This window comes from Pholis gunnellus (assembly GCF_910591455.1).
Source record: "Pholis gunnellus genome assembly, chromosome: 4".
NCBI classification, from domain to species: domain Eukaryota; kingdom Metazoa; phylum Chordata; class Actinopteri; order Perciformes; family Pholidae; genus Pholis; species Pholis gunnellus.
In genome coordinates this window covers 6,896,220-6,952,835 of record NC_136530.1, presented here as the reverse complement: position 1 = coordinate 6,952,835, position 56,616 = coordinate 6,896,220, and the positions used below count along the sequence as shown (strand labels likewise).

The following is a 56,616-nucleotide window of genomic DNA, read 5'->3' as shown; positions in this document are numbered from 1 at the left end:
TGCCCACACTACTGCTTTTCCTATTTGTTGCTTTCTTACATACAGTCTATGATTTCACTACGACCACCTTGGCTAAAATATTTCCATTAGTAGGCTCACAAGTGGTAGGCTACACAACTACTATAGCCGGAACTTAAAACGTTTTCTACCGTTGACTCTTCGACCTCCCACGTTCCCCGGCTGACCGAGCCTCCAGACTGCTTTATGACCTCTATGTCAGGGTTCAAAGCAGGGCCATATCCCGGAGCCGCCTGCTGGGCCTGGCTGCTGCTGCTGCTGCTGCTGCTGCTGCTGCTGCTCTTTAGCGGCGATTTGGGATTCGTGGAATGGGAAGTGCAGAGTTTTTTGGACAGGATGTGGAGTCACTGCCACAACGTACAGCCCCCCATACTGACAGAGAGCTGCCTTGCGTCTGCACGATTCAGCATCTGGAGAAGATAAAAAAAGATCATTTTGACATCTGGATTACTCGCTGTCTTGCCGTCTATCTCAGACCCGTTCATACGTGCGAATAGATCTCACCCCGGTAAGTTTGTTACACTTTTACTCAGCTTGTGTTTCGCATAATTACCCTATAATTTAGTCCCACGGACGCATTTATGGGTTTCCAGAGACTAGTGTTGCAAAAGTTTTATATAAACACTGCTGCTTTTCATATTTTCAAATTAATGTAAAACATGCTGCTGTATTCTAGCTGCTGTAGGTTTCTTTTGTTCTGTGTAGACAGCCCGGGGGGTTGATGTTAACCTAATAACAGGGTGCTCTTACCCCTATGTTGTTTTGCCTGCCTGGACATGCACTGCATGGCTGCTGTGTGTGTGACTGCTGCACACAACTCATATAAGTAGGCCTAACATTTCACAAACTTATTCACCTTTATAGTAGTTGTCACATGCTCTTTACTGTTATTTTCTGCATTATTGTTTTTTTCTGTGGCCGGCGTGTGGCTCAGTAAACACACCTCCTCATCTCCACACAGATTCGGGTGATGATGACTCACCTCGGGATTCTCCTCTCAGCCCTGCTGCTGGTTTTGGTTCTGGTTCTGTCTGTGTCGGAGCCTCTGAGCAGCCCTGAGCAAAATGAAGTCCTGAAACACACAGAGACGGAGCTCACTAAGAGCCAGGCCAGTGACCTAGGAACCCCTCCACGCTGTTAAAGAGATGAATAAGAATAGAGAGATAATGTCCTTGTTGGATCATGTGATGTGCACACATTAAACTCAATTTGTTGGTCTCTCCTCTTTTTACAATCAGGTGACTGAAAATGTCATCGGAAATCTCAGTGAGACTACCCCGAGCCCCACACCTACCACAGGTGATTTTTTTTAATTCATTTTTTCTCCGTCTCTTTTTACTGTTTCTCCTTTAAGTTGCTATATTTTTCTTTTACATGAGCAGCTCCTCCGACTACCACGGTTTTCCCGAGCCCCGTTCTTGCTCCTCAGTGTCTGGGGAACCAGGTGATGCTGGAGAACAGCGCAGGCTGCGGTTGTCCATCTGGAATGGTGAAGGACGGCGACAACTGTGCCTGCCCTGTGGGCTTCACTCCGGAGGGGGCAGCAGGGTGCGAAGGTGAGAAGGGGCAGAGTCAGCGACAGAACAAGTGTTTAAGTGAAGGTGCTGTGTATAACGTTAGAACATCAATAAATCAGTACTGTATTCTATTTCAAGCGTTATTACTGACAAAACAAAAACACAATAGTCAAATCAGTGAAACAGAAGATTTCCCTAATGTAGCAGGACCAGCGTTCAGAAGAAGGCTACCCCCTTGTCTCAACTATAATCCGCTTTCTTTACAACAATTTTTGCATTTGATATTTCAAAGCTATACTAAATGTTTTCCATCGGCGCAGTAGGAAAATGATGCTCCTGTGTTATGTGCTTAGTGGTTGCACACAATGGTATCAGCTTGATGCAACATGTTATCTTCTCCCTGCACTCGACAGATGTTGATGAGTGTGAAGTAGAGGGGCCAGGACCATGTGGTCCCCATGCCAGCTGCACTAATAGCCCCGGCTCTTACTCGTGTAGCTGTCTCCGTGGTTACCTGATGGGTGCTGGAGGGTGCCAGGGTTCGTCAGCCTCTGTGTGTGTGTGTGTGTGAGAGAGAGAGAGAGAGAGAGAGAGAGAGAGAGAGAAGATGTACCGTATGTGTGGGAGAACGTGTCACAAGAAGAGTTGATCTGCACCATTCTAGCCCTGTGTAGTATGATCATAATGCATAGTGTACCGTGTTACAGATATAGACGAGTGTGCTCTGGCTGCAGTGACGGGCCTGCAGGCCTGTCAGGGTGACGCTGAATGCAGAAACACCCCTGGGTCCTTCACCTGCTCGTGCCCGTCAGGATATGTAATGGCTCTTAATGGAAAAAGCTGTGCAGGTGAGACTGATGTCAACACCTGGTGTGTAAGACTGGGGAATGTGGGTCTACACATCAGAACAATGTATGTTCAGAAGCATTGTAGCATTTAGAGGTCATGTCTTCCCCAAGCACTCTTGGACAGGATGCCTGGGCGTTGTTATACCTCCGTAACTTCGCCGTATCCATACAAGGCTTTGAAAGCTCCCTATTTATAGTTCTTGGTTTCTCTTCTCTGTAGATGTGGATGAGTGCAGCTACGAGGAGCTGTGTCGCCGTGAGCTGGGAAACGTGTGCGTGAACACTCCCGGTAGCTTTGTGTGCCAGTGTCGGCCAGGCTTCAGAGCAGAGGCTCCAGCCTGTGTTGGTAAGTCTTGACATTAAGCTCCACCACAGCTGGATGAGACCAATGTCCAGATTTGATCTGGTGTTGTGTGTTTCTCATCATTCACTCGAGTTCCTCCAGACTTATTAATGACTCCCGCTGACAGGAAGGAAGGCTTTGCAGGGATAGAGCGCTTTAATCTGCTGCTTTGCTGCTTGCCTGCGTTGTTCCGCTTTGTTTTTGTTTCCGCTCTTTCACCTTTTCTTTAATGACTAATTTCCTCTCTTGTCCTCTGTAATCTCCCCAATACTCTATTAGCTTTCTTTTTTTTTTGTGTTTTTTTGTGTGACTCTTCTGCACTTCTGGTCTCAGGTCCTGTGTGTCCAGACTACACCGTGTGTCAAGGTATGATGTGCTTCTTTCCATGCTTAACACATGCTGCTTGCTTTTTAAGGGGTTCAATTGTCAAGGTAACAAACAAATCACAAGCAAAGTCTGGAGTGTTTGGAAAAGATCATCATTAAGATGTAATATCTCCTCTTTTTTGACCCGTGTTTTAGCACTATTTCAACAATTACAATGTCTTTAAATTGATTTGGGAAAGTAATACATGTGATGTTGGACGAGGGGAAAATTAATACAACAGCTCCCCGTAGTGTTGCAGGGACAACATTTTGAAATGGCTTCTGACTAATAAAGACTTGATGGGGGTTTGGAGACATAAAAATGAATTAGTACCCCAAGGGTCCATTGCACAGACAACGGTTGCTTTTTACTCAGCAATAAAACGTTTGATTGCAAATCATGTCGCAGCAAGTGAATGAAAACGTGGTGTACTTCATGCAGCGTTCTCTGTCTCCGTCCCTCGTCTCTGTCCCAGATGTGGATGAATGTACGGAGAGTCTTGCGGTGTGTGACGGTCAGGGTGTGTGTGAGAACACGCTTGGGAGCTACAAGTGTGTTTGTCGACCAGGTTACCAGGGAAACGGCACACACTGCGAAGGTAAGCAATTAGTGCCGACGTCCCTCCATGGAAAACTCCTGTTTCCTGTAGACGGGGTCAGCTTACTTGTGTGCGCGTGTTTTAATGCTCGCTGTTATGCCTTCCATTAAAATGATCCCGAATGGCAGAAGGATAATTATTGAATGGAAATGAACTGAGTATTGGATCTGTGTTTTTTTTTTCTTTCTTTAATTAACCTGTGTGTGCGCTCTCTGTCCAGATGAGAACGAGTGTACATTAGGTGGTCACGGGTGTGACACCAACGCTCGCTGTGGTAACGTCATTGGCTCTTATTTCTGCCAATGCTACCAGGGCTTCAATGGAGACGGACACTCTTGTTTTGGTGAGTAAGCAGTGTGTGGTGTGTTTTCCACATTAGTGGTGCTCCGTAGTCCACCAGTGATACTTATGTCATGCAAACAATTACTTATTTGTGCCAGCAGCCCTTGGGCATACAGCACTCACCAGATACCTTCGGGATTGTCCTTGTTTACAGACATTGATGAGTGTGCTCTTGACAACGGCCACTGTCAACACAACTGCTCCAACGAGCCAGGAGGGTACAGCTGCCAGTGTGACTCGGGCTACCAGCTGGACAAGGATGGACTCAACTGCACAGGTAAAACCATAGGCTGTATATGCAATATCTAATAATTATAAACTAATATCGGATATATCTTTACAGTCCATGGGTAAAAACACAGGTGTTGATCTACATCAACTTTTATGTGATGAAGGGAATAGTTAAACATTAGCTTTCTTTCCGGGAGTTATGCAATACAACTCACCAATAATATTATTTAGCTGGTTAAAGTGAGCAATCTCTGAAAGGTATCCTCCCTGTAAACAAGTTATTCGGGTAAACACTGAAAGCTGCACTGCTGAGAGTACAATGGTGTGAACACTTGCCAAAGAAGCATCAGTTTGTCACGGTTTTGTTAACGCTTTGCTTCATGCACCTTGAATGCGTCAAGGTCGGAAGTTTGACATTTCAACTGGGAAAATTCCAGCCTCTGGTTTGTCTGGAACGCAGCATTAGAGGAGGAGAACTATATCACTTCTGCTTAATAAGTCACTAGAACCAGGAGAGCTTAGTTTAGCAGAAAGACTGGAATCAGCTTGTCTGGCTCAATCCAAAGATAAACAAATAAACATAATTACACAAGACGAACAATTTACAATTACCTCTGATTCTCCCATTCACACTAACTGACACACCCATGACATTCATTTTTAAGCCTGTGAAAGAATTTAATTTGTGCATACAAAATGAGCTGTAAGCCCTAATTTGCAGTAAAGTGGAAGGGAGTTCCATCATCAAAAGGATCATCTCCCTCCAGATTATCATCTACGAAAGCCAATGCCTTGATCCAAACACCCTGCCTCTTATTAACTGGTCCTCTTTTGCAAACCCCCCCCACTCACCGGGTCCTCCAAGCTTGTTGAAACAAGTGCTAAAGTGAATTGCAAATATGGTGTTTGACTTCAGTCTGAATGAGCCCTGTTACAATACGTGGAGCCCTGTTGTGCCATTGCAGAAAAGTGAACTAAATGTCTCTGATCTCCCAGATGTTGATGAGTGTCTGACACTGAATGGGACCTGCGAGCATATTTGCATCAACACTCGGGGATCTTTCCAGTGCTCCTGCAGGCCCGGCTACCAGCTGCACATCGATGGCCACACCTGTGTGGGTCAGTCACTCACCGACACTCTTTCACTGTTTACCTACTCATTTGAGTCGTTTAGGATAATTTACACAAACTGCCATGAATAAGTCATCTCACGTTCTCATTTTGTGTGTGTGTTTGTGTCGTGCATAATTATTGTCTGTGTGTGTGTGTGTGTGTGTGTGTGTGCTCAGATATTGATGAATGTAAACTCCAGAGTGGCGGCTGCTCTCACATCTGCACCAACTCTCCGGGAGGATACATTTGCGACTGCCCGCCTCCTCTTTTGCTAGACACGGACAACCTCACCTGCAGCAGTATGTTTCTCATTACAGCGTGGACACATCACATTATTTTGAGTTTAAAAAAAACAAATGATGATGATTTGCAACTATGGAAAATTGGAACACTTCACAAATGGCGAATCAAACTGTTATTCGTATTACTTAGATTTGTTTTATTTGTGATCTCATTGTAGCTAAAGACATCACAAGATATATATTCTAACTCTTAAACAACAGCTTTGACTAATTACTTATAGCTATTGCCTTTGTCAGAGAAGAATACTTTTTATTTGATGTCTTGATATCGTCTGTCACTTTTAAAACCAATAATGTCCAATAATTTGACTGTTGCCCATAATTAAGGCTACAACTAATGATTATTATTATGAATTAATCTGCAGATTAAACTCTCAATGAATCCTCTTGTCTATGAAGTGTAAGAAAATTGAGAAAAATGCCATAAAATAAGTTAAAAAATAGCAACAATTTTCACAAGTGGACAAACTGGAATCCGGGTTTTTAGCTCTGCCAAAAATGTTTTTTTATAATTTGTAAATATTCAATGTTAAAATATTTTTTTTCCGAATTGAACAGATGTTACATCCTGCAAGCTGAGAAATGGAGGTTGTGACCACATATGCTCGGTGAGGGCTGAGGGCCAGGTCCAGTGTAGCTGTCGGGCAGGCTGGAAGTTGGACGAGAACCAAAGGAGCTGCGTGGGTGAGACTTGATTTTCTGTCCTCAGTGCCACTTTTTTTGGGGAAAATCTAATTTAGTTTAAGGTCATATCTATGCAGAAGAAGTTTAATGTTTTTTAAAATTATATTATAAGTGCATATTGTGTACAAAAATATACTCAGTTGACTCCCTTCAGACTTCGCAATCTATTGAAACAACCATACAAAGATTTCCAGAGCATCATTTTGTCAATATTTATTTCTGCAGCCCTTGATGAAAAAAAACAGTAAAGAGCTGGAAAGGTTTAAATGGCTACATTCAACTTCTCATCCATTTTGCACTTGCCAGGCGGGAAGTGTTCATTAAAAGCAATCACGGCAGCTGGGTTAAAAGGAAGGGAGGAAATCGGATGACTGGTTCAGCTGTGGTCACATTTTCTGGGATGATAAGCTCGTGTGCACACAGCCGAGCTTCCATGCTCTTTCAGCCCAAAAGCACATAAACAGACTGCAAAATACAGATTGTTTTTGCAGTTTTAAAATGTGTAACTGTGTAACTGTCCCACTGTCTTTTGTCATAAGATGTGAACGAGTGCGGGGACTTCACAAACGGAGGTTGTGAGCAGCTCTGCTTGAACCATCCGGGTGGGTTTAACTGCACCTGCAGGGCTGGGTATGAAGTGCGAACTGATGACCTCACCAAGTGCCAGCGTGAGTCAAACACCGAACATCAAGAAACGAAGATCATGATGAATCCTGCAGACAGCAGTAGTAGCAAAAGGGATCGCTTTATTCTTGTGGCTTGAATTTTAACATGAAGTTATGCTTATTAACTTCTCTGCCCTTCCAGCTGTGTGTATACCTCCTTGTCACAACTATGGAGTGTGTGTGGCCCCAAACAGCTGTGAATGTCCTCCAGGCTACCCTGGACAAGGCTGCTCAGGTACAAGCTTTAACTGTTGTATATGGACACCACATATGTCATTGTAATATCACAGTTATTTGCTGTTGATTGTGTATTTCAGCCATGTGCTCCCCGCCCTGTGCCCACGGAGGTACCTGTATGCGCTGGAACAAGTGTCTGTGTCCTCCTGGCTGGACCCGAGCAGGCTGCCACACAGGTACATCACCCCGGTTGTTAATGAAGACTGCCACACTTCTGGATAAGCAATCGCTGTAGAGACTCTGTCTGTAAACACAGGCAGGATATAAGTTCAATTGGGTAAACAAAGCAGACTGCGCTTAAAAAATAAACACTGTTGTATTAGCAGTTATGAGATGGTTACATTCTTTCTCTCACTCTCTCTCTCTCTCAGCGGTTTGTGAGCTGCCCTGTGCTAACGGTGGTCGCTGTGTGGGGCCTGATACCTGCCAGTGTCCCTCGGACTACACCGGCCCCCAGTGCCTCTTGCGTGAGTAACAAAACCACCAACACATCTGGCTTCAGTTACACCAGGCATGCAGGTACTTGGTGGGGCCTCCATGCTTGTTAGCAGCACTGGCTGGTAAAATGTGTCTTATACCATGATGGAAAAACAAAAAAAGCATCGGGTAATTTAAGAAACGTCATGTTTAGATTACACAATATCAGTTTCATTTTTCAACACAGACCTACTTCTATCTGTGTGTGTGTGTGTGTGTGTGTGTGTGTGTGTGTGTGTGTGTGTGTGTGTGTGTGTTTTGCAGCCCTGTGCACTCCTGCCTGCCAAAACGGGGGAACATGTGTGGATGTCAACCAATGCACTTGTGTTGGCGGATGGCATGGAGCTCGTTGCCAGATAGGTGACATTACACTAATTATTTGTTATCTATCCCTTGCTACACAATTGTCAATTATCAGCATGCATTTTACATACAGAAACCATGTTTAACTGCATGTTTCAAAACAGTAAAATGTAGTAGAGCAAAAGTCAGAGAGAATTGTTCCCCACTTGTTCTAATTAATGCGAACGCATTACTTCTAATGGCCTTTTCTCTGGTGAGGTTTCACTCCCAGCACCTTTTTCACATCGAGTTTAATTTGCTTCCATCAGGACGCAGGTTTTCCCTCTCCAGAGGAGTCACTAACTGATATATGAGGTTCCATTATTCCATCAGCTATTGGGCCTTTTAAACAAAATGAGATTTGGGTTGTTACCAGCTCTGGATGCAGCACAGTTTCCCTGTTCTGCCTTCTTCTACATTAACCTGTGTACTTTTTTGTATTTTTGTTGCCTTTTTGCTGTACTTTTCTATATTTATTATCATTGACTGCGTGTCTGTTTGCCAAATTCCCCCTTAAGGAGATAAAAGTTTTTCTATACTCTACTTGTGGGTGGAGATTTCAAAATAACAAATTGTGAGCTAAAAATGGCTTTATGGACCCACAGTGGAAAATGTAATGGAAAATACAAAATGTATAATTGAGTATATACTGTATATGTATATAATATGTGTATATAATCATATCATAACTTAGTTAATTCCAACCTAGGCCCTGGGACCCAAACAAGAGGTCCTAACAAAAATCTAAGAATCTGATTTTTCTCTTTTTTTCCCGCCACTTGTTTGTGTGAAATATGTCTCCAGTCCTCTAAAATCCTTCAATTGAAACAATCTGAGGGGGAAAAATCACTCTTTATTTGAACTTCCCTCAACTACTTTCACGAGGAGTCACAAGTGCGGCTGAAACGATTGGTGAATGAACAGAAAATTAATTGAGTAAACTATTTTGATCATCGATAAATTATTTAAATATTTTTTTAAGGTATGGTTTAGAACTGCTGTCCAGACAAAACAAGCACATTGATGAAGTCAGCTTTGACTATCTTTTGACAAGCAATAATCAACATATTTGGCCGATTAATTGGTTATGAACATAGTTATTTGCAGCCTAAGGTCCAGGAAAACATGGCTCTATTTTAAATTGTCAAAAGCCAGTAATGTTGGGTGTGCAGTTCTCCAGGCAGCCAGTCGATGGAGCTGTGCACGGATCCTTGAGCAGCTCCAATCTCTAAAGGCTAAAGTCACCGTTTGATCTTTCTGTTGGCTGCTGGATACACAATCTCTACCTCTAATACGTTTTTAACACCCCAGTTTAGAATTAAAAATTAAAACTGGAATAGTCAATAGCCAGAGAGAATTGCTTCCAGCTTGTCTTGGCCACTGTTCCAGGTCACTGTTTGCTCTAAGTACTAGGTTTTAGCTCCATCTTTCACAATAGATTTTAGGTTCTTTTATTTGTTTTTAAAGCTCCTAATGGTGTGCAACCGGTCAACATTGCAGGCTATCTGTCTTATATTCCTTAATGAGCTCTTAGATCCTCTACTGCTAGGTTCTTAAATGCACACACTATATGTACCAGAAAATAAGCTGAGCAACTTTAAAAAAACAAAACTATGCCACACAATTATGGAGAACCTAACCACATTTTTGGCTGAAAACCTGTTTATTTACTTTGGCTTATATTATCTGTCATTCTTTATTGTTTTAATGTGTTGCATTTGTATTTTTTAATTGTAAAGCACTTTGAGCTACAAATATTGTATGAAAAGTGCTCAATAGATATAAATATAATATTATGCTGATGTTGCAATGAAAATAATATAACCAATTTTACCCTACTACGATAACAGTAATAGATGTTCTGTGAATTTCTGCCTTAAACTTGACTCTATGTTGTGTTTTCTGTCTCCCTCAGAGCCTGTTCAGTGTCAGAAACCTTGTAAGAATGGAGGAGTGTGTGTGGGCCTCAACAGGTGCCGCTGCGCCAAAGGATTTACTGGAAGTCTCTGTGAAACGGGTTCGTCTGTGTGTGTGTGTGTGTGTGTGTGTGTGTGTGTGTGTTTAAAAGACCTTTCTATGCCGTCACTTTGCATTAACACTCTTGCTGTGTGGTGCGTCTACAGCAGTGACCACCCCCTGTGTGCCGCCCTGCCAACACGGGGCCACATGCAGTCCTCACAACACCTGCACCTGTCCAGAGGGCACTGCTGGCCTGCGCTGTGAGAGACTGTAAGTATGAACGACACCAACAACAATAACAGAGTCACAAATAACACCAGCGGTCCTTTAATCTGCGGTCTGTCTACTGCTCACAGAAGTTACAGTTAAAGGCAGCGTACAATTTAGCTGGCGTTGGTCTTTTATTTTGCTGTTAAAATTGGCAAAGTGAAGTTTTCACAATATTGGAACATTGTTGATGAACTGCGTGTTGGTTTGGGAAAGCCATGTGATTCAAATTATTATTATTACTTATGTTCATGGATGTGTGTTTGTGTTTGTGTGCTTCGTAGGACGTGTCCTGTGGTCACCACGGTGGTCAGTATGGCTCGAGCCGTACGAAAGGCATTTAGGGAGAGTTACGTTGACCGCTGTGGACCTCTGGGAGTTCAACTTTGCACTAAATACAGGTTACCTGTTTTCTTATCACATTTGATTGATATGTATTAAGTAGTTTGGGAGTTTAGCTGTTTCAAGTAGCAGAAGTGTGGAGTTGTATTACAGGGCTGTTCAGTTATGTTACAATAACTTTCCTGTCATCTACTCTTCTATATGTACCTACTTGAATAGATTAGATTTCTAAAAAGTTATTCAAGTTCAAGACAAAACCTTATTGCATAAGCAAATGTGAGAGGTGTGTTACAGTAGCATTTGTTTTTTTAGCATATGTAACGATCAAGTTGGATCAGAGCACAATTAAAATGATGATAAATGTTTTGTTCCAGGACAAACCAGGCACGTGTGTACCTGCAGGCCTACAGGGTGGGCTACAAAATCCAGTGTCCTGAGAGGAAGGGCAGATGAGTCACGTTGTTTAAATGCTCCACGTCATGAGGAAACATCACCCAACAGGCAACAGACAAGAACTGAAACGAGACGAGCTGTGAACTGTAAAATGTAACTGAATTAGTGAAGAGGGTTTTTTGTGGCTTCTCTGAGGGCAAGCCTCTCTTTATGTTGACAATTCTCTTTAAATCAGTTCGTACGCAATCATGTTTACATTATATGAGAAATATTCCTCAGTATATAAATGTGCAATGGTTTCATTATTTGTCATGTTTGTATATGTCTAATGAAAGTTATTAAACATGACTTTTTATTGTCTTTTTATAAAATGTCAAACTTGTAAAGTACATTTGTATTACAGTCTGTTAACTCTTGTCAATGATTGTCTGATAATAATGTCTGCCAGCATAAGGTCCTACAGTACTCAAGAGTTCACTTTAGGGAATATTACCAATAAAGATAAAGTATCACACAAACACGTTTATGAGGTTAATATCTCTGATTTTAAACTAGAATGACTGCATGAATGACAGGAAGAAGCTCTTGCTCATCTCACTAAACAACTCACGAAAGCAGTTCTGCGTCTACTTTTACTACTTACGTCACTGAACTGCAGTAGTACAGACATCTGCCCTCCAGCACACAGGTTGATGACCTTGTTTGCACTGCATTCCTGTTAAACTTGAATGTGTTCGCAGGTAAAAGGCTTTGCTGTGACACTTTGATTTAGGAGCTCCAGATGTTGGCAAAGACGACCTCCTTCAGGATTTCACAGATGTTTTTCTTCACAGATAAATGGTGAAAAATGCTGTTGATAAAAATGGATAGACCATATCTAAATACAGGTCTTTCAGCCCAACCCTTCAAATGATATTTCTTGTTACCTTCAAGCTCCACTTAAGCTCCTTGTTTAATCAGAGTGCAGACCGACATAAATAACTTAAAAACGAGATTGTAAAGAAAAAAGTCAAACATTTATCACACTAAAGATCCAGATGGTTTATTGAGAGTTGTTGGAGACCAAAGCAGACCTAAAGGGAGACTATATTAGACTTACAGTTGGCAGAGGCACTACTTCAAATAAATGCTAAAATTGCTCCATGTACATTAGACTGTAAATAGGCAACAGTTTGCTCAAAACATTAACCACAACATTTTAAGGGGACACTGTGTTAGGTTGGTGTTGACTTTTTCTGCCACCAAGTGGTCAAAAATATTTCAAAATGAACAATGTGAAATGTGCTTGGAAAATGTGCAAATGCTTGAGGAGGTGCATCACTCTTTGCGTGAAGTGGCACAGATTTCATAAGGTTCGGGTGAAAGGGTGATGCCAAAACGGGGCTTCATCACAGGCTCCACACCCGGAGGCATGGAGAAGCTGAAGCGCTGCATAAAGGAGGTGAAGAAGAGGAAGAGCTCCATCCTGGCCAGGTTCTCCCCGAGACACATTCGCTTGCCTGCATCAAAATTACACAGCAACAATTCATCAGGCAATCGGGGACGCCCTGGTAGCTCACCTGGTAGACAACATAGTCTTTACTGCTGCAGCCCTTTTGCTGCATGTCGACCCCTCGCTCTGCCTCTTTCCTGTCTATCTTCAGCTGTGTCTAATAAAGGCAATACAAAACCCCCAAAATACCATTTATGAAATGGTACTTACCAGCAGAGAAAGGGATGAAAGCAGCTCGCTTCACAAACTTGCCCTCCTCGTTCAGAAAGTGTCCTGGGTTAAAGGTGTCGGGCGTCTCCCACTCATTCTTATCAAACAGCACCGAGGTCAGATTGGGGATTATCATAACTCCCTGGTGATTGGAATTGTAAAGGCAACTCATAAAGATGCAACATGGTCGTGTATGAGACATAAAAACTGTGTATGAGAACAGACCTTTGGGATTGTGTAGCCTCCCAGCTGAATCTCCTTGCTGGTAACATGAGGCAGACTGAGAGGAACTATGTTGCCCATCCTCTGGACCTCGTGTATGACAGCGTCCGTGTAGGGCATGTTGGCACGATCTTGCATGGACGGCTGTCTGGACTGTCCAATCACTCCGTCTATCTCAGCCTGGACCTTTTCTGTGTAACAGGACAGCGGATAAGGGAACAACAAATGAGTCTGGGACTTAATTAATGAGTGCAATTCAGGTTTGCACTTGTTTCTGCCAAACAAACTCCCAATGACTTCTTGTCCACATCTGTGAGCTCTTACCCTGGATCTCGGGGTACTTTGCCATGTAGAGCAAAGCCCAGCGCAGGGTGGTGGATGTGGTCTCAGTGCCAGCCCCAAACAGATCAAAGGCACACATTACCAGATTGTCCTCATTAAAACCAGCATCTGCTTCATCGTCCCTCTTGTCCTGATGCTGAACATTTCAAAAATACACAATGTCATATTTGCCCTTTTCACAGCAGTCATTACTACAAGTCATAGAAGGGTTAACACAGGTGTAATTGATCAAATGAATTATGGCCCTGTTCCATTGAGGGTTTTTGCATGCTGACTCACTGGAACAGCTGTGACACTACACACAACGGGACCATCATTTATTTGATCAATTATGTGTTTCCCCAAATACAAGATCAAGATGGCTGCTGTGAAAAGGGCCTATTGCTATTGATGTACATTTTAATGTCAACTTTACATGCAAAACATGATTACCAAACAACTGGCCTTGTTGTTTGAATATTTCAATAGAGGACAGACAGACATTATTGCAAGATCACTTATTCATTTTACTTTCTGAGTACATTCTCAAACTAGAGACAATCTTGCAATTTGTTCACACCGTCCGCAACACCAAATTGGACCAGGGGTCATAAAGGGAGCAAGGGGAAGGGTCGGTTTGTATTGTCATGTGTTTTCACATTCAAATGGTGTGATGGCAAATTTCCACTGTGACTATTGTCAGACACTTTGGCCCTTTTTGTCTTGTGAGATAAATCTTTAAGGTTTTAGGACCCCCAGTTATAAACAAGGTTAACAAGGTTGTTTTTTTTAATGTTTCTTAATTTCAGTATCATAGGACTCACTCGAGTCATAAAAGTAATGTTACTTCCATTTGAGTGATATTAAAGCCAATTTACAGTCTTTTTATACTTTGTCTTTCCTCAGGAATATGAGCAAAACCTTACAAATCAGGGCTGCAATATCAGCAGTCCAAAACCAAAAGACGTTCATTTTACAATTATGTAAGACAAAGAAAAGTAGCAAATGTTTAAATTGAGAAACTGGGACTGAGGAATGGTCGGTAGTTTTTGCTTGAAAGATGAATGGCTTAACAAAACAGTTTTTCTTATCGTTTGTCCACCCACCTTCTGAATCTCATTCAGGTAACAGTCAATGAAGTCTCTGGGCTCAGAGGGGTTCCAGTCTTCCTTGTGCTTATTGATTTCTATTTTCATCAAGTCCATTATTTCACCATAAATATTTTGAAGCGTGTGGTGTGGCCCCGGCAAACGCCTCATCAGCACAGGAAATGTGTTGTACAGCTGTCAATATCAATGAGAAGACTGTCAATAAGACACATTTATGTCAACGCGTAATACCTCGCAACAATTTCATCTGTGACATTAAAAAAATCAATGAATACTGATCAGGATAAGATAGTATTCAGATACATTAATCAGGTACAGTACAAAGCAAGAAGCTGTCATTAATAGCTTTGAAATGCAGTACCTGTGCCCAAATGGAGGCTTCAATCTGGGTCCCTTTGTCCAACAACCTCAACAGTTTCAGAAACTTCTCATTACTGTAATCAAAGCGATGACCAAAAACCAGGGAGCAGATGATGTTGGAGACAGCGTTGTTCATTATGAAATGTAGAGTGAAGGGTTTCCCTGGACAGTTGATCACATGGCAAACATATCAAAATATGAAAAATGAGTAGTCAGCATTATGTATTCAGATTACAGCAGTTACAGCCTGTTTTAGATATTTGTGCATCAGAATCTTTACCTTTATGATGAGCGATTTCTTTGGATATATAAATAAATTCATCCAGTATGGAGGATTCAAGGGATTTCTTGCCAACGCCAAAGTATTTGAGAGTGAAGAGGGCAAATCGCCGCTGCTGTTTCCACTTATGTCCATTAGCAAAAACAATACCTGATGAGAAAAATGTCATTTAGATTAATAACAACAGATTGGGATATAAAGGAGTTCACAGTGAGTACAAAACAGTCTGTATGTAAAGTGGAAAACCTATCTTAATTAACTCTTAATACTTGATAACTTGATTAACTTGTCATGAACATGCACTTATTCTTGATTATAGTGACAGGTTAAACTCTGGTTCATTAGCAACACTAGAACATCAAACTCATAAAGTCAGTGTCCATTCGGATTTACCAATGAAAAATGATGATTTATGGATTCAGATCACATCACTGAAAGCAACAAAGACTATCTCAAGGAACTAAAATGCATTTGAATCCTCAAAACGGATGAAATATCCTATTTTACAAATTTTAGCAGCTCCACTTGAGCAAAATATTGTATGACACTGTTCTTCATACTCAATGAGCAAAAACCATCCACGAAACGCTGCAGCCCGTCAGTGATGGAGTAGAACATCTTAAGTCAACGTGGTCATAAATAGGTCTTTACCCATCTCGGTCAGCACGTCAGTATGGAGTGGAAACTCTGGCCGATCAGACAGGTCTCCTTTACTAAGGCCCTCTTGAAGTGTGCTGAGGCCATTCAACACCACCGTCCATGAGCCGCTCATCTTCAGGCTGTACACTTTCCCATACTTCTCTGCTAACTGCCACAAAGACAACACAAGTGAGTGAGGTAAAAAGAAAACATGCCACCTTTACCTTGAGTTGTGAGAAAATGCTCAAAACAGCAGCAGAAAGTTGCAAAATATATTAGCTACGTATACTTTTTTCCTGAACAACCACATTGCATAATATCCAGTGTTGTTTAAGAATTGATTTGAAATTCAGGCAAATTGGATTTGACAACTGCAGATCTCAAAGCTGGAAAGGCTGCGGAAACTAAATGATCTTTGACCATGTGTGGGCTGTTGTTGTGTCCTTCACAGCGCTCTCATTTTTACAGTTTCAGGTTTATTAAGTTGTATCCAACACAATTATTTTAGTGTGACAGGTTCTCGAGATAATGCCAACATCTTCTATCCTATTCAAATGCTTAAAAGCAGCAATACTGCGATATTATGAAAGTACTTTACAAGTAAAATCCTGCTTTGTCCCGCAATGTCACTTATGTAGAAGTTTTATTAGCAAAATATACAAAACGTTCTCCCTGTGAGCGTTATATAATATAAGTATTACTGGTGCATTATCTAAATAGTTTTACTGTTTTGGTTGGTCAAGGTGGAGTTAATTTGAACAAGTTTAGATAGGCTACCGTCTGTGTAGTTTAATATAACAGGATCATCATACAGTACGTAGAGTTTCAAACTCTAGTTTTAAGAGCTTTATTATTTTAGTTTGTATACTATCTTACTTATATATATTTTGTAAGGTAATTTATTTCCCTCAATTTGACGACAAATGGATGCATGATCTCAGTCCCACCTTAGTCATGTCTCCATGGACATTGCTGGGGTCAAAGGAGAACATGTTGCCCACGAGAGGAAAAGCCCAGGGTCCTGGAGGAAAGCTGCTGGGCCGACGGACCCTTAAATACTCCGCGGTCACCAGGAGCACCAGGGTGAAGAGGAGCAGGCTGCGGCCGTCCAGCCACAGCCACGCGGAGGAAACACCAAAGAGTTGGTCCATTGCGACCGGCTGACTCAGGATACACTGGTTGCGGTTTCGTGTTTGTTTCCAAGAATATCACAGAGGCAGTGCGTAGGCCACACCTCTTATCTAAACACCGTGGTAAACAGTCAGTCCAACAACTGTGCTGGGAGTGACTGTTGGACTGCTGGATTGACTGTTTCCTGGAACAGCCATCACATTTAGCAACGTTTTTCTTAAAAACGCCGCAGGTGGCCTTGATCGAGTAGGCTACTAGTCGTGTTAGCTTATAACAGTTATTTAATACTTTATTTTAGATGACTTACAAGGTTTTCGCACGACTACAGCGCTATTCTTAATTATAAGGTATACCCTTAGAATTATATTCTATAATTGTCTCAATACCAAAAGATTTAATGTAAAGTTATTTATTAGCACACATACATACAAAATATTAGATGCATGCTGCTGATTAAGTTTCCGTCTCATCTCAAAGCTAAAAACTCTTCCTCCAACACCTTAGCTTTCACAAAATGATTGCTTTACTCTCTTAATACATCATTAAATGAGTCTCTACGTAAAATAAAAAGGTGTGTTCTGACCTCCATATCCTCTTGGGCAGATGTTGGAAATCCAAAATGTTTTTAAAGATGTATCACATTACCCTCAAATGAAAGAAAGCAATACAAATATTTGAATAATGTAGGTGCTTATTAATAAATTGCTGCTAGTTTGGAGCCAACTGGAAAAAACATGCAATTAAACAAAGAAAAGTGCAAATTAACCATCTATATCAGAGTTTTGTAGACCGAACGAGATATCTGCAGTGGACCTAATGACATCTCATCTATAATTAAAGCCAAATATTAGTTTGATATATTCAACAAACCCGGTCACAGTGACTGTAATCCTGAGTGGCGAAGACAGAAAAAAAACATATTGCTCCAACATTTTTTTACGTCAGCGGGATGTTACGCAGATTTCATATGGAAGTGGTGCCATAGTGATGCCAAAGCGAAAGTCCATCACAGGCTTCACCCCAGCAGGCATGGAGAAGTTGAAGTGCTGCATCAGAGAGGTGAAGAAGAGGAAAAGCTCCATTCTGGCCAAGTTCTCCCCGAGACACAACCGCTTACCTGAGACAGGAAAACAAACTGAAACAAACTAACCATTTCTACATAGAGCTTTGGTCACTTAATCAAACTAATCTACAGTAGTAGTAGCAGTCATTCTCATAAGGCCTTTATATAAAGTAGAACCTTTAACCGTTCTGGTAACTGTCATAAATTTGGTCCTAATTTTAGGTCGAGTGGTTCACAAAAAATTATAACAATACATGTTCCTTAAAACATTACCCACCCTAGCTTTAAGTAATGATGTTATAATCAGGGAAATGTACTTTAATTATTCAAAGTAAAAGTACTCTATGCAGAAAAATTGCAATATACTTAGTCACATTCCACTACTAGTGACTTGCATTTAACAATCTGCAATTATGATGTGAGGAACACCGTAGGGTCCCAGTGTATGCTGGGACAAGCTCCTGTATAAACAAGTGAAGACACCAATTAAACAAGTGGTTGTGTTGTTCCTCACCAGCAGAGAAAGGGATGAAAGCAGCTGGCTTCACAAACTTGCCCTCCTCGTTCAGAAAGTGTCCTGGGTTAAAGGTGTCGGGCGTCTCCCACTCATTCTTGTCAAACAGCACCGAGGTCAGATTGGGGATTATCATAACTCCCTGGTGATTGGAATTGTAAAGGCAATTCATAAAGATGCAACATGGTCGTGTATGTGACATAAACATTGTATATGAGAACAGACCTTTGGGATTGTGTAGCCTCCCAGCTGGATGTCCCTGTTGGTAACATGAGGCAGACTGAGAGGAACTATGTTGCCCATCCTCTGGACCTCGTGTATGACAGCGTCCGTGTAGGGCAGGTTGGCACGATCTTCCATGGACGGCTGTCTGGACTGTCCAATCACTCTGTCTATCTCGGCCTGGACCTTTGCTGTGGAACAGGAGGGGAAAAGAAAAAAAGTTACAGTATTTAATAGTACTAAATGTTTTATCAACAGGCTGCAAACTCATGGAAAGATGAAGCACCACCACATTAGTGAATAGAATGATTTGTGTTCCTGTTGAAGTCATGAGTGGATTTGTTTTAAAGGAAGTTTGTTGCACAGAATTAGACATGAATGTGTAGGGCACTGGTGATTTCACCATATTTGTCCCCTTGGAAATAAAAGTCGTGACATTATGCATCTAATTTCTACACTTACAAAATGACCACCAATACATGTGTTAACCATTTGCACATTATTGAGCGGGAACAAAGAGCTTCACTGATTTGGTCGGTGCTCTTACCCTGGATCTCGGGGTACTTTACCATGTAGAGGAAAGCCCAGCGCAGGGTGGTGGACGTGGTCTCAGATCCAGCCACAAACAGATCCATGACACACGCAACCAGGTTTTCCTCATCAAAACTGTCATCAGCCTTCCCCTTACTCTGAGAGTATATGCAAATAGATGTGTTAAAACATACTGTTAAATTATTTTTAATAACTATGTTGTTTTACAGCCAGGGTTACAGTATTTTATTATGGTAAACTAAAAGCTTTTAATGTGTACTGGACTTTGCATCTTGAAAAAGGCTTGGCTTTGTTTGATTAAAAGAAGTGAATGCTCTTGGAGATAAGACATGTAAGGCAGAGGCCATGGCAAAAGGGCTTATTAGGTCTTTGCACATTTCAACACATAGCAGCAAGGAGTGATGCCACAATTAAACTGTGTCAGGACAACACATTAACAGCTGAAAGTTCTGATGTAGATGCAAAACAAGCAGATATGATGTTCACAGGAACTTCATGAAAACCACAGCATAAGAAAAACAAAGCAACATCTAGTGCCAATCACCATCTGAATCTCCTTCAGGTAGCAGTCGATATAGTCTCTTTTGTCGGAGGGATCCCAGTTCTGTTTGTGCTCCTTAAGCTCTACCCTTATGAAGTCCCTTACACTGTTCCAGATGTTCTGGACTGTCTGATGAGGCCCTGGCAAACATCTCATCAGCAGAGGGAAGGCGTTGTAAAGCTGCAGAGTAGAGCAGATTGGAACAATAGCATGTTGAAAACCCATTTTTTTCATAACAATCAATAGCAAATATTGAAATCCCATCTACAAATCGGCTTTTTTTATATCTTACTATATATGTACCACATATTACAACTACTAGCATGAATGATTAACTGATTCACAAGAACGTATGATATACAGCATTAGGATTCCATCAACAGTTGTGAAATGCTGTACCTGTGACCAAATGGAGGCTTGGATTTCGACAGCTTTGTCAAACCACTTGATCAGTTTCATGAACTTCTCATCACCATATTCAAAGCGATGTCCAAAAACCAGGGAGCAGATGATGTTGGAGACAGCGTTGTTGATGACGAGGTGTGGATCGAAGGGCTTACCTCCACAATTGAACAGAAAATCTGATTTAGATTGTGTATTTGTTATTGTGTATTACTCTTAATGTGTTGCTGTGCATTTACTATTTACCTTTGTGGCTGTTGAAGTCTTTTGCACAATATGTAAATTCATCCAAGATGATGGGTTCAAGTGACTTCTTGCCAAATCCAAAATATTTGAGGGTTGAAAGTGCAAAACGCCTCTGCTGCTTCCATATATTCCCATTACTGAAAATTATACCTGATAGTGGACAAAACGGAATTAAAATGAACTAAATCGAAATCAGGAAAATACAGGAATATTCTTTTCCAAAAATATTAAATAATAATAATAAAAATAGGTAAATAATAATAATAATATTAAGGTACATTTGTAATAAAAAAAATGCTATATAAAAATACATGTGTTACGTGTGACGCACACCAACAGGAAAGCTAATAGGTTTCTAATGAATTCTGTGACAACCACACAGGAGATGTTGATCAGAAGAAGCATGCAAGAATGATGCTGAAGGGTCAACAAAGCTGAGGTTCCCAGTAGCAAAAACACCTCTATCTTTTGTTAATTCGTTATGTATTAACAAATGCGTTTATCAATAACTTTAATTCCAAATAACTTTTATCCACTGTCACAAAACAAGGTTACACAGTCATGTACTAGTCATGAAAAGGGTACAACAAACTTTGAACCTATGGGCAAAGACAACTATAACACTGATTGGGGGGAAATCAATGTATCACGCAGTGTATTCACTCAACCATGCTTTCCTCTATGAGTATGACAAGAGTCAAATAGCAGTCAGATACAAAGGCTTTTCATCTATGTGTGTGTGTGTGTTAGGTCTGCTCACCTAGTCCATGACTTACGTCCATCACCAGCGGGAGCTCTGGGCGGTCTGCCAGGCTGTCTCCCTGATTAACCAGAGCTTCTTTCAGAACCTCGAACCCGTTTAACACCACCATCCATACCTGGCCCATTCGAAGGCTGTACACATCTCCATATCTCCCAGCTAACTGTGAGAGGAGGAAGAGCATGATGCTTAACATGACAGACAACACAAACAGTCCCATTAGGAAACCTGTAACATTTTTAACGGTCTATGTTTTTGACATCTGTTACCTGTGTCAGACTCTCATGGGTCCTTTTGTAATCCACAGTGAATATGTTGCCCACAATAGGAAATGCCCGGGGCCCTGGAGGGAAGCTTCCCAGCTGACGATTCTTAATATAATCTGCAGTGAGGACGAAGACTACAGTGAAGAGCAGCAGACTTTTGACATCCCAGTTAACATAGGATCCAAGTACAGAAAAGATTGAATCCATTCTGTAATCGAGGACTCAAGCCTGTCTCAATAAAGCCTGTGTTTTCCTTGCTTCACTTGTCACATAAAAGGCAGGTGTTGGTAAAAAAAGTGACTTCCCTCTCCTATGAGTGGGGAGCTTGATGATATTGGCTCTTAGCAGCACAAGAACGTCCTACTGCTTGCACTGAACTCTGCCCTCTTTATATTAGACTTTCGGCCTATGTCGCCAGATAAGCTTTCTTGCTCGATTTAAACTCCGCCCTCTGCCTCTCTCACTGGCAAGTGCATGGCCCAATCCCAATCTCCACCCTTACGGTCTCAAGGATTTTGAGGCGCGCTCCTGCAAAGTCTATGAGGGTTTAGGGATGTCCCATTGTCAAATCGTCGAGCGTTTGAGCCTTTAAACTTTATACATCTATATCGGCAGCTGTTGTGCTGGAACTTACCACAGGAAAGGCATTGGAAATTGACATCCCACCAAGGTCAAACCTACTTTGTAGTTTAGTCAGTGTTGTGTTGTGTTGTGTGTGTGTGTGTATTGTATGACTTTGGTGTACATTAGACTGCAGTTGCCTTAAATGTCCTGCGGTTGACTGAGATAGCGCTGACTGTGGAGCCAGATTTGGGTTTCCAGATACTGCATTATTCAAAATTCATATCCTTTTGGTCATATGTTGGAAATCCACAATTGAACACACATTTTTTAGATGTATCACACAATTTAGACTTTAATGAAAGAAAGCAACAGAAAGTGACTGATGTCGCATTTGTAAATAAAAAGTGATTTACAAAAATATTAAACAATTGATTCAGGCTATGCTAAACTAGCCTAAAAAACACTGATCTATTTTAAAGCCAAATATCAGTTTGATATATTCATTAACCTTGTCACAGTGGCATGATCATACGTGCTGAGCACAGAAAATCTGCTTTTTTAATTGTTTTTCATTTTAGAGCCACACTCAGCGGGACGTTACGCAGACTTCATATGGAAGTGGTGACAGAGTGACGCCAAAGTGAAAGTCCATCACAGGTTTCACCCCAGCAGGTACTGAGAAGGTGAAGTGCTGCATGAAGGAGGTGAAGAAGAGGAAAAGCTCCATCTTGGCCAGGCTCTCCCCGAGACACAACCGCTTACCTGTGACAGGAAAACAAACTGAAACAAACTGGACATTTCTTTGAGACACGGTTTTGGCCCAGAGGTCATTCTCATAGGGCTTTTATAGGGAGTAGAACTGTTATCTGTGCTGGTAACCATTTGAAATTTGTTCCTGATTTTGTGTCTAGTCAAAAGGTCAGAGGTTCACCAAAATCCTTAACCATCCACTCTGCTGGTGCCCACTATTAACGCTAAAGTAATAAACACTTCCCACTCTTAATCTTATTAATTCCTCATTCCTGGTGTACATTAAAATTACTTTACATGGAAAAAAAGATTAGCATCGCTGCAAACCCACCCAACGAAGGCGGCAGACATGTTCAGACCAGGCTGGCACATTTGTTGGGGGGGTTTGCAGCGATGCTAATCTTTTTTTAAGAATTTTTTAAGAAATCTTTAAGAAATTTTTAAGAAATTTTTAAGAAATCTTTAAGAAATTTTTAAGAAATTTAAGAAATTAAATTATAACTGGTATGGAAGTGCAGTGGTCAGTGACTGACATCAACCACAAGAAGGACGTGGTTATGATCCCAGGCCTCCATCTTGTCTGTGTCCTCTGCCTGATCATGAGAGTTTACCCCTGGGCCGATCAGCTATTATTATGTGAGGATCCGCGTAGGGTCCCAGTGTTTGCTGGGACAGGCTACAAGCTCCCCTATAAACAGGTAAAGACACTAATAATACAAGTGGTTGTGTTGTTCCTCACCAGCAGAGAAAGGGATGAAAGCAGCTGGCTTCACAAACTTGCCCTCCTCGTTCAGAAAGTGTCCTGGGTTAAAGGTGTCGGGCGTCTCCCACTCATTCTTGTCAAACAGCACCGAGGTCAGATTGGGGATTATTATAACTCCCTGGTGATTGGAATTGTAAAGGCAACTCATAAAGATGCAACACGGTCGTGTATGAGACATAAAAACTATGTATGAGAAGTGACCTTTGGGATTGTGTAGCCTCCCAGCTGGATGTCCCTGTTGGTAACATGAGGCAGACTGAGAGGAACTATGTTGCCCATCCTCTGGGCCTCGTGTATGACAGCGTCCGTGTAGGGCAGGTTGGCACGATCTTCCATGGACGGCTGTCGGGACTGTCCAATCACTCCGTCTATCTCGGCCTGGACCTTTGCTGTGAAACGGGGGAAACAGACAGGAGTTGTAACAGTATTTCATCAACAGGCAGCAGAATGCTCATGGAGAGATAAAGCACAATGCAGCACTGACACATTAGTGAATAGAATGATTAATGTTCCTGTTGATTTGCAAACTTGCACGCAGTCATTCGAGGCTGTACTGTATGTTTTACAGGAAGATGTTCGTTGCACAGAATTAGTCATAAATGTGAAGGTCTCAAGTGATTGCACATTAATTGTAACCTTGGGACTAAAAGTAGTCGCATAATGTGCCTAATTTTCACTTATACAACATTTGTTTAAGTATCAATCATTTGCACATTATTGAGTCATAACAAAGAGCTTCACTGATTTGGTCGGTGCTCTTACCCTGGATCTCGGGGTGCTTTACCATGTAGAGGAAAGCCCAGCGCAGGGTGGTGGACGTGGTCTCAGTGCCAGCCAAGAACAGATCCCAGACAGATAAGACCAGGTTTTCCTCATCAAAAGTACTGTCAGCCTGCCCCTTACTCTGACAATACATACAAATACATGTATTAAAATGTGCTGCAAAATAATTTGGAACAAGTGTATGTTACAGCTATCACAGCTGGGGTTATAATAATCTATGATGGTTACTTAAAGGTATATTATGCTGAAATTTCCCAAAAAACAATGTGGACCCATAAAGTAATACCTCTCAATCATCACTTATGAATAGCACTGACGTGTGTGGCTGTATCTGCCTGTATTTTCTCTTTTCTTCTTATTTCGCGATGTTTCTGGTCATCAGCCTTTGGGCTGTGGGTGTGTAGCCCCCATAAGTAGGACTTTATAAAAAAAAGGTAGTGACCAGGTAACATCTCTATCTGATTAGATTAAAAGGAGTGAATGCTGTTGGAGATAAGACATGTAAGGCAGAGGCCATGGCAAAAGTGCTCAGCAGATCTTTGCACATCAACACATAGCAGCCAGGAGTGATGCCACAATTAAACGGGTCAGTACATGAACAGCTGATAGTTCTGATGTAGATGCAAAACAAGCAGTTATGATGTTCAAAGGAACTTCATGAAAACCACAGCATAAGAAAAACATCTAGTGCCAATCACCATCTGAATCTCCTTCAGGTAGCAGTCGATATAGTCTCTTTCGTCGGAGGGATCCCAGTTCTGTTTGTGCTCCTTAAGCTCTACCCTTATGAAGTCCTTTACATTGTCCCAGATGTGCTGGACTGTCTGATGAGGCCCTGGCAAACGTCTCATCAGCAGAGGGAAGGAGTTGTAAAGCTGCAGAGTAGAGCAGATTGGAACAATAGCAATTAAAAAGGCATTTCAGAGAAAGATTGACTATTAAAACCTAAACCACATATTAAAATCCATTTATTCCACCTTGAGCTGTGTGTGTACAACATATTGCATACCTGTGCATAAAGAGAGCCGAGCATGATTGATAAACGTTCAGATATACAATGAGAAATGTATTTCAGAACAAAGTCAAACAGCATTAAGATTCCATTAACTGATTCACAAGAACGTATGATATACAGCATTCCATCAACAGTTGTGAAATGCTGTACCTGTGCCCAAATGGAGCCTTCGATTTCGAGACCTTTGCCAAACCACTTCAACAGTTTCATGAACTTCTCATCACCATATTCAAAGCGATGTCCAAAAACCAGGGAGCAGATGATGTTGGAGACAGCGTTGTTGATGACGAGGTGTGGATCGAAGGGCTTACCTCCACAATTGAACAGAAAATCTGATTTAGATTGTGTATTTGTTATTGTGTATTACTCTTAATGTGTTGCTGTGCATTTACTATTTACCTTTGTGGCTGTTGAAGTCTTTTGCACAATATGTAAATTCATCCAAGATGATGGGTTCAAGTGACTTCTTGCCAAATCCAAAATGTTTGAGGGTTGAAAGTGCAAAACGCCTCTGCTGCTTCCATATATTCCCATTACTGAAAACTATACCTGATAGTGAACAAAAAGGAATTCAAATTAATTAAATCAGGAAAATGAATGAATATTCTTTTACACATTAACTAAATATTTTATATTAACAGTCCATGTAATACCCAACTTTTATTGGTCGAATTTAGCTTTCGATGCACTTTTCTTTATTTCTACAGTGCTGACATATTATTATGAATGGTCAAAATATTTGGGAGTTGGTCTTTAAAGTTGTAACTGCCAAAAAAAACAATAGTGCATCAATATTCAAATGAAAAACAAAGTATGAAAAATAAAACTATAATGCTGATTGGGGGGGCAATTAATCACACTTAATGCTTTCCTGTACCACAGACATCACAATAGCAGTGAGTTGAATACAGACTGTGTGTATGTGTGTGTGTTAGGTCTGCTCACCTCCTCCATTGGCTATGTCCTGCAGCAGAGGGAGCTCTGGGCGGTCTGCCAGGCTGTCTCCCTGAATAACCAGAGCTTCTTTCAGAACCTCGAACCCGTTTAACACGACCATCCATGCCTGGCCCATTCGAAGGCTGTACACATCTCCATATCTCCCAGCTAACTGAGACATGGCAGATAACACAAACAGTCCCATTAGGAAAACCTGTAACATTCTTAAAAGTCAATTTTTTTACATCTGTTACCTGTGTCAGACTCTCATGGGTCCTTTTGTAATCCACAGTGAATATGTTGCCCACGATAGGAAATGCCCGCGGCCCTGGAGGGAAACTGCCTGGCCGACGGTTCTTAATATAATCTGCAGTGAGGACGAAGATTACAGTGAAGAGCAGCAGACCTTTGACATCCCAGTTAACATAGGATCCAAGTACAGAAAAGATTGAATCCATTCTGTAATCAAGGACTCAAGCCTGTCTCAATAAAGCCTGTGTTTTCCTTGCTTTTCTTGTCAAATAAAAGACTGATGTGTTGCCAAGAGCCAGTAATATAACTACAGTATCTCTCTCCGGGTATAAGAGAGGCTAACTATTATCTCTTGTCGACATATCTAAAGCCTACTGCTTGCACTGGACTCTGCCCTCTCAATACTTAGTAAAGCTTGTAAACAATCAGTGACCTTAACAATTGCTCTGATTTTGCAGTGAAGGGAATATAATTTGTTTTATGGTGTGACTAAGGCAAAGTGTAATCTCATCGTATGTATAACAAAGAGGCAGCCAAAATGTAAATGATTGGATACCAAAACGTAATGTTTATTGTGTTCATAGAATAACACTGCACCGGTGATCAGATAAAACTTTGTGCTAACATGTGTTAATGTCATTTAAAATGTACATTAAACAACTGTTGAGTTAAACTACTGATGCTGGGTACATGGTCCACTGGAATTATTATTAGAGGAAACATGTAGAATCTATCACAGCACCCATGTGCATTAATCACTCAAAAAGTAGTGCAATAAAAAAACAAGTGCTTCACAATACCTTTGATAAAACAGGGCACTCAAATAACCATGAACAATTACATTGTACTTTAAAACTCGCTTTCACAGCCGTCTGGCCCAGCATGTTAGGCAAATATGCAAACTGTTGCCACAAAACGGTGGCCAATGATTTTTTGTGTGATACTTAATTTAGCTGGTGTAGAACTACTTCTCAACACATGATGGTGGTATAGAGAGCTTCATACATTTGGTCGAGGGAAATTACATAACCAATTTCAAAATAAAACACAATAAACGCTTCATTAAATAACAAAACTCGCAACTTTTGTTGTGAAAAACGCTACTGAGTGAGTGACAGGGTAATTGTTAGTGTATTTGTTCTTATAACTAATGCTATTATAAACGTTATAGTTATACTGTAGGATGTCGTGACTCCGGACATCGTAAACAAAGTTGTTGAGCGTGAGGTTTGTTGTGAAGGTCCGATGACCGGAAACTGCGAGGCTAGTTTTTCGCTAACTTCGTAGCTAACTGCTGTGCTCGTGTGACCCTCTGTGTCCTCCAACACTCGAGATTTGACAGGCGGCCATCGCAGGACAAGAACACCAAAAATCATGGTTTTCGAGGAGAAGATGATAATGAACGGAGAACCCGAGGATGTTAGTAGCTACGACAGATTTAAGATAACTATGCTAAGCCAGTAACGTTTGATTATCTTAGCTAGCAAGCTAACACAACAAGGCTAAGCTAACGCCATATCATCACTAGCTTAGCCTTAGCTAACGTTTCCATTGGCGTTCAGAAACATGTTGAAGCTTATTCATGCAGCAGAATACAACATGTAATTCTACTTTGTCATTTAGTAAAGTTGTCTTGCTAATTGTTAAATGTGTAACCCCTACCAAAACAACTGCCTGACGGCAGGAAATGAATTATGTGATTGATTGGGTCATGTAAGGTTATGTCTGTTTCAGGAGGAGGAAGAAGAAGAAGAAGAGGAAGAGGAGGAAGACATGGTGGTATGTTCATCCACACATCAGATTGAATATATGTTAACTGTGTCTCTGTATTTTTGTAAGAACACGAGTTTGATCACGAGTCTGACCGCCTTTTAATTTAGGTTAATGAGCATTTATTTTGAATAAGCCGGAAGACACACCAGTATTAAACTGACAAACATGAGAAACACAAAGGTGTGTTTAGACGTTATTGCGTGACCAGTAATAAAAAGACAAAGGGTCATTTCAGGTCTTCTCCTTTGCCACCCCCTCCCTCTGGACATGTATTTATAAATACATGAGACATTTTTCTTTCTCCACATAAAAGAATGTTAAAAATGTACCTACAGAACCCCCTTTTCACTGGTGGTTTTGCTGGTTATGCATTGAACTATATGAATCCCCTTCATACACTTATACATTCAGTAACAAGTTGTATCAGGTACAACTTCATGGTCATTTTGGTAGTTTGTGATGGTGCTGCTGCTTAGATGTTTACAACCTATTTAGTTTATCCTGGCTGATACCGACGGGGCGAGTGAGTGCGGTGCTGAATCTACTGAATTGCGTCGCCCCCTTTTTTGAAGGACACTCCGCAAGGTACGTGCTCTGAATGCTGCACTGTGTGTTTCAGGATCCCCTTGAAACGATGCGACAGAAATGTGAAGAGGCGGAGCACTGCGTTCACACTCGGGAGCGTCTGGACCATTGTGAGACCAGAGTTGGCTCCCGGTCTTCGACAGCGGAGGATTGTACCGAGGAGCTGTTTGACTTCCTGCATGCCCGTGACCACTGCGTAAGTGTTGACATTAGCCGGTTGTTACAAGCAGGAAGATGAAGAATACACCACCGAAGGAGTCACGCTTCATGTCTATGCATTGGTTATCCATTTTCAAGTAGAATATGAGTAGTAATAGACTTTTTTTGCAAGATAAGTTCAGTTGAGAAATGTGGTTTGCGAATAATTCACAGTTGACTCAGGATACACTTAACTTAAAAATATGCTCCACACCACCCCTCCAGTTTGACGTAGGTTTTGTGGGATAACTGTATCGAAGAAATAATAAATGTTTTTTACCAAACATTTGCAAGTATGTCCTGCACATCACAAGCAGCAACTTAGTGATATTAAAATGTTTTTTTTGTTTGCAAAATGACTTTAGGCACTTAAGTTTACATTACATTACAGTCATTTAGCAGACGCTTTTATCCAAAGCGACTTACAATTAGTGTATTCAACATAGGTATTCAAGAGAACTACTAGTCACCAGAAGTCATAAGTGCATCTACTTGTTTAAACAATCATCTGGAAGCATAACCCAGAGCAAAAGTACAGTGCAGAAACAAACTAGTACGAATACAAAAAGTGCAACAAACTAGTATGAATACAATAAGTGCTAAGTGGAAGGCTCCGGGTAGGCCTTCTTGAAGAGGTGAGTTTTCAGCCTGCGCCGAAAGATGGGCAGCGACTCTGCTGTCCTGACGTCAGTGGGGAGTTCATTCCACCATTGTGGGGCCAGGACAGAAAACAGCCGTGACCGGGTCGATCAGGCGCAGGGACCTCTGAGCGACGGGGCCCCGAGGCAGTGGAGCGAAGTGGTCGGGCGGGGGTGTAGGGCTTGACCATGGCCTGGAGGTAGGAAGGAGCTGTTCCTTTCACTGCCCTGTAGGCTAGCACTGGATGCGAGCTCTTACAGGGAGCCAGTGTAGAGAACGGAGAAGGGAAGTTGTGTGGGAGAAGTTCACTTAAGTTTACTGCATTAATTAACTTCCTCTCGTCCTCTGTAGGTGTCACACAAACTGTTCCATTCGGTCAAATGAAGTCCTCCCCGACGGTTGCACAACTGGCTGATGACATTCTTCAAATATTATGAGGAGAACATTGATTTAAATACATCCATATGTGGATCTGCTGTATGTTGTAACTTTAAATGTATACATTATTGTATCTGTATAAGTATTTAACAAGGTAGCCTGAGTCAATATTTCATTAAAGTGGATGGCTTGAAAACCTTACCTGGTGTCACAAGTTTGTTTTATGACTCTATATATCAATACAAGTTGGTAAATAATTTGTGTTGAGATGAACCTCTGTACACGGATTCCCTCGCAATCTTCCCTCCGTCCGATAATCCACATTACCACTACTTTTATAATCTGTGTATTGGCAATAAACTTGACGCCGAATGATTCTTCAGAAGTAGTAACTCCATTTAAAAAGGTTTACTCAACAAAAATAAAGTTAAAATAAGGAACAGTAGTCAGTAGTGCAACTAAAGGAGCATTTTAACTTTTTGTATATATAAATCACTTAACACATCTTATTAAGGCTAATATAGTTCTTACATTCCCGAAGAGATGAAGTTTCTTTTAAGTTGTAAGGACTTTTTGCTATGAATGCCTCGTCATGTTATAGCCAGTTTAATTTAACACTTAATCTGTAAATGTCGTGTATGTGATTATAGCACAAGGACAACCAAGAAGGGCAACTTTTTAAAGTATTAAAAAAGACCATAGTGTCACTGGAATCTGGAGATGCTTCACTACAAATGATGCAATAATGTAACTTTAAAAATAAATGTAACTTGATACAAGTGTTGCCGTCTGTCGGTGAAACGGGGCCAGTTGTCTTGCGTCTGGTTAGACTTTGAAGCCTGACCTCAACATGAACTTCTTAAACTTTACTGTCAAATAAAATGTGAAATGAGTGACAGAATAAAGTGTGGCCTGTAAAACTACTCACTCTGCCTTTTTTTAAAAAAAAAGGGATTTGAATCCTCCTCCGAATTTTGAGCATTTTAGAATTATTTTCTGTATTCTATGTTTATTGTATTGTTTAGATAAAGTGTCTCACTTGAGGCAGCACTGGCGCCCTCTAGCTTGCAACTGACAACATCTCGAACTCTAAACAACCTTCAATCCGGGTTCTTCCAGGTCGATCATTTGATGAAACTGCTGAGCGTATCGAGGTAACCTCCACTATGTAACCAGTAAACCGCACCCATTTGTTAACTTTATTGCTCTTTTAAGTCCAATCACTACATGATTTAAAAGCTCTAGCCTGTTTGTTTTAGCTTCAGTTAGCCGACCGACCATTGTCGAAGACACACGTGAAGAGCAAATCATGGAGAACGTGAAACAGTTTCTGGTGGAAATGAAGCTTGACAACCGGACAGCGGCACTGTTAACGGGTGCTGCGTGCGGGGCTGGAGCTCTGGTGCTGCTGGCGCAGAAGGTCTGCAGACACCAAGCGGTGAAGGAAAAGATCCAGAGAGCCAGAAACCGGAGAGTCGACAGCCTGCAGCGGGCCGGGCAGGCGGTGCTGCGGTACAAGGAGTCGGTGAGAGTTGGGACTTTGTTTGGATGGAAAGTTTTAACACACTTTTTAAGAACATCCTTTTAATTCAGACCACTACGTTTATCAGTTTTTGAGGTGAATGACAAATGACTTCATTTGTTGTCAACACGCTTGCGAGCTTTGGGAGACGTTATTATGCGCATCTGCCATTTTCATCGCAGACATTTTTTTTTAATAATTTGACATAGCAGGTGGCGCTCACCAATCATATTTTGCTTTAAATAGATGATGCCTTGCTCCACACTAGTATGTGTTATTCTTGCTGGTCTGGTCAGTATTGATAATACAAGTTATCAGTTTCGTCACTTGTTCCATTCATCCTGCCACATTTATAAATGTTTACTAAGTGTTTAATTAACTAAAGAAAAAAAAGAACAGACATGAACACAAAAGAAACAATTCTTAAAAAATCTTAAAAAAAAAAAAAGGTTTTGTCCACATTTGCTTTTGTTTCCTTTAGGATTGTATACCGTTTTGAGATTTGACTATTGTCACTCTTTCTTTCTATTTGATCAAAATAATAGCATTTGTTGCTTCCCTGTGTTTTTCATCTGTGCAGAACTTTCAGCTAATTTTGAAAAGGAATTATTGCGTGTGTGAATTCATTCCCCACACATTTGTTACTGTGTATGTAACTGTGTGTGTGTGTGTGTGTCCTCCAGCATCCAGAGACCGACGCTACTCTCATCTTGGCGATGTCTCTGTCTGAGTTGACAAATAACCTGCAGGAAGGCTTGCTGAGCCCCGAGGACGTGTTTTACTCCTACATGGAAAAGGTTCAAACCCAAATAACACCAATCATTATTCACATCCCATCGCAGAACAATCATGTATATAAAGATATATAGAGCAGTGTTATAATTTAAGGTTCTTATCGCATAAATGAATGAATCATTAACCCTACAAAGGGACTTGCGTCTCATAGTTAAAAAGTAAATATTGATCTACTTGCTTGCACATTTCTTACTTGATTTTCATGTTCTACTAAACCAGGCGTTTGGAGCAAGGACATACAAACCCATCTCTGCTGTTTTTTTTTGTTTCTTTTCCCACAGACTCTGGATGTAAACAAAGATCTGAACTGCTGCACGGGGATCTTGCTGGAGAGCTTCGATCAGCTGAAAACTGTTGCTTCCAAGAAGGAAGGCCTCTTGTATGGAGTTCCAGTTAGCATCAAAGAAAACTACGGATACAAGGTATTTCAATCAGGAGAGACTTGTTTTATAGTTTAACAATGATTTATTACACATGCAAATATGAAAAGTGCAAAGTCTTTGGCGATTGGACTCCATCATGAAGTACTATCACCGAGGGTAGGGATACTGCGGTCCAATAGGCCTAATCCCCCAAAAGAAATTTATTTATATAAATAAATACCTTACTGCTGTGGTGAATTTCCTAAGAACATAGAAAATTAGTCACGAGGGAATTCAAGGCTAGAACGTGAGTGAGTAGATGTTAGACCAGAGGTAAGAGGTCAAGGTTAGTCAAAGCGAAGGAGAGAAGAATGTCACGAAGGACTGCAGACTCGGACAGGTTGGGTCAGGTTAGACCGCAGATACAGGATAGTGCGGGTCTAGATAGCCCATAGTGAAGTATGGTAGGATTTCAACAGATCCCGAAATATATGGTGGGTCGGCCCTGCGGAGGGCCCGAGCGCAGGATGGGATAGGTGAGGGTCAAGCTAGACCGCAGACAAGGATAGGTTGGGTCAGGTTAGACCGCAGCTTAGGATAGTCGGGGGTCACGTTTAGACCACAGCGCAGAATAGGGGGGTTCAAGGGAGAACGCAGAACAGCATGGTTGGGGGTCTTGCTGCCTCAGCACAACCAGACCGGGCCGCCCGGGAAACTAGAACGTATGTCAAGCTTTTGACAGGTCTCGCAACATTCGGACCGCAAAACTAGAAATGTTGTCATTCTGACTGCGAAACTAGAAATTGTGTCCTTGGACCGGTCTCTTTTCACTTGGACCAGGAAATGAGAAATAGGGCACCTCAGACCCATCTTTCTTTTGGGAATGGAAAGCGGTCCCGTCGGACCAGGAAACAGACACGTTAAGCCAGGTCACGGTTACCTAGGAAACAGTTACGTTAATCCAGGTCACGGTCACCTAGGAAACACAGTCACGATAAGCCAGGTCACGTGAGACCAGGAGATTGAGAAACAGTGTTAGACCAATCAGATGGGGAAAACGGTCGAGTCACACCAGAGGAAAATAGAGTAAGGTAAACACAGCAGGGAGGGCGCGGTATTATACCGTGATGAGAGACTATCCCTTAGCACGCTAGAGAAATATCTTTAGTGTTATTAGAAGGAACATTTTCAGAAGGATATAATGCTATCCCCTGCTATGAGCCGATACTAATAATATGACCTATCAATAATATAACAATCGACGTGAACATGTCACCACCACCAGTTATATGCATTCCTTACCGGATTTTAAGGCTTCAATGATCTTGCTTCTCAAGGATGGTGTTGAGATCAGAGTGGACGTAAGACGTGAAGGCAGAGGATGACCAACGACCCAATTTTGTAGGGTAGTAGAGGAGATGCCTTGGTTAGCTGCTGAAGTAGCGGCCCTATTCTAAAAAGAGTGCCCAGAGTGTAGCTGAGGTGAGAAGTTGAGTCTAGTGAGGATAACCTCCAACTGCTACCACGTTTTGGATAAAGGAATGTTACCTGGGGTAAGAATAGTGGAGCAACTAATAGGTCTTACCCAGAGGAACTTAAGCATGGATTTGAAAGGGCAAAACCCAGTCTATCTAAGCCACAACTACTGTGCAGCACCGCCGCATTTGGAGTGTTTAAGCCATGAGTTACCAGCTAAGTCACGTACCAATTAGACCACAATGGTGTGAGTCCAACAGACTAGAGAGCCAAGGTCTTATACCATGATGCGAAGATCCACTGGAATAGAATGCGAGAGGTAGCTTTAGAGATAATAAAAAGAACATTTTGCATGAATGAGATAATGCTATTGGACAAATTAAATGACATGCAAAAATGCCGGAAACAAAGTCAACATGACACCACCACCAGTTATATGCATCACTTACCGTACACATTTTTAAGGCTTTAATGAGCTTGAGTTACCCTTTGAGTCTAGTAAACCACAGGCCTTGACAGAACCCCCCCAAAACCCGCGGATGGCCTGCATCCGTGTCGACGTTTTAGTAAATCAGCGAAAATCACCAGCTTGTTTGTAGAATGTTACACCATTCCAGTGACTGCACAGCGATCTGACACACAGGTCAGCGCAGCACCTGTCATCAAGGTAGATTGTGCATCTTAGGAAAAGGAAGATGCCATGTCCAACGAGCAGGAGAGGAAAAGCGCATCCCTAGGGGAAGAGCTTGAATTGAGGCAATTAGACTTGATGTATAAATGTCCAAGTATGTTTTGCCACTAATCCGCCTTAACCAATATGGACAGACTCTTATATGTCCATTCCTCCCCTGCAGTTTAACCCAGTGTGTTTCATATGTCCAGAGACCATTACGATTATACAAAGCAGCCAGGTGAAGCGCCACTAAGCAACATCTTTTGAGCAAACGCACCCACTCACTCCAAAATAATAGGAGGTACTGATATGAGCTACGAGCCCAATAATGGGAATCCTATTGCATGATTTCACTGCCCAACTATGATGTAAAAAGAGGAATAGAGCTGAACCAAGTGGTTTAAACCACAAATAACGTTGCTGCACACAATCCTCTTTAAGATACGCTGTAATGTCATACTTTCCTTACATCGCATCACCATGATTGCACTGAATTCTAACGCTGCGTAGCAATACAGTTCCATTAAATTAGGTACTTTATTTTTTAAGATGCAAGTTCTTAAAAAGCTTCTGTTATGTCATTTAAACTATAAAAGCAACCCTTACTTACCTGACATATTCCTTCAACTTCTTGATTTAATAATCAGCTGCTGGCTACATACAAATGTTGATACAACTGTTGGGCTACGTCCATTTATATGGGACTAAATCATCACGCACTTTGATGTTCCGGACCTTTGCATGAGGAACTCTGAAATTGGACTTTGTAGAACTCTATTTCAATACCCAGCTTTATGCGTTATTATTCTCTAAAACACCAGAGGCGTACAAACAACATGGCTGTGAAGAATAAAAGATGAGTGTTACTCATAGATATACCCATAGAATGTTGGTATAGCTAACACAAGCCATGAACCAACCTCCACAATGCCGAGGAGGGATTGTAGCCAGCTGTAGCCTCATATTCATGAACTACTTATCGCCTTAGCCAAGCCCTGTTAGGAAAGAAGTAAAGTATTACATGTATCATAAAGAAACAAAGGTTAAATATCCTGTAAACTATTGGATTTGGCTGCCAAACATTTACTCAAATTAAACCCTGCTGTTCTGAAGCATCTCAAACGAATTGGCCCATCTCCTATAATCCCCAGACATGTCAGTGTTTTATCAGTGCACTATTTGTGATATACCATTGATCATGAGCACAGCCCGTGCCAGATTGAATTCGGAGGTGCATGACCAAACCGTGACCACTTGCGGGCCTACCCGCATCACGCGCCTGCCGTGATTACCTGCCGCGAGTACACATCGCGCCCTTCACGACGGAGATGATAAACTAAGTTTAACTGCTGCTTAGTTGTGTTTATTCCCGCTCATAATGATTGTAGTCTCGTGAATACGCTCCACTTCCACTACTGGAATAGGCGCTATCATACTGATTTAAATGAGTGATGCTCCGGAGCTCCAGACGTGTGTCAGACCCATGGTTTTCCTCATTTGTCGGTAAATATGCATATTTAGAAAGAGTCAGCAGAGAGATGAAAGGCTAACAATTTGATAGAAGTGACCAGCTGATGAGAACAGCTGATTGCCCCAAACAATGACCGCAAGGAAATGATGAGTGAGGATTCGTGAGAGAGGAGTAAATGGCAGGATATGTGAAAAATAAACTACAGGCCTAAGCATACAGAAATATATTCTTTCTGACTGAACTCATGGTTGACCTTCATTTGTCCAGAGTACATGGTGTCTTAATGAGCAATGGGATTAAGAATTGCTATGGCAGACAGGATTAAACGTTAGCAATTTTCCGCCCAAATGTCACGTATCTACAAACATCTTGTTTGGGACAGACGGACTGGTTTATGTATTTACTTTACTTGTGTTTTATTTAACACCAGAATCATGACTGTACTTGCGGCGTCATCGTTAATCTGGACCGGCCTGCCCAGAAGGACAGCGTGATCGTGGAAGTTCTGAAGAGACAAGGAGCTATTCCCTTCGTGAAAACCAACTTGCCCCAAGCCCTATTAAAGTAAATAATCAAACGAGCTATCGCCGAGATAAGCTGTGAGATAATAAAGTGCACAATTAAATGAGTTTTTGCATTTGTCGTGATAGTCATTGCTTATCTGTTTTTTTTTAAATTATTTCTTAGTTACGACTGCGGTAACCCCATCTATGGGCAGACCGTGAACCCCCACAACCTCCAGAAGACCCCCGGAGGCTCCTCCGGTGGGGAGGGGGCCCTCGTCGGGGGAGGAGGCTCCGTGCTTGGTTTCGGCAGCGATGTGGGCGGTAGCATCCGCATTCCTGCTTCATTTTGTGGGATCTGTGGCTTAAAGCCAACAGCGGGTCGGCTAAGGTGAGCGTCTCCGCTTCAGTCAGTAACACAACATTTTGTGCTACAGTTTAATAATTGCTTTGTTTTAGATGATGTCTTTTTTTTTGTGTCTTGTTAGTTCAGTGGGTTTGAATCCCATTTATCCAGGGCAGAAATCGGGTAAGTTCCAGGTGTATCATCATTGCCTACTTACTACATGTGGTGTCTGGAAAAACTTGGGTTAACTCATTTGTTTCCCATGAAATTAGTGCTGTCGTGTCCCGGACCCATGGCGAGGGACGTGGACAGTCTGGCTCTGGGTATGCAGGCGCTGCTCTGTGACCACATGTTTTCTTTGGACCCCACTGTTCCACCCGTTCCTTTTAATATGCAGGTCTGTCCACTACAAATGAAGCCTTAATGTTTTCAGAGGGATTATGCACCAGGCTGTGTCCTGGAGCTGTTTCTGAGCCAAGAAAAAGTCTGGCACAATTGATTATTATTGAGCTTAAGAGGTTGTGTTAGGCGGACTTTGTTACCAATTGACAAAGTCAAACAAGCTACTTTTTAATCTCTATGGTAACTAGCTCCTGGCTTCGGCTACATATTTACCATTTGCACACACTTAAGAGAGATATCAATCTTCTCATCTCACTCGTGGCAAATAGGAGAATCTAAGTAAAGATGAGCCTGGTGCCAGTCCATGCAGTTCTTCAAAAATAAATAAAAGACTCCTGAAATCGATTCAGTTCACTGCAGAGAGGACAGAGCAGGGAACATACAGTACGTTCTCTCTTCCTGGTACCGGTGAGGAGTCCTGTTACGGCATTCTGTCAGTAATCGCAATTAGATATTTTTATTTTTTTTCAAAATCGTTCAGCCCCAGCCCTGACCTCAACCCCAGCAAACACTTTGGGGAACCTTATCACCTTATCACACGAACAAGTCACTGCAGAGAGGTTCAACGGTCTTGAGGAAAATCTCAAGTGGAGGCTGCTCTTGTGCTGAGCTCGGCCTAACACGGATCACTTTATGGATGTACAGTGACGACTTTTGAGATCATAGATGCATTTCCTTTTCGACAGCCGTGAAATCTGGAGTGACTTGTTATACCAGTTTTCTGTCAGAAACAAAAACTGAAGTTTACTTCCTAGCTACCAGAGATGTTTGTGTGCTTTATAATGCCTCGTCTTACAAAGAGTGAGGAAGGGGAAATGGTGAAAACTCCACTTTTTTTGCAGCCTGTTTGCAAAATGTTCACTCTGTGCGCTATAATGAGTTGGATTCACCTATACAATGTGCAGGGGCACCATAAAGGCACATTATTATAAACCTCAAGCACGTTTAAGCTCACAAATGTAACCTATAGTTCATTGTCAGGAGCAGTTCACCCCTTCCTTTACTGTGCCTTAATTAACGTAGATAAGCTGAACTAAGCTAAAGCCTTAAGATAAACAAAAAAGCTTCCTTTGCATAACATTACTAGTTATGTACCAAAAATGAAACGTGTGTTTCCACTCGGATGTCCCCCTACTGATCTGACCGACTGAAAATGTCTCGTCCTCAGATATACCAGAGCTCCAAACCTCTCCGGATCGGTTACCTAGAAAGCGACGGCTCCACACCAACGTCTCCAAGCATGGCCCGAGGCATCAGAGAGGTCAAAGCTCTGTTAGAGCAAGCAGGGCACACTGTAAGACACACGCACTATATGATCTACAGCCACATACAATATGTGATGTTAGCTTTTGTTTTTAATACACTTACTTTTTTCCCTCTGTTTTTCGGGCCTGTAGTTGGTGCCCTACAGTCCTCTGAAGCTCGATTACGCTGTAAATGAACTTCTTATAAAGGGTGTCCTGGCAGACGGAGCCACCAGCCTTCTTCAAAAACTGTGAGTTGAAGTTCCCTTTTAAGATGCCAGTTATTTAATCAGTGTAGTCCTTGTTAATTATCTAATTAATTTGATAATTGTCCGTATTTGAAGTGTCTTTAAGAACTAGAGTGCAAAACATAGGAAACTTTGCACACGCATTACAAGTGGTGAGAATGGTCTCATCATCATCATGGTCTCATCTGATATGAGCGCATCAAGATAAATAATTCGTGCAACAAGATGAACTACTTAAAAGAGCACCAGTCAAACCTCAAACAGTTGAACATGTAATGGAAATATGGCTTTTAAGTTTGTTTCATGCGCTTTAAAATTCCCTTGATCGTGGGATTTAACGGTCGTGAAAAATGATCGCAGTCATCTCAAATACTTGTGACGAGGCGGTCATGTATTAATTGCGAGAGGCCTAGTGAAGCCGCGGGAGCACTTGGTTTATTAAATGTGTACAAAATGTCTAATATTTCATCTCCGGCACCACGTACTTTGAGTGAAGTGTTTTGACCATATTATAATCACTTTGAACAGATTGTTCTGTGGTGTGCCAATGATCCCTTATTGTTTGTATTTTAGGGAGGGGGGCCCTTTGGACCCCTGTCTCAGACCACAGGTTATACCGTACTATCTTCCTACGTGGTTGAAGAAAACCCTCGCATTCCTCCTCAAGCCCCTCGTGAGTTCCCTCCTTCTGTGACAGACGTGCATAAATACAGACGAAAGAAAAATATAATTCTTCGATATTGATTTGAATATTTCCTTGGCAGTTATTTGATAAAACAGTTGCTGTGTGATTTAACACTTATTGTTTACATTACACATAATATGACTTATGTCTTGTCTTTGGCAGTTTCCTCGTGACTCTGCCACCTTCAGGGCAATCTGTGGAGTTGGGTGAGAAAGTACTTCAGGTTTTGTTGCTCACACATTGCATGCAATGCACAAACATACTGATTCTTTCTGGTGCCCGGTTTGTTTGTTTTTGTAGATCTGTTGCGGAGCTGTGGAAGCAGCACAGTGCTGTCGAGGTACTGTTGGTTGTCAGCTCACCATGCTTACGCATGAACGAGTGCATACGTTGGGGACATTGAATTCTCTTGTGTTTTTCATAAGATCTACATTCAGGAAACGATTGCAGAGTGGAGAAGACTCGACATAGACGTGCTGCTGTGCCCGGTGATCGGACCAGCCTACAACTTCTTCTACTGCTGCAAGCTTTCCTGTATGTTTACCTCAACAGTGTGCGATACCTGATACGGCAATGTGACTGATTTGAGAGAAGTCTGAGATATACTAGTGTCATTCAGTGTTAGAGATGTTCTGTCTTGACTGTAATTACCATACAAACTGAACTGTGGTAGCCAAAGAGCAAGGGAGCAATCTGCCTGCATCAAACTCACGATCAGTGTACAGATCAGTATCAAACCCAGTGTGAGGCGCTGAATAACCTGTTGCTATTCTCTGTCCTCCCAGGTGCTGTCCCTTACACGATGCTTTACAATCTCCTCACCTTTCCCGCCGGCGTTGTTCCTGTTTCCACGGTGACGGCCGAGGATGAGGAGGAGCTCAGGCACTATAAGGGCTTTCATCAGGACCACTGGGACAAGCTGTTCAAACAGGTAAGAAACACGCGTCCGTGAGAGATCCCTGATACCAAATGATATAATACGGTAGTTTGTATAATACAGCCCTTAAAAAGAAATACTATCATCGGGAAACTTTTTGTTTTCTGGAAGCTGTTATGTGTTTCAGACAGACGATCATTATGGCGCTGTCTAGAGCCAGTGTTTGATTCGTCCATTCTGGGCTACGGGATTCCATTTCTGCCAATAAATCCCCCTAAATGTTACACACTGTTCCTTCAATAACACATTTGTTGAACACACGGGGGGCAGAAACGAGCATAAAGCATTCCAGCTTGTCGTGGTTTGTTTGTTAAACTACTGCCTATTGAGCCTATTCATCCAACAGACACTTTGTAAAGTTTCAAAGAGGCAATTACAACAACTTGTGATTCATATTGACTTTTATATGTCTTTAAAGTAAAGTAGAGCTCACGACTCACATTTTCTTCTTGGCAATTGTAAACTGTAAATCATTTTTCAGTGTTCTGAATTAATGGCAATAAAAAAACGTAAGATATTCTAATTTGAAATGATATCAGTAGATTGCTGCTGTTTATAACTCCTAGCCTCCGACAGCCATGGACAGATGATGAGTAAAGGGCCTCGTGCCGCCCTTCTGGCCCCCGCCAGTAGTTCCACAGCTGGTCAGCAGATGGAGGCAGAAGACTGTGGTGCTTGTGGTGTGCTGACTGTTGACTGACTGACTGGCTGTTGTGTTTGTGTTTAAGGCGGTCACTGGAGGCGAGGGTCTGCCCGTGGCGGTGCAGTGCGTCGCCCTGCCGTGGCAGGATGAGCTCTGCCTGCGCTTCATGAAGGAGGTGGAACAACTGGTCAAACAGAGCAGAAAGTAAAAGCCTGGAGGCCACAGGTGGGGCTGCTAACTCCAGGGGCATAAAGATGAAGCTTTATACCTGTTAACGGCATTAAAACTAAATAAAATGTGAGTTAAAGTTAACACAAACTAAGCTTGCACTTGAAAACGTAGTTGAGTATTCTTTAAATTGTTGTTTTTTTTGTAGCCATAACACAGATTTAATACATTTTATCTTTGAAACTGTTAAATGTTATATTGCTCTTAACTGATTGGGAAGGTTCACTCCTTCTTTGTTTGATTTTTTTCATTAAAAAAATATAAATTAACATATTGTTTCATTTGTATTGTACATATAACATAAACTTAAAATTTTTATAAATGTGCTGTTTTATAATCAAGAGTCTAACTGACATTGCCATGATAAGATGATCGTTATGTTGTTGTTGTTTTAATGAAATTCCGCATCCTGTTTGGACATTAGAAGGTGTGAAATATGCCAAGTCCTTGTTCTGTTTAATATTTCATGCAATATAGCGTGAACAGAAACTACATGCTTCAGAAGAAATTCAATTCACATCATTGCACGCACGGAAAATAATGTTAAAGATGAGGATTTACATGAATACAGAAAGTATTGTCTCCTAAATCATGATTGTCTCTTTACAAGAGCAGCTTTCTGTGATATGATACAACACGGGGGGGGGGGTTCATTTTGACTCTGTAGCCGGTCCGTTATCGGCGGTTTGCTTTTCACATGCACACCAAGAATGAAATAAAGTAACTCATTTCTCAGAGGAACCGCTGCTGTTATTTGTTATGTTGTGTTTTACGGAGTTGGTACAAGTCACCAAGTCGTGATCGTGCCTCATCAGGACGCCTTTTTTTGAGTTGATACTTGCAGCTTATAAAAACCTGTACTGTTAACTCCTTTTTCGTCGTCGAATATTTACCGAACTGACTTTATAAAGTGTGTTGCAACTTCAAGGCATCCAGCAGCTGTGAGGGCACAAAATCGCTTTCATTACCTTCCGTATCTTCATCTTCCACCTCTCCCTCTCCATCACTGTGCCAGAGATGAGCGCAGATCATTTTCATTCCTATTGTGAGTGATTGTCGCACTGATGCCTTAACAGGAAACAGAAAAGAGATAAAGGAGACTAATGACACATGGCGCCTCCATCTACAAGGCCAGCGCACCATGTCGTCATATTGTGATTACCCTGTGCTATTGTAAATATGTGTTTCTTTTGGGTTTACATAAATTTACATATGTTTTAAAACTCTCCTGGGATGGGAAACCATTAGGGACAATGTTAGTGTTTTCCATTACAATCGCCCACGTTTGCACTGCTGTCTCATTGAATGGAAATGGCCGTGCGCATGCGGTAGAGGAAGGAGGGCACATTAGGCGAGGAGGGGAGCTGGAATTGAGAGGTTGTTCTTAGCATTATCTGTGGCACATAGAGAGAGAGAGAGTGTGGCTCTCGCTGTGCCACTCAGTCAGGGAGCATTAAGCTTTAAGAGGCAGTGAAGAGACTCAGGTCTTCAGAGGGAACTTGACATTGTTCATAAATCCCTCAGGAGCTGAGACAGAAGCAATGACAAATACCCACACACACACACACACACACGCATGCACAAAGTCAGTCTTTAAATTGCCCCATTAAATACATTCACCTATTACTACTTTGGCAGTAGTGTGTATTATATTACATTTTAGAATCAATTTAAACGGTATTAATATACTGTAGCACTTACAAAACATCACAGATGATCAAAGCACAAACTGCGAAAGTCAAATCGGAGTCAAAAAGCGAAATCAGTTTGCCAAATGAAATGGCCATATTTAAAAGAAAGAATTGGGGGCTAACTAAACTTTGATTTGTACCCTTATTTGTAATATACTTTATTTTCACAATACTTGCATAAAACACATTCATGTGACTTTAAACGTGTAAAACATGATGATGAAAATGTGAGATTTTCCTTCTGGAAAAAGGACTGCAGATGAAAATAAGTCCGTTTCAGCACCTTTTATATTTTAATAAACGTTGATTCATGTAAACTACCCCTGATAAAAAAAATCAAAAAAAACTTTTTATTGGACATTTTGTCTTGTCACAACAATGGTCTAAAATATAAGAAATGAACGATGGCAGAATTCCATTTCGCTGCTTCAGTTTGAGGGTTCTCATATCGCGCATGCTGGCTCATTGTCACACTGTCACGACGTAGTGGGACACTTAAATAGAACGTTAATACCTTATTAACGACTGTGCTTTCCCTGTTGTGACAAATCAAAAATGTTCCCTGTGAAAAAAGGCCTATTTAACAAACAGAAGACATTCAAGACAAGAGGACAGTTAGTCACATCTATTGATAAGAGTTCATTCATTGGTGATAAAGAAGACAGACAAAGTGTACAAAAATGGGTACTTGTATTAGTATACTGTATATGTGGACGTGTGTGCATACACACCTGTAACATAATAGATCAAATGTTACGTTTTGATATTTTCTGGAACTTTTGCTCGAGGTATTATTGTTTCAAATCCATTGCTGCAATGTTATCGGGACTTTCAGTGAGTTGCGACATTAAAACTACAGACTAAAGCCCTCAATCATTTTTATAGTCGCATCAAACTCTTCATAATTCATGGCTGTGGTACAGCGAACTGAAGCGTTTAAAGTTACATTTCAACATTAAATCAATTGTCTCCTTGTAATGTGAAAGCGTCACTAGAACTGTTTGATCCCACTTATAATCAAAACCAAACCATTCAAACTTTTACAGCTTTGAGCTACAGGTCGTTATGCTTGACTCCAACGGCTCTTACTGAAAACAGTCTCGCTACCTGTAAGAAAACTTAGTAAATGTTATGATGTCGTCATGATGCTGAATATTTGATCCAGAATTGAAGCTCAGAAAGTGTATTCAGTATAGTGAAAGAGTTTGGGAAGTTAGATGTAAAGGGCACATGGCCAAAGCTCAGCCTGTTGTAATCATACCGCAGAACCAGCCAACAGCGCTGTCAGGCCAAGGTGCTCATCTCATGTAACGTCTCATTGATAAGAGCAGCAAACACCTCATTTACAGGAACCTTAGGCTATAAGATCAGGTACTTTAAAAGCCATCCAAACACATTCAGACCCTGCCTGTGTGCCAGCAAATAAAACACCTTGATATCGCCCCAACTAAACTAGGATGATTCTGTCTTAATGTCCCATTTCAGGGACCAAGGAGTCCATAGTCTTTATGGCTCCACAGAAATGCAGGTAGTAATGTTTGACACAGCAGGGCTCCTGCCTTTCACATGATCAAAGTGACAAGTTCAGCCTGCAACCAGAGCCACTTACAGGAGACATCAAGAAGCAGCAAGATTGGCAGCTTTTAGGTCTTTAGTCCATTTCATCAGCCATTACTACCAGCAGAGGCGACGTGCTGTGGAGGACTAGTGGGAGGAGGGGAAGGCAGATTAACAGACAGCTGATACAGGTGTATAGGCGGTATCAAACAGCAGCTCTGTCAATACAGCATGGCTCCAAATTTCTTCAGAAGGGGCTGGGATCCCCAAAGTATGCCCACCGATTTCACTATGACGGGATTAACTTGGAGCTCCGTATGATTTTCGCAGATTCTGTGACTCAACAATTCAGTGATCCACGTTCTATCGGCTTTAAAGGCCCCTATCCCAAGTTTCAAAAGCTTACCCTTCGGACAAGGGACACTCTTTTTCTCCCATGCGGTTCCGCTTCCCCCTTTTTGCTGCATTCAGTTGTTCATCAACCCCCGCGTCCTCGCCAGCTCTCCCATCCTCCCTTCTCTGCACATCTGCTAGGTTTGAGTTTTCCTTTCTTCCCTCCAGCGCCTGGCTTGGCCCAAGGCCCTTATAGCCAAATTGGTTTACATTGGAGAGATAAATGCTCTGCAAATGCGCTTAAACACGTACAGTAAAAAATGCAGACAGTGCGTGTCAGGATTATCACCCAAGTCAGGGGGAGAAAGGAGAACGTGTCTGTAGCACAAAGCTGGGGAGCCAGAGTGAAGCCTGCAGATATAGTCCGTCTCATCCACTTCTCAGGAGAAAGAGAGGAGGATTTAGCATTTGCATGCTAGTCTGTAATTCCTGGCATTATATAACTTGTCGCCAACAATCAAACTCCTGCGGTATTGTGAAAGTATTGTTTCACATGGGTGAGCAAAGTGTGGAGTTACACTCTTGGGGGAAGGGGTTTTTGGTGGCAACATGGAGACAGTTGGTCCAAGACGCACGGCAGAGACCACCCTATAAGCCCCACTGAAGAACTGTTCTGCAACACAACCTCAGGTCCAAATATAGAAGGTGCAACCCAAAATCCTCCTCAAAATATTCAGCTTAGAGGACAAGCGTCTCACCTGAACACAGCGAGTGATATGTATGAAAAAGGCTGAGCCAGCAGGCGCTACAGCCACGAAAGCAAAGTAAAGAAAATGCAAATGTGCGCAGTCAAAGGTCTGGTCTGCTGTGAAATTCACATGTGGAATATTGTGAGATATGATATTTCATAATGTAAAATGTCTGAAAACCATATGTGCTTTATATGCAAATGCATCAAATTTGAAATGTAGTTTCACAAAGTCTTCAAATATCTAAAAATCATACTTTTAGACATTATTTTATTAATGAATCACTTATTCAAATATATTCGAAAACCTCATGTGCCATTATGAAATTTGGAGAAATGCATTTTACCTATGATAAACTCACATGTACATTGTTCTTGTTAGACAGTTGCATCTAGCCTGCAGATGGAAAATATCCTGCGATCACCCAGAGGTACAAAGCATCTCTTTTTGCTTGAGAACTAAGTATACTTTGATTTTTTTAAATAGGTACTGGGATTTCCTGAAGCAGCTGGGCTTTGGCAAATATTGCTCAAACAGGAAGAAAGATATAGTGCATTTGTTGAAGCTATTTTCAGCTGCGGATGAATATACATGTGGTGCTTTAGTGACGGCAGCAGGACGATGTCTGTGGGATTGACTCAAAATACCCGACCATGTTAATCGTGATGTGTTTTTAATGGTTTTTAGACAGTGTTAGTCTGTGACACAGAAGAATAAGCTACAACAGGCTTTGGCTACTGGTTTTCGGTCTTTTAATAGGATTTGTTGACAGTAGAAGAATATCACTAGAATAATCTATCGAAATAAGATACACTAATCACAACAGAGAGCCACAGTTATCTCTTTAAATGAGCCTACAAGAATGGTTGACACTCCTACTGAGGGATGTACTGTCATGTGAAAGAGGTCTCACTTGGTGAAGATAGGTAGGGCTCGCACAGACAAACTGGATCCTGAAGATTCAGGAAACAGTATTCTCCCTTTCCTCCCCACCTGCTGCTGCTGCTGTCACACAGCTGCTGTCCCTGTCCGCTAGCATCAATGTAAAACCCCTCCACATGCACTGCCATGAGGATTTGGGTGTAAAACTTCCAAACCCCCCCCCCCCCCCCCCCCCAAAGAAAAATAGACCCCTTTTTCTCATCACCACGACCTGCCCCTCCCTCCAAATCAACGCCGTCCCCCTCAGACCTCCCAACACAAAGCCCTCAGAGCAAACCCAGCAGCACAGAAATCATAGCACACCATTCAATCATTGTTTTTTCCCCTCTCTCACCCCTTTTATGGTCCCACTAAAGGTTTTAGCCGGGCAGAGAAGGAGGGCTGTCACTGAGGAAACCTTAGCCCATTGATGAAGTGACAGGAGCTGCCAGAATATGATCCTAATCCTGTTTCCAGCATTCTTTTAGCCCGCTGGCATCGCAATTCCTCCACACATTCTCTGAGCTGTCAACTAGGAAAATCCCTCTAATAGCGCATTGCCCAGATACACATCAAAGAGCTCCTGGAAACCTTCAGCGGCTTAGCTGCCATAGACACACTCACACACACACACACACACACACACACACACAAACACACACACACACACAAACACAGCCTTCCCATTAACTTACACCAATATGATCTTTACGAGCACACAAAACCAAGACGTTCATGACAAATTGACCACATATTTAGCATATGCTTGAAAAAAAAAAATTAAAAAAAAAAAGCCCAAGGGCGTCTTTGCAGCCCTGAAATTATACGTATGCACTGTAACCTGCCCCATCCTAAACCACCCACCCCTCTCACCTCCCTTTCTCCTGTAAGACAGTGATATAATCTTTACGGTCATGGAGCGAGAAAGCGGGAAAAAGACCAGGAACAAAAAACAGGTGTCTGAACTTTGCTGACTCCAGGAACCCTTTCAGTCCCATTTTATCTCATTCTATTCTTACTTAATCCATCGATATCCCAACCAAAGGTAATCTTCTTATGGCAAAGCATTCTGTTTCGGTGCAGCCAAACCTCGGCTGACAGGGTGGGGGAAGAGGGGAGAGAGAGAGAGAGAAAGAGAGAGAGAGAGAGAGAGAGAGAGAGAGAGAGTGAAGGGTAGGTGGGTGGATGGGTGGGTGGTGGATTGGAGACTCTTTAGAGCCTGACACTGTGCTTCAGTCATTTCATTTAGGATTAGTTATTCTGCACTGAGTGAACAAGTGGCAGGTTCTCCCCTATGTGGTATGTAAACCTCAGCGTCGAGCATGGTAGACCTCCTGTGTCTAAATTATTTGCGGTTCATCAAGGTGTCTTCGGTGGAACATGTTAACTAAACTTAATTTTTTTTTTTTTACTATAAAGGGTTGAAGGTAATGTGTGTGGAAATCCAAACTGTTTATTAAGATTTAGTTTCCTGTCAGTCCCTCTCAGCGCTGTCAGCCGTCCAGGGAGAAGAGCTGGATTCTGCACCTAAACTAATCCCTCTCTTGTTGCAAACTTCCTCTCACTGGAGAAACTTTTAGAAAAATGCTTTTGGGTGTTTTTTTTTTTAAAGACCTTTATGTGAGTGCATGTTTTTGTGGCTGTTCGGATGTTGGTTGGATGTCCTGCTATGTGATTATTATTCCCGGTTCATGATCTAGATGATCTTGTCTAGTGTTCTTCTGACTCACCTTTTAGCTGACGAGGATTCAGAAACACACAAAAACTTCTGTTAATAAATAACTTCCATTGAGAAAAAACATTTTTTTTATGGCATTCATACAGTGTCTCTATTTTCTCAATTCAATAAATATGTAGGACTTTCATTCAAGAAGGTTGCCTCCTGTTTTTTTTTTTTTTTTTTTTTAACCATTTTTAACCAAAACAGCTGTTTTCTTTTCCTCTGTGTGGTAATTTCTTGAGTCATTGTTTTAGAACACAGCTCCGTCTTTGGGCCAAATGTCAAAATGAGGCAATGTGAGTCAGCATAGGAAAGTATTTTCATCTTATATTTCCAGCTGATGAAACTGAGAAAATGAGTCATTCTTATGTGATTTATTCCCTTGCATTAAACAGATAAATTACTTACATTTTAAACAATTGAGAAATACACGTCTTGAATCTACAGTGATATAGTACATAGAGAATGAGTCTGTGCATCTTTCTGCTGAAACCAGTGGCCCAGAAAAAAAAGTGGTCGAGTTCAGTCTGGCACCCGAGTTAACCAAAGAAATATGTCTGCTGGGTTCATATTTATTTGTCGCTGTGCCTCCTCCGCAGATTCTCCCTCATTTCATTGCTGCTGTAGGTCCTTTGCTTAAAGCCATGACTGTAAAACACACCAAACGTTTCCTCTCAAATCCTTCACACAAAAGAACACCTGGAGTTACTCTTTAGCCAGGCAGATGCAGGCGAACACTGAAGGATATTTACAACGCTCAATGGATTCTGCTGAGTGCTGTAACTTTAAACAAGGAGAGTCATTTGTCATCTACAAAGAAATACAGTTGTTGGGGGATTATACCGAGTGATCTGAGCTTCACTTCTGACAACAGATCAGATGCGACTTCATTCTGTGTTTTGCGGCTGCAAGCCATGCTTCAGAGGGGTGCACGCATGCATAGTTCACATTCAGGGGTTGAATTATAGAACATTTAAATATCTTATATCTGTCCTGGAATCAGCTCTGTAGTTCGAAACTGTCTTCACAGAGGAGGCTGAAATCATAGTGAGCAGCAAGCATTGGTAGGGTTGGCTTGTGTTGGTGAACAGGAGGAATCGAATACAAGCAAAGATCCCACAGGCCAAAAGTACTGTTCAGTCACAACTGCAGTTCAGTTTTTTTTTTTTTTCATCAAGTTCATTGAGGACAGAGCTGTTCTTCGTGTCCTGTTGTGCTCCCAGCAGTGAGCTGCATGCCCACATGGTGACGATGAGGTGAAGGGGAATAGGTGCGTCGACAACCCTGAGCTCCAAACTGAGGGAGGGCGCCTAAAGTGCCTGCTCTAAAAAATGTTTTTCTCTGTTTTTGAAATTGGGTTTATTTGAAATCTAGAAAACTGCAAGAAAAACACCAGCAGTTCAGTAAAATAACATGACACAAGCTCAAATGTTTACTTTGGACAGATTTTGATCGGAGGACTTGTGAATTATTGTTATGTTAGCCAATTGGGTAGCAGCCAGTAGCTTAAGATTCGAGATTTTTCGAAATAATTTTTGGAGATGTGTCTGCGTTTTGGACGGACACACGCAGTCGCTGACAGTGATGAGGGGTCAAGAGGAAAGTGAAGAGGGGCCCAGAGTCACCTCCACTGGACAAGGCCCATAATTCATACGTACGTCCCTGACTGGAGGGCGAACACTTCGACTGAGCAGCCCGAGCTTCAGTTGGGGAGCGTGTCCAAACCCAGCGAGGCTGCATGCTGCTTGGCCCTCATACGGAGGTTCTCTATGCTGGTGGTCTTGCTGTTGAGGCTTCCCGGGAGGCTGCCTGGTGGCGCCTGCAGCAGCGGGCTGTTCCATACCTGCTGGGCCTGCGACAGGGACTGGTAGTAGGACTGGCAGGGCAGCGAGCTCAGCGGGGGCGGCATGTTGACGTTCATGCCCAGGTAGGGCAGAGAGGGCGGCGGGCTCATTTCGAAGGACGGGTAGTGCACCATGTTGTTGGTGGCCACCATGTGCTGGCGAAACTGCTCCTGCAGGCGGAAGAGGCTGAGAGGAGACGAAGCGTAGGAGTTGCTCTGCGGCAAACCGCCGGTCACGCTGCTGGAGGACGGCATGGTGGGGGAGCACAGGGGGGAGTCTGAGAGACAGGAAGAGAGGAGGACTTTAATATGTTTCAACACAGATGTTTTGTAGATTTTTGTTTTTTAAATGAATTGTGTGCTGTACATACCAATTCAGTCAAATGATCGTGTACATGAATGTGACTGGATTCTTAAATATGACATATAATCACAATATAAAAGAAAAAAGCAGCGGCATTCATTTGACAGCGGCATTTTTTACCTAATGTGGGGCTCAGCTGTTTGTAGGATGGGGAGCTGCTCCCCGGCTGCGCTCCCCCCTCCCCATGCGTCTCCTCCCTGATCTTCAACCCGGTCTCTCCTCTCATTTCGTCCTCCTCTCTGTCAGCATTATCCTCTGCTGCTGACTCGCTGTCCGACGGCTCGGGGGAGGTGACGTTGACTTCCACGCTCATCTCTCCGGGCTGGTGCCGTGCGGCTGCCTGCCTCTCTGTCTCTGAGTGACAGGATGAAGAGGAGGAGGGAGGGGGAGGAGTGCGGGCCTCGGGAACCAGGGTGGTGTTGGTGGTGGTGGTGGTGGTGGCGTCGGTGGTGGTATTGGTGGTGGTGGTGTTGAGGTCAGTCTTGGAGTCCTCCGTAGAGCCCTCTGCAGCTCCGGACGCCTCCTTCTGTTTCTGGAGCTGCTCCTTCTGCAGGCTGCGCTGCTTCTTACGAAACTTGGCCCGGCGGTTCTTGAACCACACCTGGCAGATGGATGCACACACAGGTCAGGGCTTGAATCAAGAACTATTAATAACATAACGTGGACAAATTTAAGACACCGCAAATGACTGCAGTTTCTTTTTCACATTTTTTTTATGATGCAAGATGGCCTTTAAGACTTCAAGCTGAGCATCTCAGAAAGCAACAGGCAGACAGTACACAGGAGGATAAATGCTTTTATAGGTTTTTACCTGAACGCGTGCCTCGGGCAGGTTGGTGCACATGGCCAGACGCTCTCGCATCACCACATCAGGGTAGTGGGTCTTCTGGAAAGTTTTCTCCAGGGCCTCCAGCTGCTGGGCGGTGAAGGCTGTCCGACTGCGCCGCTGCTTTCGGTGCTGGGAGCCATACCGGGCCTCAAGGATAATGTCTTGAAATGTGCAGCCGTTGAGAAACAAGAAACATGACCAGTTTAATTGAGGTTGAGGTGAAAAGGTCATTTAAGCAACCAAGGGACCAACACACATTACATTTGTGTTAATGCAAAATAGATGGGGATCATGAATGAACAACAAAATGAGCAACTGATTCTTACCAGCTAGTCTCTCTGCAAGAGTGAGGGCATGCACTGAGGGCCTGTAGTCAGGGGCGTGCTGGGCCTGTTGCGCCGCCTGCTGGTGAAGGTTGTACATGGCGCTCAGTGAATTCATAGCGTGGAGAGAGTAGCCGTTCACCCCGTAGTGCTGCATGGCCGGTGAGCTGTCTGCAGAGAGAAAGGACTGCTGTGGGTGCCAGGCCTCTTTAAATGAACCAGTCTGTTCTCTGGTTGCAGCGCTAAAGCTAAAGCGAACACTTTAACACTTTGTATTATAACGTTTGTTGTAGGCTGACTGATTGATATGGCAACAGGTGAAATACAAGCATTAAAGACTGCACTGAGGGGAAAACAAATATTCCATCATTGAATCAGAAAATAACTAAACAGACAACTACGAGTGACTTCTGAGGATTTTAAAGTGATGATGGATTTAGCTGAGAGCGTTTATGTGTGTTGTTAGATCCAGTCAGGTTATATTTAAGTAACAAATGTTTTTTTTTCCCACGGTTGGTTTGCCCATTCAAGCGGCATGTAAAGCCTTCAGGAAAAATAAAATATCTTGGTTTGAAATTTGTACATACAATAACAATTTGATTAAAGAAAAAAAATGAATTTTTTATGAATCCACAGCTCAACCGATTTAGATTAAAGACAGTGAAGAGAGTCAGTTCCATTCAGCAATGACAAATACAATATATATTTAACACCTAATTCACTCAAATAAAATGCAGCATTGGCCTACTACAACAGTACAAAAATACATTGAATTTGTAGCTAATCTACTTTTTGCATTATTTAGTTTTATGATGTGGTCCTTTGTTGTTGTTGTTGTTATTTCAACATGCTCATTTTAGAAAAAACACACTGATAATAGTTCATGGTCTATACTGAGTAAATGTACAAAAATAAAGTTCCCCGCTGTATTATAAAATAATAATAATTATAATATTATTATGATAATAAAAAGAATATCTAAATCATTAATTAGGAGGGGAGAAAATGTGACTGACATTTTTCCCGTCCACACAAAACAAATCAGACCAATGAAATGAATTCTGATCATTGTCTTATTTCAACATCTAATCAAACTAAATGTTCAGTGTGAAGAGTTCTAATTGGAAACACACGGAGACGCCGTTAATGGTCCGCAGACTGGACTGACCGAATTAACGACAACATATTTACTTTGCTCCTCAGAGTTTGACTCGAGCGGAGGGCCGTTTATTTCAATCTGTGGCGGGTCCCAGGTCAGTTCCAGACGCCCGGAGGCTGTCTGATGTGAGTGCAAATAGGTTTCAACGATACAAAGCTATTAATTTATCATCAGGCCTGACACGGGAAAGATGGGCCAGCGCGCGTGTGTGTGTTACTCGGTGTGACTAATGCAAGAACATTTTTTTTATTTCATTGCATTATTTTTACTAAATCAGCCTCTGGCTGCATTCATGTCTTCTGTTCGCTTTTTTTTTTAATCTGCAGCTTATAAATTCAACATACATGCTCTTCTTTCAGGACAATGTCACATAGCCTCGGGCTCTGATTTAAGCCTAATTATGCAAATTGCCGTGGATTTATGAGTTATATAGCATTTACTAAAGATTGCCTCGGGGCCGGAGCTCTGTATTCATGTCGTCAATTCAGCAGCGTTCAGAAACTTAAACGACACAGGAAATTAATGGGGATAATTAACATATTGCCAAGTCAATTCCCAACCTGTGACAAAAACAAGTACCAAAAAGAACTTTCTTAAACAACGTTTAACGGTTCCCAAATAAGAATATTGGCCTATTTGTCAAGGAAGTCCGTGCAATTTACAGACTTATAACTGTCGGTATTATTGATTGCTTTGACCATTTATAGCCTACACATTTAATCGATTAATTGAGCAAAAGAAAGTCGCATTGTTATCGTGTCACTACTTGTGTTGGGGACCTCGGAAGGAAGGTCGACGGACTGCACTTTTGAAAACGTTTTTGTTGAAGACGTGATGGAGTTTGGAAAACAACGAAAGTCCGCAATATTAAACACACACATTTGCAAGTAAAAGAGAAGAAGAAGGCAATATAAAGTAAGAGTTGTTCGGCTACAGAACTAACACATCGCCAACTTCGATTCTGCGAACTTCTTACCTGTCTTCTCTCTGTGTCTGAAGCGAAATATCTCCACCGGCAGCCGAATATGTTTTCCCCTCAAATCTTCGTCTCTAAAATCCGCAGGCGGTTCTTCAGTTTTTCATTTCTCTATAGCTTTTTCGTTCACCTTGATATCCTGAGAATATCCCGCTCGGTCCGCTCCGTGCTCCGGCTCGCCTCTCTGTGGATGTGGAAGGATGCTGAGCTGCCATCTACCGGCCTTTAAAGCGCTCCGGGTGGGGTCACCGGGACGCTCACACGCTCCTGCTCTGCGCCAATCACGTCGCTTTCCTCCTCCACCGCCACCACAGCCCCTCCTCCTCGTCCTCCACATTACTCCTCACTTCAGAGATGATTATTCTGCATGCGAGGTGCCGACTTTTTTTATGTTATTTTGGAAGAAAAAAAAAAAAGATACATGTGATACATTTATTTTGTACGCAAGGATTTTTCTGCCAAAATTGGCAATTATTCTAATTATTGGTATTAAGCCCATTGCTGTGATTTGTTGGAGGTGATAATAATGATAATTTTTATGTTTTTGGGTCAGGTATGCAGACTGATGTAAATAGCAAATTATCTTAATACTTTAAAGATGATTCAAACAAATCTCAGCATGTCATATTTTGTTATTACTTCATATTATTAATATCTAAATAGTCTAAAGCTGAGGTCAAAGGGCAGTCTGCACCTCTGCTTTGCTTTTTTTACTACAAATATTTAAAAATCCTACCAATTCTTTTAACCAATTTAAAATTGGTTTCCTATTATCAATAAAGGTACTAAACACTAAAATGGACATTTCTAGGTTAAAGCTTATAGCCTAATGTTTGTATACATGTTAGGCCTTAACAACCATTACAACTGTCACGAAACTAAAATCAATAAAAAGAAAATAAATGATAAGAGGAGTCCTCCTCAAATATGAGCTTCATCAGACCTTCAATGTCTGTAAGGGTTGTGAGTTAAAAAAAAAAAAAAAAAAAAAACTTCAAACGATTGAATTCAGCCGGAAAAAAATGGTCTATAACACAAGTCTTAATTAAATGATATGCAAATAGTCAGTAAAGGCCTGCACCACTCGTTTGCAGTGACTTGTGCACGGGGGACTTTCAGGTTAATTCCGGGCTTTAATTTTATTTCCCTGCTGCCTCGGTGTGACTGTGTGTTTGGTGGGAATGCAGCTGAGGTGGAGGGATGCAGGCTGGGCTATACACTGCTGCCTCCAGCAGCTCCCCGGCCCCGAGGGATTTAGGTTGGGATTGGGTAGACAAGACGCCATTTCACCCTCCAAAAAAATGTCTTAAAATGACTGCTGGTAAGAGGATTAAAACAATAATGCCCCTCTCTTCTTCAAGGTTTTTAGAAAAGATTTCTTCTCCCGAAGAAAAACCGTTTAGGCTGGAATTAAGGGCAGCGAAAAGTAGCCTTTTAATGTAAAGCTTGCATATTTTGTTGAATTTTCTCTGAGAGGGAGAGAGAAAGGGGACCGCGGGGTTGGGTGGGGGGGTTCAAATCCGAAACGCAATTTGATCTTCGGCCGCTTTCAATTGCAGAACTTTAGACTCGCGATAAACAGCCTGCGTGAGAAGAAAACGTGAAATTCTTTTTAAGTTCACTTTAAAGAGTTCAAGTATTGTCCTCACTCTTTCACTTTTAATTAGATCTTTTAATAACTGTGAAAATCCAAAATATGAAAAAAAAAAAAATGAAATGAATGAGTTTAGTGGACGTTTTCACGCAACAGGTGGTTATCAGCGCGTGGATGAGGAAGCTTTAAAAAAAAAAAAAAAAAAAGGAGTGAGCGAATTAAAGCCATCAATAATAATTCTTTTTTTTTATTATTATTGTTATTTCGAGCTCATGTGTTGTTGTTTTTTGTCAGTATAAGTGCAGACCATTTAGGCACAGAGGAGAAAAAAATCGGATTAACTTGTGAACCGATGGAAATAAGAACTTAAACTGGAGGTAAATCTGGCCAGTGTCTCTTTGTGAGAACCGTTTCTAAAGCAATTAAAGCGAGAAGGAATTCCTCTCAGCTGCTCTTCCTCAAATCAGCTTTTATACGCAACTTAATGCGGGCTAATGTCCAGCAGGCTGAGGGCTTTTATGTAGCAAGTGTCAAGAGGGCCTTCCATCAGAATGATATTAGGCCAGCAGCCCCTCCTGACCATCCACGGATGGAGTGCACAGTAAACTCACCATGACTCAGTTTACACAGATTTAAAATTTTTAGAATAGAATTTGGACACTTTTTTTTAATACCTACATGTTTATTTTCAGAACTACTTAATAACAAAGTCCCAAACTGGTGTATATAATCTAAAAGTATAAATTCACAGTTTTCAAAAAATATTCTGAATTGTTTACTTGAAGTTTTGATGCCTGATTTAGTCTTTTTTTTTACATTTACATTTAAAGTTGTTTTATGTAGTCAGCCCTTTAGGGAATGAATTGCAATGATTTACATCATCTGGATAAGTTCTGTTGATACATTGAATGTATATTACGTTGCAGGATTTTAAATTACATTTTGACAATTTTATATTTCCATAATCAATTAATGAATCGTTTTTTATAAAATGGCAGAAAATACTGAAAGA

The 56,616-nt window shown here is 41.7% G+C and overlaps 6 protein-coding genes across 7 annotated transcripts; 3 read left to right on the top strand and 3 right to left on the bottom strand.

The window, feature by feature from the left end:
* Window positions 1-213: 213 nt before the first annotated feature.
* Window positions 214-11,147, top strand: LOC306694831 (uncharacterized protein; the record flags this gene model as incomplete). Its single annotated transcript, XM_079157859.1, has 23 exons — window positions 214-375; window positions 980-1,126; window positions 1,257-1,317; window positions 1,401-1,574; window positions 1,949-2,074; window positions 2,243-2,383; window positions 2,604-2,729; window positions 3,060-3,092; window positions 3,568-3,690; window positions 3,911-4,033; window positions 4,187-4,309; window positions 5,260-5,382; window positions 5,553-5,675; window positions 6,237-6,362; window positions 6,902-7,030; window positions 7,170-7,262; window positions 7,345-7,440; window positions 7,636-7,731; window positions 8,006-8,101; window positions 9,999-10,100; window positions 10,207-10,312; window positions 10,594-10,710; window positions 11,026-11,147. The coding sequence occupies 23 exons, from the start codon at window positions 214-216 to the stop codon at window positions 11,102-11,104; spliced, it is 2,625 nt and encodes an 874-aa protein (XP_079013985.1). The 3' UTR covers window positions 11,105-11,147.
* Window positions 11,148-12,076: 929 nt separating this feature from the next.
* On the bottom strand, window positions 12,077-21,746 carry LOC306694830 (uncharacterized protein). Its single transcript, XM_079157858.1, has 18 exons — window positions 21,378-21,746; window positions 21,109-21,271; window positions 20,349-20,498; window positions 20,100-20,260; window positions 19,704-19,880; window positions 19,155-19,296; window positions 18,611-18,798; window positions 18,386-18,527; window positions 17,753-17,925; window positions 16,625-16,867; window positions 15,690-15,846; window positions 15,039-15,188; window positions 14,760-14,920; window positions 14,396-14,572; window positions 13,293-13,446; window positions 12,972-13,159; window positions 12,747-12,888; window positions 12,077-12,543 (listed from the first exon to the last, which is right to left on the bottom strand). Exons 1-18 carry the CDS (start codon window positions 21,579-21,581, stop codon window positions 12,362-12,364), a joined length of 3,054 nt encoding a protein of 1,017 aa, XP_079013984.1. The 5' UTR covers window positions 21,582-21,746; the 3' UTR covers window positions 12,077-12,361.
* Window positions 21,747-22,276: 530 nt separating this feature from the next.
* LOC306695291 (cytochrome P450 2J2-like) lies at window positions 22,277-26,789 on the bottom strand. Of its 2 annotated transcripts, none has more exons than XM_079158503.1 (9): window positions 26,440-26,789; window positions 26,195-26,357; window positions 25,649-25,798; window positions 25,400-25,560; window positions 24,933-25,109; window positions 24,214-24,355; window positions 23,653-23,840; window positions 23,428-23,569; window positions 22,277-22,700 (listed from the first exon to the last, which is right to left on the bottom strand). In XM_079158503.1, exons 1-9 carry the CDS (start codon window positions 26,641-26,643, stop codon window positions 22,525-22,527), a joined length of 1,503 nt encoding a protein of 500 aa, XP_079014629.1. In that variant the 5' UTR covers window positions 26,644-26,789; the 3' UTR covers window positions 22,277-22,524. The 2 variants fall into 2 exon arrangements, with proteins under 2 accessions (XP_079014629.1, XP_079014630.1); XM_079158504.1 differs by having other exon boundaries at window positions 26,195-26,353; window positions 26,440-26,495.
* Window positions 26,790-27,722: 933 nt separating this feature from the next.
* uqcrh (ubiquinol-cytochrome c reductase hinge protein) lies at window positions 27,723-30,211 on the top strand. Its single transcript, XM_079158646.1, has 4 exons — window positions 27,723-27,856; window positions 28,172-28,216; window positions 28,830-28,991; window positions 29,984-30,211. The coding sequence occupies exons 1-4, from the start codon at window positions 27,812-27,814 to the stop codon at window positions 30,014-30,016; spliced, it is 285 nt and encodes a 94-aa protein (XP_079014772.1). The 5' UTR covers window positions 27,723-27,811; the 3' UTR covers window positions 30,017-30,211.
* A 925-nt stretch (window positions 30,212-31,136) lies between these two features.
* faah (fatty acid amide hydrolase) lies at window positions 31,137-42,244 on the top strand. Its single transcript, XM_079158502.1, has 16 exons — window positions 31,137-31,164; window positions 31,270-31,535; window positions 32,216-32,329; window positions 32,609-32,749; window positions 36,740-36,873; window positions 36,997-37,203; window positions 37,301-37,341; window positions 37,431-37,555; window positions 38,729-38,854; window positions 38,958-39,055; window positions 39,626-39,725; window positions 39,900-39,943; window positions 40,038-40,077; window positions 40,163-40,271; window positions 40,523-40,668; window positions 41,403-42,244. Exons 2-16 carry the CDS (start codon window positions 31,320-31,322, stop codon window positions 41,523-41,525), a joined length of 1,764 nt encoding a protein of 587 aa, XP_079014628.1. The 5' UTR covers window positions 31,137-31,164; window positions 31,270-31,319; the 3' UTR covers window positions 41,526-42,244.
* A 7,974-nt stretch (window positions 42,245-50,218) lies between these two features.
* On the bottom strand, window positions 50,219-52,032 carry LOC306694393 (diencephalon/mesencephalon homeobox protein 1-B-like; the record flags this gene model as incomplete). Its single annotated transcript, XM_079157239.1, has 4 exons — window positions 50,219-50,637; window positions 50,844-51,324; window positions 51,535-51,713; window positions 51,879-52,032. 4 exons carry the CDS (start codon window positions 52,030-52,032, stop codon window positions 50,219-50,221), a joined length of 1,233 nt encoding a protein of 410 aa, XP_079013365.1.
* Between the last annotated feature and the right edge of the window lie 4,584 nt (window positions 52,033-56,616).

What these genes read in the sequence shown, in the direction of transcription:
- LOC306694830 (XM_079157858.1), bottom strand. Translation starts at nt 21,581, where the DNA reads ATGGATTCAATCTTTTCTGTACTTGGATCCTATGTTAACTGGGATGTC. An exon ending in TTTCATCCCTTTCTCTGCTG is followed by an intron (nt 17,926 to 18,385) that starts GTGAGGAACAAC and finishes TTCCTGTCTCAG; the next exon opens with GTAAGCGGTTGTGTCTCGGG. An exon ending in AAAGTACCCCGAGATCCAGG is followed by an intron (nt 13,160 to 13,292) that starts GTAAGAGCTCAC and finishes CCTGTTACACAG; the next exon opens with AAAAGGTCCAGGCTGAGATA.
- LOC306695291 (XM_079158503.1), bottom strand. Translation starts at nt 26,643, where the DNA reads ATGGATTCAATCTTTTCTGTACTTGGATCCTATGTTAACTGGGATGTC. An exon ending in AGACTTCAACAGCCACAAAG is followed by an intron (nt 25,561 to 25,648) that starts GTAAATAGTAAA and finishes TCAATTGTGGAG; the next exon opens with GTAAGCCCTTCGATCCACAC. An exon ending in AAGGCTCCATTTGGGCACAG is followed by an intron (nt 25,110 to 25,399) that starts GTACAGCATTTC and finishes TCTACTCTGCAG; the next exon opens with CTTTACAACTCCTTCCCTCT.
- uqcrh (XM_079158646.1), top strand. Translation starts at nt 27,812, where the DNA reads ATGGTTTTCGAGGAGAAGATGATAATGAACGGAGAACCCGAGGAT. An exon ending in AAGAGGAGGAAGACATGGTG is followed by an intron (nt 28,217 to 28,829) that starts GTATGTTCATCC and finishes TGTGTGTTTCAG; the next exon opens with GATCCCCTTGAAACGATGCG. An exon ending in TGCATGCCCGTGACCACTGC is followed by an intron (nt 28,992 to 29,983) that starts GTAAGTGTTGAC and finishes CGTCCTCTGTAG; the next exon opens with GTGTCACACAAACTGTTCCA.
- faah (XM_079158502.1), top strand. Translation starts at nt 31,320, where the DNA reads ATGGAGAACGTGAAACAGTTTCTGGTGGAAATGAAGCTTGACAACCGG. An exon ending in AAGAAAACTACGGATACAAG is followed by an intron (nt 32,750 to 36,739) that starts GTATTTCAATCA and finishes ATTTAACACCAG; the next exon opens with AATCATGACTGTACTTGCGG. An exon ending in GGGACAAGCTGTTCAAACAG is followed by an intron (nt 40,669 to 41,402) that starts GTAAGAAACACG and finishes TTTGTGTTTAAG; the next exon opens with GCGGTCACTGGAGGCGAGGG.